The sequence below is a fragment of the Malus domestica genome, chromosome 05, assembly GCF_042453785.1.
Source record: "Malus domestica chromosome 05, GDT2T_hap1".
Classification (NCBI taxonomy): Eukaryota; Viridiplantae; Streptophyta; class Magnoliopsida; order Rosales; family Rosaceae; genus Malus; species Malus domestica.
In genome coordinates, this window is record NC_091665.1 from 33,364,888 (window position 1) to 33,436,976 (window position 72,089).

The window sequence follows — 72,089 nt, forward strand, 5'->3', positions numbered from 1 at the left end:
TAAGGTCTCGTTTATGTACTAATTATTTCAATCGAATAAGATAATCTGTCATCGAACTGTACTAACTAAATTAGTCGAACGTTTGGTGCATTATCGTAGTAATGACCGTATTATTTATAATGTGTTTGGTACCGTACTGGATGAGAGATCGGATTATATTATTTTTACTAAAAAAATTTGATGACTAATGAAAAAAAAATTCACAACCAAATGCATCAAATTTAAAAACAAAATAAAAATAATTTTGCTTGTCACTTCGATATTGCATTTTCTATTTGTCCTTTATTTAGAGCAAGTCCACCCCTAAAGACTTTGCGTCAGCACTCAGCGCATTTATCCACTCAAGTGAGATTCCAGGGAACAGTAATAGGCCAAAGTATCTCCACGCCTAAAAAAATAGCCTAGTCAATTTATTAAAATATTATTATTTTTATTATAAAATAATAAAAACTAATAATTTTATTTTTAATTTTTTGACTTTATAAAAAAATAAATATTATTATTATTATTAAAATACTTTTATTTTCTCATCTTCCACACTTCCCTTCCCTTCCATTCCTGCACGCCATCCACCTTAACATAGATAATCCATTCCCACCGCCGCCTCCAAACCTCCTCCTCTCATCCTCCAACACCGTTGCCCTCCTGTCTTTCAAGTCCCAAGCCGACCTCAACAACAAGCTCCTCTACCTCTCCTGCATCTCCACACCTCTTGTCCTTCAACACCGTCGCTTCATCCGCCTGCATCTCCACACCTCCGATGTCGTCGCTTTGTCCTCTCGTCCTTTTCCCTCCATGGCTCCTTCCGTCCCGACACCCTCTCTCGCCTCGACCAGCTCCGCTCCTCAGCCTCCACAACAACTCCCTCTTTGGCGCAAAAAAAAAAAAAAAAAAACTGACGTCATATGCCCTCCGACGCCACGCTGACGTCAGATGGACCTGTCCCAATGTCTGTCAATTTTGGGCTGGCATGGAGACTAGCTTGGGCTGGGTGCCAGTCAATGGAATGGATTGGCTAAGTGTTAGCCTTGTTTTTTGGCTGAGTGCCGACCTAACCACCTCCCGGTGGAACTGCTCTTAGGAGGCAGATTCTCTGACCTCCCACTTTCCTTGTCCTTCGTGCCCTTCTGTTTTGTGTGGTCACGGTTAAATCACATTAACATTTTATATTATTTTTTTATAGAGATAATAAGACAAAAAAGAATAGTAATATAAAATATTGACGTGACTTAACCATGACCACACAAATAGAAGGGCACGAGTCCCTTTATTTAAACCAAATTATAAAAAATAAAAAATCTTCCCCATATCTTCTCCATCGCACCGCCCCCAGACACCCTTAGTACCTTCTCCTTACCAGTTCAAGCAAATCTTCCCCCTCAATACATCTGAAACAAATCCCAAATTACCCAGAAATAAGGAAACTTAATTACTATTAAAAAAACAAAAAAGGGGGAAATGGGTTGTAAAATTCGTACAGGGCTCTGCTGAAACCATTTGCTTCGTGGTTGACAAAGATGAACCGTCCATATACTGGGTTTCTGTCAAATCGAAAATCCCTATCAAGAACTGTTGCTCGAACTTAGGGTCTAATGCGTTAAAACTATTTGTAGGACAGAGAACTTCATGGATGCTGCAAATCGAAGAAAGCTCTGAAGTGAACCGAGAGAAACCAACGTCAACCTACCACCATCAGATTGGGCCAGTTAACTGCCGAGGTCCATGACCGTGACCCGGAGGGTTTGGCTCAGGCACCTTCGAGTATTCGACATAACCGAAGAGGAAGAGGGTGCGGGTAAAGAACGGAGGGAGTCGGACTAATAATACGTTCCTTTTGGGGTGTATAATTAAGGGGGCGTAAAGTGTAATAAATTGGAGGAGCCGGATAATTAGGGATGGCAATGCTTATGGCGGGCGGGTAATCGCGGTTATTTACCCATAACTGTTTATATTCATACCTGTATAACTGTTTATCCGTTAAGTAATTGCATTAATGGTTATACCCATATCCATAACCATTTATAAATGGTTAACTACATCCATAATCGTGTATCTATTTAACCATAACCATTTACCCGTTTATCCGTTTTTGAACCTATTTATCATTTTTTTTACCCATTTATCTTCTTTTTTTCACCCGCTACATGTTTTAACGATAAAGCCAATCTTGTGTGTATGATATAGGTCATGTGGTGATTGACCTCAAGGCTATAATGGCTATCCCCAAGGTTTAACGATAAAATTCTTTGGCCAAAGCCCTCCATTCATCATGGACGTGTGAGACTCTTGGCCTTGATCTTAGGTATTGATTGTTTTGCAGGTGCATTTTCATCCAAAAAACAAAAAACAAAACAAAACAAAAATTTGCATCTAGAGTGAGTAAAAGTGGAAATTGATGGATGTTGGTGGGAAGGTTACAAAGAAAAGAAGCATGGGGTGGTGGGCAGGTTGGGATTTGGGTGTTAATTGGTGGAAGTAGATTTTTGGAGGTGGTTTTGGGAGAGAGATTGAGGTTTAGAGATTGTGGGGTGGAAGGAGTTGGAAATGAGATTTAATTGTCGAATTCGGTGGGGAATTTTGCAGGAGTGGCATTTCTTATTGCTCTATGTAATCTGTTGTGAGCTTTGGAGAGAGAAGCATAGAAAATGAAAGGGTCTCGTAAGGTATGAGGAGGAGGTTGTGGTGAGTTGAGTTGAGTTGAGTTGAGCGAGTCAGTTTACCTGTAAAAAGATGTTTTTTGTTCAGAATGAACGGAATATCAGATAAAAAATTTGTTTGTATCATACTTAGGGCCTTCGTATTTAGACCTCATATAAATACTCGGGAGACTTAAGTGTAATTATGTAATAAATGAAGGGGCAAATATGTAATAAGTGATGAGCCCTTAGTCTATAAAAGGGACTCCTCACCCTCACAATCCTCAGGCCTCACATCCCCTAAACAGAGGCTCTCTCAAACTCTCTTTCTCTGGGGGACTCCCCTTCACCCTTGTAATCCATACATACAGTTAGAAAGAAATACAATCAACATCAGTGTGGACGTAGCCCAAACATTGGGGTGAACCACGATACATCTTGTGTTCTTTACTTTCTTGCAGATTCACAGTCGAATTTACATTGTTCCAAGACATCTGGTTTTGTGCATCAACATTTGGCGCCGTCTGTGGGAAACGGTACGAAAAGTTATGTTGGTTCTCTTTCATTTTTTCACCTCCACCATGAATCTGCAAAAACCCAAGAACCCTAAGTTTTCCCAGAAAAACCTAAGAAACCAAACCCTCTCTCTCTCTCCCTCTTTCGGCTCTTGCTGTTGATAACAAAAAGGATGATAAAAAAACTCTTTTGCTCTTTTCGGCCTGATGAGCAGAACGGCGCCCTTGGCCGTTTTACACCTTGCCTCCGCCCAAGACGTGGCGGGACTGGTGTAGGTAGCCTACTCTTCGCCGCACGGGTTCACGGTCTCGGCTAGATGCCACAGGCACTCCATCAACGGGCAGGCGCAGACCAACAACGGTGTCGTGATTCAGATGAGCGGGGGATCGTTGAGATCGGTGAGGCGGAAGCTCACCTGCTCATTTTACAAAGCTCACCTGCTCCAATATATGTTAGCCATATATTGCCCGTCTCAATAACCACACTGAAATCAAACAGCAAGTGACCCGTTACATTAATTAGGTTGGAGTGTTTGAAATTTAGAAGGAAACAACCGAGAACATTCCTCGTCCACTTCCAAATTGCAGTTGAAAATTCAACGTTCTATTTGTATTTGTACTTGTACAACATCTTCACTGTCGTTGTTTTATTTGGGTTCCGCGAGAAACACGACAGACAACATGAATGGACTTCGGAGCAGCCATTGCCAACGATGTCTGCAACTACAAATCCCAATTCTCCTCCTCTTGTCCATTAGCCTCCTATTCAATTTAGGTTCGGCAGACGAGCCCTCAACTCCCAAGAACGGAGACAAAGCTTCAAGTGGGTCGGTAGCGCTCAAGGCAGTGATTGTGCTGCTGGGGGTGGCGGCTATCATCGGCTTCTGTGTCTTCTTGTTCAAGATATGGCAGAAGAAGAAGAGAGAAGAGCAACGCGCCCGTCTTCTTAAGCTCTTTGAAGACGACGATGAACTCGAGGTTGAGCTTGGCATTAAGGATTGATGATTGATCCCAATGAACACAATCCACCCTCCAGAAAGAAAAGCAAAAGATATCTTGCAAAGCAACATGGGTGGGCAGAGAATGAGCGGGGAGATCAAGAAAAGCAGAAAGCAAAAGAAAATAAAAAAAAGCAGACATAATTGCGGTGGTGATGGCATGCAAAAAAAGGAATTATGGGCGTGACCCATTGAGCAGAGGGTCAGATTTATTTTTGAATGATGTGATCTATTTATCTTTCGGAGACATCTGTATAACCCCATCAGAGAGTAATAAAAAAAAAAAAACAAGCCTAAAATAATGGGTTGGAATGTTATGTGGAGGCTGAAGGCCCATATGCCCAAAAGAGCCAGACCCTTTATTATCACAAACTAGGTGATCAAAAGTAAGTCCAGTACTCTAAAATTATTCGGCAGCCTACTGCTATTATCACCAACCAGGTGATCAAAAGTACGTCCAGTACTCCAAAATTATTCGGCAGCCTGTCGTTATTATCACTAACTAGGTGATCAAAAGTACGTCTAGTACTCCAAAATTATACATGAGCATCACTCATGTCAATCATACATAAACATTCATGAGCATCACTCATGTCAATCATACATAAACATTCAGGACCATTATTCATGTCAACATTCATGAGCATCACTCATGTCAACATCCATGAGCATCACTTATGTCAATCAATGTAAACATTCATGAGCATCACTCATGTCAATCAGCTTCGAAAGCTTCATTTACAGAGCTCCAGCTTCGAGAGCTTCAGCTTCAAAAGCTTCATTTACAAAAGCTCCAGCTTCAAAGCTTCACTTGCAAAGCTTCACCTACAAAGCTTCAGTGCAGGGTATATAAATACCGCATCTGAACAATCGCCACTTCGGCCTATACATGGATTCAATTTGAAGTCTCCAGCCAACATACTCTATAGACTGAAGACTTGGGGGACTACACTATGTACTTGGGGGACTTAGCCCATTATTTATGTATTGAAGAGCGAACCCTTATTTTATAAAAGGGACTCCTTCACTTTCATTAGAGAGCACCCATTATTTATGTATTGAAGAGCGAGCCCTTATTCTATAAAATGGACTCCCTCACCATCATTAGATAGCATCGTTGCCAGCTAAGCAACCTCCTCGCCGCGAACATCAACTCTAGCCCATCACTTATGTATTGAGAAGCGAGCCCTTATTTTATAAAAGGGACTCCCTCACCATCATTAGAGGCATTGCCGCCTACTGAGCAACCACCTCGCCACGAGCATCAACTCTAGCCTATCACTTATGTATTGAGGAGCGAGCCCTTATTTTATAAAAGGGACTCCCTCACCATTATTAGAGAGCATCGCCGCCTATTGAGCAACCGCATCGCCGCTAGCATCACTTATAGCCCATCATTTATGTATTGAGGAGCGAACCCTTATTCTATAAAAGGCACTCCTTCACCTTCAACGCCACAAGCCGAGCCAACCAAGGCAACATAAGCCACAAGCCAAGCAACATCGCAACATGTGCTACTTCTAGTTGAGCATCATTTCACATTGAGCACCGCCTCATATCGAGTATCAGTTCTAGACGACATCTAGTTACTTCGGCCCACACATGGACTAAATTTCAAGTCTCCAGCCAAAAGACTCTCTTGACGGAAGACTTGGGGTACTACTGTTTGTATCATACTTAGAGCCTTCGTATTTATACCTCGTATAAATACTCGGAGGACTCAAGTGTAATTATGTAATCAATGAAGGGGCAAATATGTAATAAGTAATGAGTACTTAGTCTATAAAAGGGACTCCTCACATTCACAATCCTCGGGCCTCGCATCCCCTAAATAGAGGCTCTCTCAAACTCTTTTTCTCTGGGGGACTCCCCCTCACCCTTGTAATCCATACATACAATTAGAGAGAAATACAATCAACATCAGTGTGGACGTAGCCCAAACATTGAGATGAACTACGATACAACTTGTGTTCTTTACTTTCTTGCAAATTCACGGTCGGATTTACGTTGTTCCAAGACCTCCGATTTTGTGCATCAACAAAATTAAAAAAATCTAATGGCATAAAGAAATTTGGCTAATTATAAAATTTCGAAGATAATCAAATAAGATAAAAATTTATAAGAGAAATTAACGTCTTACAAAAAAATCGACAAATAAGTCATATTAAAACAACTCTCAAGGTTCTGCCGTCTCAGTTCTTGTGCTCTTCCGTGCCCTCCTGTTTTATGTGGTTACAGTTAAGCCACATCATTTTTTTATATTATATTTTTTATAAAGATAATAAGATAAAAAATAATAGTAATATAAAATATTAACATTACTTAACCGTGATCATACAAAATAAGAAAGTACGATAGGGCACAAAAAGTGGGAGGGCAGGAAATCTGCCTCCCTCTCCACCCATGCTATCTAATTTCACACGTTTCAACATGCAGAAGCTACTAAATCTGCCTCCCTCTCCACCCATGCTATCTAATTTCACACGTTTCAACATGCAGAATCTACTTGCAATATCACTCCCTTGTCATTATCACATCACATCACTTTTTGTTACTTGTCATGACCCCATGCATGACTATGCATCCTGACAATTCTGATCAACCCCATGCCGTTTCCTTTCTTATTTTTTTTCTTTTTATTTAAACAGTCATAACAAAATCACGTTAAGATTTTATATTAATTTTTTTTTTATAAAAAAACAAAGTAAAGTAGGAAATTTTAACAAAAAACTCATGGTACTGTTCACTTTAACGAAAAACCATATTTTTACACTAAAAAGTTAATCCTGGTACTATTTACTTTACCTTTTATTTTGTCCTTATTATTAAAACTCAAAGTTTTCAAATCATTTTCATTAGTTTTATTAATACAGTACGTAAGAAGAGGAGAGAAAAGAGAATAAAAAGAGAAAGAGAAAGAGGAAAATTCTAATCCCACTGCTCCAATCCAATCCGATGACAAGAATCCCAATCCCATGTAAACTGCACTGCTTGCTTGGAGATATAATTAGATTTGGATTGTCTGCTCTCCTCATCTCATATTCTTCGCATGCCTCCTATTATGTGGTCACAGTTAAGTCACATCAATATTTTATATTAATTTTTTTATAGAAATAATAAGACAAAAGGTAATAGAAATATAAAATGTTAACGTAACTGAACTGTGACCATAAAAATAGGAGGGTATGAGATGGAGAGAGTAGGCAATCCAAGTCCGATATAATTTGCATCTTATTATTCCGTAAAAGAAAAGACTAAGATAATTCATATTAAAAGATAATTATTATATGATTAAAAATCATAATATTATTCTTTAACAATAATAAAATTCTCATCACTTTTTCATTTGATTGTTTAGAACCATGCTCAATCAATGGTTTCGATTGCACGGATCGATAGTGTAATTTTGAGTCCAAATAGAAACACATAAAAAGATTGAAAATGCATTTTTATACTCTAGGGAGAAGCGGAGCTAGTAATTTACAACAATGGGATCAAAAATAACTTTAAAAAATCGATCACACTTTCATTTAAAAATAGCTTCCAAATTGAAAACACATCACCCATCTCACTCAAATGAAAGAACAAATAGAGATTAAAAAAATACATAACAAATTTCTCTCTAAAAAATTAGCACCAATATGAGTAATTGCTAGGGCACCCTGCGGAGAGCACTAAAGCAGCAACTGCTGCCTTTTAAATGATGCCCCATGTTTTTCACACTCTCTCTGTCTGGTTCTCTCTTTCAAAATGGTAGACCCGACTGCTCTCTTATTAAAATGAGAGAGCTGAATCCTCTCCGATCAAAGGGTATGGCAAACAGGTGATATATGTATTACAACAAATCAACATAAATTAATAGAGAAATATAAAGGAAATGCAGAGTCTTTGAGGACTGATTCTCTGGATTTTATGTCTTTCCTTTCAACTTTTGTCTATAAATAAACACACACACAAACACCCCAACTACTACCTCCACTACCACCCCACAGCTTTATCTAAGCTGACCTCGTGCAACCCTTTTGCAATTTTGTATCAAACAGTTCAGATTTCAACCTTCAATGGCGGATGAGGTGGTTTTGTTGGATTCCTGGCAAAGCCCATTTGGGATGAGGCTAAGGATTGCTCTGGCTGAGAAGGGCATCGAGTATGAGTACAAAGATGAGGACTTGTGGAACAAGAGCCCACTGTTGCTGCAGATGAACCCGGTTCACAAGAAGATCCCGGTTCTCATTCACAATGAAAAACCGATCTGTGAGTCCCTATTTGCACTTCAGTACATTGATGAGGTTTGGAATGATAGGGCTCCACTCTTGCCCTCTGACTCTTACCTCAGAGCCCAGGCCAGATTCTGGGCTGACTTCGTCGACAAGAAGAAGGTGATATTTACTCATTATTTCACTTATTTGCAATTTTTTTTAATATGTTTGGTTTAAACAATTGAACAATGGTGTTTTGGATCTATGTTCAGCGTTAATATCAAGGTAAATTATATTTCATCCTGATATTACAACCTTATATAATATCTTTAAAATATTTCAGTTTTCTACTTATTATATTTTTTTTAATTTCACACAAACGTTGAAAAATCTATTAAGTTAGCCGTTAAGTGATGACGTGATATCTGTGATTTCACATTGACGTTGATGTTGCTCTCTTAAAAAAATTAAAATTAATTAAAGATTATAAATTAAAGATTTTTTTTAACTAAACAAAACTAAAGTTAAAAAAAATAAAAGAAATTAGGTTGTCATTCTTATTTTTTCTTCTTCATTAATTAAAATCTTATTTCTTTTAAAATGTTTAGGTTTTAATGAATGTCATTAATTATTTAATAATAAATTATTTACATATTAGCATAATTGAATTAGATTTCTCAAATATATTAATTTAGTGTTAGAAACGTTACATTTTGTATATTTATATTTATGACTATACTTTGTATCATATATTTTTATTTTTAGTTTGTACCAAATTATAATTTGCAACTATTTTTTAAATTTGTACCCACATATTAATTTCTTTTATTGCCCTTTTCTTTAAAAAAATTATTGGTAGTCTAGTTTTTTTTATTTTTTTATTATTGTACCTATTCTTTTTTATAATGTTCCACTTTTTTATATGTAAAATGTACCTTTTTTTTTTTTTTTTTATAATTTTTTATTGTACCTGTTCTTTTTTATAATGTTCTACTTTTTTATACGTAAAATGTACCTTTTTTTTTGTTTTATTTTATTTTTTTGTAAATGTACCATTTTTTATGTAAAATGAACCCTTTTTTTTAATGTAAAGTTTATAAATGTACACCTTTTTCAATTTCAAATGTATCCTTATTTAAAAATATAAAAAAACATTTTATTTTGTGAAAAAACTAAAAAAATCTGATAAGTGTAAGATGAATTATTAATCTTTGTAAGATTATAGGGAAAACTTAATACCAAAATTTAATATTTTGTCTTTCAATCAAAATATTCAAATTAGTAATTTTTAGTCTAAGATTTTGGTATGATAAAATTTCAATCAAAATAATGTATCCATGTGAATTTTTTAACAGGATGGATAAATGATTTTGCTATTTATTATTTAATATTATTACACTGTTTTTATTTATTTATTCAAAAAAAAAAAATTATTGTAGCCGTTTCATATTATTACATTGTAATATAATGAGGGACTTTATATCTAGGACTTATATGCCACATATACACACACACACACATACACAAAATATGGGATTATAAATCTCATAAGTGTCAAACATATAAAATATACATATTAATATTAATATAATGAGGTTTTCAAAGTCAAGGATGTTTAATAAAAAATTGAATACTCTTAAGGTTTTAGTTAAAAAGTGTTAGGCCATCTCCAACCGATGGCTGGCTAGAGGGCTCGTTTTAGCCCTCTGGCCTTCCAAGATTCTCTAAGATATTAATATTTTAATGAACAGTACAGGGCCATATTTGCCTCCGTCTCCAACCGAGGGCCAGAGGGCTCGTTTTAGCCCTGTCACAAAAAACCGTCTCCAACCGAGGGCCAAAGGGCTATAGGGTCAAACATAATTTATTATTTTAAAACTACAATTTAATGTTGTATAAATGGCCTAGGAAGTTATACGAAAAAAATAGAATTGAAAAAAAATATGAAACAAATTTTGTGAAATAGAAGTTATAGGAAAAAAAATATGAAACAAAATTTGATTCATATGAAAATGAAAAAAAAAAGGGAAAAAAAGAAGTTTAAATTCATTAAAAAGGGAAAAAAAGAAGTTTAAATTCATTAAAAAAAAAAAAAAAAAAGAGGCCTAATAATCCAACGACTACTAGCCGTTATATTCAAAAGCATTTCAAACTATTAGTGTCGGTTATAACCGACACTAATAGTAGAACTATTAAAAAAAAAAAGAATACCTGTAATGCTGTCGGTTATAACCGACAGCAATAGGAAATCATTAAAAAAAAAAATAGCCAGCCCGGGGCTGGCTGGCTGGCCGAAAGCAGCCAGCCCTCCAGCCCTCTCCGATCCCGTGGGGTCCTCCCAGATTCCAGAGCCCTCTGGCCTAGCCCTCGGTTGGAGACGGTTTTAGGGCTATTTTCGGCCCTCTGGCCCTCTGGACCCTTCGGTTGGAGATGGCCTTAGTGACTAGGGATCGAATATAAAGTCTCTTGATAAAAAATAATTCTTTCTCCAACCACAGAGATTTCATTGTTGAACCTAAATCCAGAACTCCACGAGTATGGAGATCCATCAAAACAGAAGGGCATCGTCTAATTTAATCTCGGAGTGGGTGAGAGAACAGACGGCGAGTCCGGGTTCGACTGGTTTCGGGTTTCAGTTTAGGGTTTGTGATGTATATATTAGAAATATATAAGTAGAGGATCTGAACTTGCTCAAGATAATGTACATTAATTTTCCTGGAATTTTGGGGATGTGAAATGCAGATATTTCAGATTGGGAAGAAGGTGTGGACAACCAAAGGAGAAAAACAGGATGCAGCAAAAAAAAAATTTCTCGACTGCATAGGCGTGTTAGAAGGAGAGCTTGGAGACAAGCCTTTCTTTGGGGGGGATACCCTCGGATTCGTGGACGTGACCCTTATTCCAATCTATAGCTGGTTTCTTGTGTGTGAGAAATTTGGCGACTTCAGTGTTGAGGCTGAGCACCCAAAATTTATTGCCTGGGTTAAGAGGTGCATGGAGAAGGAGAGCGTGTCCAAGTCGCTTCCCGAGCAGGAAAAGGTCTATGATTACGCCATGCTTATCAGGAAAAAGCTTCGAATTGAGTAGATATTGGTGGAAGCCTGGCAAGAAGCTATTGATGATGATCAGTGTCATTCCAACTTGTTAGGTCATTTGGTTTTCCTGTGAATCTGTTTTGGGTTGTTGAATAAGAATAAAAGGGCACTTGACAAAGCCTTCTATTGTATGAGGCACTTCATTGTGCCTCTGGTCATATGTTTGTTTTGCTTTTGTAGTCAACTTATCACACTGTTGTCAACTTGTTATGTAAGGGATCTAAATCTACTTGATCAAATTTCTTGTTTTGTAACCACTTCATAGTCAATGATGGATTATTGGTCGTCACCTCCGACTCCGCAATTTCATTTAGTGGTCGGAATCATATCTTGTTTGGATTTTGTGGAGTGGTATGGGATTCGTCTTACTCCATAATTTCATTGAGTGGTCCATAATTGTATCATGTTTGGTTCCGTTGAGTAGTCTTGAACCTGATCTTTGTTACATTTCGTTGAGTGGTCTGAAGTTGCACCCTCGTCTTCATTGGTCCATTGATTCCTTGAAAGTGGCCTAAGCTCAGGAAATGTAGGCTTCGGTTAAACTGTGTCACTCTAGCCCTAGTTTTTATTGCATTTATGAAACATAGATTTGTGAACTTTTGTGGTTGGTTTTAGAAAGGCTGACGGATGTCTGTGCGACTCATTCGGGTTTTCAACGAATAGTTTTATGATTTTATAAACAATGATTTTATGATTGATGTTTACTAATTATGTTCGATAGATTATCACACGTCGGATTATTGTCGCTCACACGAGCTTCGTAGCTGCTGGGTTGTTGATTTTCCCGGTACATCATTTCCATGGTGTAGGGGGCGATTTTGCAAGTGGCCGAGCTTCGCTACGAGGAGCTTTGGGGTAGCAGTCAGAGGTCAAGAGCTTAGAGTGCTTAAGTTACCCCTATATCTTTCTTGTATTTCTTGGACTTTCTTTGTGGGTTACTTGCTTTCGTTATAGAGTTGTTGTAATCATTTGTGGCAGAACTCACCATTTTATTAAATATTGTTAATTCCATATTAGTATTTCTTGTTTGTATTCCCTGCACCTCCTGCAGTAAACCGTCGCGTGTCAATCCTAGACATATGCTGTCAGTGACCAACTTACAACATTAGCGATCGAAAAGTATTTTATGGGAAAGCGCTCGGCTTAATTGCTAATAGAGGGTCTGAAGGCCATAGGCTCTTAAAGCGCTCGGATTCGTTGTTTCAAGTTCATTAGGCGCAAGACGGTGGATGATGGTGGTGGTCAGGGACGGAGTTAGAAATTTCTTCTAGTGGGGGCAACCCGAAAATCAACTAAGAAAACTTTATTATAGTATGGCTTATACCTAATATGATAATAGAGATGATTTCAAATGATAATGCATCACAATTCCAATGTTATAAAAAAATTCAATGTAGTAGTGGAAAGTGGCAAAGTCATAAGAAAAATATTAATACATGATTACACGGGAGAGATTTTTTAAGTTTGAATGACAGAACAAGAACACTTTTGCTCTTATAATATTTAATATGGAGTATATGCAGTATGAAGGTGTTGAATATTAGATACATATATTGTCTTCAAAGATAACACGTGTGTATTATATAATTGTAGTCTACAACTTAACAAACGAATCACTTGAGTGAGGGCATATGCCCCCAGTGAGCCTTCATTGGCTCCGTCTATGGTGATGGTGAGGTTATGGGTCATAAACAATAAAATATTTACCCAAAAATTGAATAATTTCAAGATTTTGATGTCGAAAACGGTGACATAATAAAATCCAATTATCGACTATAAAAAATAAAAAATAAAATCCAAATAGAATGATCTCGAATAGGGCTGGGCAAACGGGTCCTGGACCCGCGGGTAGGGGCGGGTAATACGGGTACGGGCCGGTTCTTAGTTTTGTAAAAATAGAAAGGGGCGGGGCGGGGCGGGTAATTTAAGTTTTAGGGGCGGGCCGGTTCCAAAATTATAGGATCCGCGGGTACCCGGACCGGCCCGTTTGTGTTAGATTGGACGGACGAGATTTAATATCATCTCTCCATCCAATCTCAACCGTCGGTTTAAGTTTTCTACTTTCAACCCTAGCCAACTTCCCTGTGTCCCGACCGAGTTCCAGAAGCATCCAACCTCAGCAACCTCAGACCTCAGTCTCTCGGATTCTCAAAGACTCTCCTTCCTCGACTCCCTCTCCCTGAGTCCCTCTCCCTATCCCTCTCCCTCGAATCCCTTTCCCTATCCCTTCCCTCGACTCCGACTCACAATGCTCACCCCACCACTCTCACAGCGCTGTCGCGAGTCGCGACCAACATCATCACCCCCCATCACCACCTCCGCCGTCGCAACCACCATCATCACCCCATCACCACCGTCGAGGACACTGCTACTACTAATACCAAGGCAAGTACCAACCATCATCCCTCTAAAATTGACTATTAATATGAATTTCTGGTGTAGGGATTTTTAGGGGTTTTAAGTTAGAATTTGTAGATCGATGATTGAGCTATAAAAAAATATTCTCAAAGATCTTGTTTTTGGGTCTCCACAATGCCGGAAAAACGATGTTGCTTCATATGCTCAAAGATGAGGTTTTTCTTTCAATCTCATCCTTTTAATCGGACTTTTTCTAAATTTGTTGGTGGGTTTTTGGTCCTTTCGAATTCGGTGAAATTTGGGAATTTTCAATGCTTCAATGGTGTTTTTAATTGGTATTTGGTTTATGCTGAAATTTTCGTTTTTGTTTTACATTTAATCAATTCGGGGTCTGTTTGGTTGATGAGAAAGTGAAGAAAAAGAAAATATGGGCTGAAGGAACAGTTTTTTTGAGAGTGTAGTTTTTAATTGTGCAATTGAAAATCTTTTTTCTTTTCTTTTGTGTAATTCCTATGGGTTTTTTTTTTCATTAGATTTTCTGCTCCCAATCCAATATAAGTATTGAGTTTAAAGATGATATTGAATCACTCAAGTTTTAATATCAGGAAGAAGAAGAAGAAATGAATAAAGCAATTTGCTCTTGGAATTGTTTTGATTCTGTTTGATAATTACTTGATTAGCATAGAATTTAGTTTTCTGCTTCTGGGTTTTGTTGATGATGCATTGTTGCAGAGGTTAGTTCAACACCAGCCGAGAGTTGAGCATTGGTAAAATCAAGTTCAAGGCTTTTGATTTGGGTGGACATCTCAGATACTCATCTCAGATATCTATCTTATTCAATAGTTTTGTCGTAGTTCATTCGAAATAACTGAATGGGTTCACAAAGGACGCACTGCTGTAAGATGATTTAACCTTTCCTTTGTTGTTCTTTATTTACTTTTTGGTCATGCCTAGTAAGCTATGAGCTATACCATGTACATACATTAGACTTGAATTTTGTTTGACTGTAAACGATGTATCATGCATCCCCATAAAGAGTGTATTGTCATCAAGTTAATTTATAGCAGTAAAGTCTGTCATATGTGCTCAATAAATGCGTTTTGGAATTTCATTGTATCTAGATACTCTTTGTTGATGATCTTTATACATATCTGGGAGCAGCCACATCCTTTATTCCTTTTTCCTTTTCAACTCTACCTGGAGCAGAAGGTTTAAAACTGCATTAAATTGCAATCACTATGTTAGTTTGGTTAGATTGTGAATTGTTCCTTTTTTCCGTTTTCCTGGGATAAATTGAAAACTGAAATGCGAGGCCACTGCTATATCTTAGTCATAATCGAAGCCAACTTCTTGGTTCTTGCTGGTATTTGCTTAGATTTCACATGAGTAACGGTTTAATCACTATGTTAGATGGCGTCCTGTTTTCTTCAAACTTGTATGATTTTCCTTGCTGTTTGCAAAATGCTGTTTCAATGATACGTTGCTAAAACTACCTTATTGGTCCTTGGGCCCCTTATTTAAAAATGGCATCATTGTTGCAGAACTTCCTCAACGGCCTTTGTTAGAGAACCTTGCAAGGGAGCTCCGCCAACGATTGGTAACCTCTCTCTCTCTCTCTCTCTCGTTGTGCAATGGTAGAAGTTAAGAATCGACTTTTTCTAGGGCCTTCGGCTATTCAATGTTGATATGATTCGAGAGCATGGGACAAAGGATGTTTTTTATGTCATTGACATAAACTACTTTATGATAAAATCACTAGGTACAAAACATTTATATAGTAAAAACAGATTGCAATCTGCACAAACTGCACTGCACAGATTGCAATCTGCACAACAAACTGCACTGCACTGCACAGATTGCAATCTGCACAATCTGCACAAACTGCACTGCACTGCACAGATTGCAATTTGCACAAACTGCACTGCACAGATTGCAATCTGCACAACAAACTGCACTGCACTGCACATATTGCAATCTGCACAATCTGCACAAACTGCATTGCACTGCACTGCACAGATTGCAATCTGCACAAATTGCAATGCACTGATTGCAAACTGCACAAACTGCACAGATTGCAAACTGCATTGCACAGATTTGCACAGATTGCAACTGCACAGTCACACACTGCACAAATTAATAACATGATGATACCTCTCAGCCTTTTTGGTCTTTTGTCGGTCAACAATCTGTGTGTTGTGTGTTCACTCTGTTTAATTGTGCTACCTGCTTCTGTTTCCCATCCCAGAGAGTAATTATTTCGAAATATCTTTATTTGATTAATGAATATAGTTCCATTATTTGATTTTTGCAGATTTTTACATAATGTCTCAATCTCAAAGTCAAAGTACCCCTAGTAGTACTAATGTAGCATCATCTACGGCTACATCACCATGTCCTCCACAACCAACACAAGCACAACCCATACAGTCAAAACCATCAATGCCTCCCCCAAACCCCTCATCCTCTAGAAAAAGAAAAGCACCACCTATTCCAAAGACAAAACAACCAACTATAATAGCTTCACTAGAGAGATCTTCTTCTGAGAGATCTTGGGTTTGGGATCATTTCACTAAGTGTACGGTCTCGGAAATGCAAGAAGTAGAAAAGGATGGAAAGAAAGAGAAGGGGGAGGTACAAGTATTGAAGGCTACGTGTAACCATTGTAACTCTTTTTTTGCATGTGATACTAGTGGGGGTGGAACTAGTACTTACATTAAACATCTCAATAAACATTGCAAGTCATATAAACCAACTGATGAGTTGCAAAAGGTTCTAGGCAGTTCTGGACCTTCTGGGGATGGGAATGTCAAAAACATGCTTGTTGCTAAAGGGTTGAGCCAAGAAGAAAGTGTGGAAGGTATTATTGAGTTTATTGTGCTCGAAGAGATACCTTTTAGTATTGTGGAGAGTGAAGGGTTTAGGCGGATGATGTGCAAAGTCCAGCCTAGATTGCATGTTCCATCTCGGAGAACTATGATGAGGGAGTTATTCAATATGTATGATAGCATGAAAGATCAGTTAAAAAAGGAGATACACAATCATAGAGTGAGCTTGACTACTGATACATGGACAAGTGTGCAAAACTTGAACTACATGGTGCTAACTGCTCATTTTGTGGATGATGATTGGAATATGCACAAAAGGATTCTAAACTTTTGTTTGATTTCAAGTCATCAAGGCAAAGAAATAGGGAAGATGATTGAGCAATGTTTGGTTGAGTGGGGGATTGAAAAGGTAATGTGCATCTCAGTTGACAATGCATCGGCTAATAAGGTGGCAATTGAGTATGTTGTTCGTAAAATGAAGAAATGGCCTAATAGTAAAATGATTATGAATGGCAAGTTTATGCATGTGAGGTGCTTAGCTCATATTATCAACTTAGTAGTGAAACATGGGTTGAAAAGGTTAGATACAAGTGTGGATGCTTTTAGAAATGCCGTGCGGTTTGTGAGGTCAAGTCCTCGAAGGTTAAGTTATTTCAAGAAATGTGTGGAGAGTGAGAAGTTGGATAGTAAGGGTCTAGTTGTTATGGATGTGCCTACTAGGTGGAATAGCACATACATGATGCTAGAATCTTGCTTGAAGTTTCAAAAAGCATTTGAAAGGATGATCGAAGATGATGAAGCCAATATATACACCACCTATTTCAGTGAAAAGGTGCTTAATGATGAAGGAGAAGAAGTGGCGGGTAAAGGGAGGGTTGGACCACCTAAGGAGGAAGATTGGGATAGTGCAGAAGTGTTTGTGAAATTTTTGAAGGCTTTCTATCTTATAACTTTGAAAGTTAGTGCAAGTAAGTATCCCACATCTAATACAGCTGTTCATGATGTCATTGTTGTGGAAAACGAGATTGAAAAGCTTTTTTTGCCTGAATATATGCAAACTGGAAAACCGGTAGAGTTGGTGCTACGTGATATGGCATTCAACATGAGAGCCAAATATCGAAAGTATTTTGGTTCAATTGAGTCCCTTAACCAAATATTTGTAGTTGCCCTTGTCTTAGACCCAAGGTTCAAATTGAGGCACTACATGCACTTGTGCCGAAAGCAGTTACAACTTCCTGAAGAAGAGATTGAACAGAAAAGTAATGAAGTGAAGACATTGTTGAAGGCGATGTGTGATGAATATGCTTTCCAAGTTTTCGGTTCACAAACACAACAAAAGGGTAGAGAAGATTTAGTTCTTGACACTTCTTCTTCAAGGGTAAAACAATCATCTTCTAGTGTGCCAACGGAAAATCCAATGATATTTAATCAAATCATGGATGATTGGGAGAAGGAACTAGAAGACACCGAGGATATTGTGCTTGCACATGAGGTGGATAGGTATCTCCTCGACACTGTAGAGAAAGTACCACAAGGTTCACAATTTGACGTTTTGAAATGGTGGAAGTTGAAGGGGAGGAGCACATATCCCACACTTGCTTTGATAGCAAAAGATGTCTTGCCAATTCAAGTGTCAACAGTTGCCAGTGAGAGTGCATTTAGTGCAGGAAAAAGAGTAATTCACCCTTGTAGATCATGTCTCATTCCTCAAACAGTGGAGTCATTGATGTGCCTCCGAAATTGGATAAGAAGTGAACCAATTGGCAGCATTGAGTATGAAGCAAGTCATGCGGAGCTTGAATTTTATCAAGAGTGTGAAGAAGGTAACTATTTTGTTTTTAATAGTTTGGTTTATAACTTTATATTAATTGGTTTACAATTAACGTTTGTTCTTTATTGTAGAATATAAAAGAAAAAGAGCAAATACTATCTCTACAAGTTCAACCATCTCACCAAGTGTTCCAAGTGTTCCTGAAACTCCTCAAACGAATAAAGGAAAAGGAATTGTGGTAATATTTTAAACTCAAATGAATGAACTTTAAATTTCAATGAGGATAATATGATATTGGACTTTAAAAATGTCATGTTTATATTGTATTTTTGCTTACAGATTCAATGAGGATTGTTGTCGGAACTTGGGCGTTGGAATTTGAAATTTATTGCGGATGTGTGCAATCTGTGAAATCTGTGTATGTGCAAACTGCAATCTGTGAAATCTGTGTCTATGCAAACTGCAATCTGTATTCTGTGCAATTTTTTTCAAACTGCAATCTATGCTTTTTTTTTTCAATCTGTGCAATCTGTGCACTGCAAAATGCAAACTGCAATCTGTGCAGTTTTTTCAAACTGCAATTTGTGGAATCTGTAATTTGTGGAATCTGTTCTGTGCAGTTTTTTCAAACTGCAATTTGTGGAATGTGGTATCTGTGAAATCTGTGAAAATCTGTGAAATTTGTGAAATCTGTGAAATTTGTTTTATGCAGTTTTTTTTCAATCTGTACAATTTGTGCAGTTTTTTTCAAACTGCAATCTGTGCAATAAAAAACTGCAATCTGTGCAGTAAAAAACTGCAATCTGCAATCTGTGAAATTTGTGGAATCTGTGAAATCTGTGAAAATCTGTGAAATTTGTGAAATCTGTGAAATTTGTGGAATTTGTTTTATGCATTTTTTTTCAATCTGTACAATTTGTGCAGTTTTTTTCAAACTGCAATCTATGCAATAAAAAACTGCAATCTGTGCAGTTTTTCAATCTGTGCAGTAAAAAACTGCAATCTGCAATCTGTGCAGTTTTTCAATCTGTGTAGTTAAAAACTGCAATCTGTGCAGTAAAAAAACTGCAATCTGTGCAGTTTGTGAGAAACTGCAATTTGTGCAGTTTTTTCAAACTGCAATTTGTGTGCAGGAAACATTTTTAAACAGGAAAAAAAAAAAAACCTGTGTACCCGGACCGAACCGGCCCGTTTCAACCGGGCCGGGTAAGGTCCGGTTCCTATTTTCAAAATTGTAATGCCCCGGCCCGGCCCGCCCCGTCTCCTTTAATTACGGGTCCGGTCCGGTCCCTTCAAAAATGGGCCCGGCCCGGCCCGTGCCCAGCCCTAATCTCGAATGTGTCCACCAAGGAAGAAAAATAGAATATCTCCATTCTGCTGTCCGTTGACTACTGCCCCTTTAGTTTTCCCTCTCAACATTTGTCTATAAATACGCACACACACCAGCCACTACTACCTCCTCCACCAACCACAGCTTCATATCTAAGCTAACCTTCTACAACCCTTTTGCAAATTTGTATCAAACAATTTAGATTTCATTAATTTACTTATTTGTAGGATTATTTTTGTTTTGAAACAATTGAACAATGTTGTTTTAGAATTTTAAGATTATAAGTGCTTAGGGTGTAATGATTTTACTACTTAGGATTTGCATTAGAAGGAAAATTAAATGGAAACTGGATCTCTGTTTATGTTTTCGGGGTTAATATTATGTTCGCTTTTAAAACATAGTTGATTAAGATTTCATGTCACGGTTTCGGGTTTAAGGTTTGTGATGTATATTTAGAAAGATATAAGCAGAAGGTCTGAACTTGCTCAAAACAATGTATATTAATTTTCCTGTTTTTTTGGGATGTGAAATGCAGATATATGATATTGGGAGGAAGCTGTGGACAACCAAAGGAGAAGAACAGGATGCAGCAAACAAAGAATTTGTTAAAGGAACAGAAATCACTCAATCTGTACAAGGTGGATAGCAGGAATGTAGCATGTGGATGCACATTCCTGGACAGTTTGGACAGCTGCATGAGGATACCAAAATCCTTGTCAGAAAAGGTTTGCACATGGTGGATGCACAACATGGACGTGTCAGTTACATCATGGGCAGCAAGGATGCAGCAAGGATGCCCATTCCCTTTTATATTTAATTATTGCATGCGTGCTATCATTGTATGTATATATATATTAGCTCTTTTCATTTAGGACAGATTTGAATAATAAGAGCATTCTTCCATTCCAATTTCATATGGTATCAGAGCACCTTCCTGGTGCCTGAAACGCTTCCGCTCAATCTCGTTATTCATCATGAGTGACGAAGAAACTCCTAAACACAAACCACAACTCACAACAACAATGGACATCACTGATCCATTCTACATCCATCACTCGGATCACCCGAGTCTACACCTTGTTTCCAAACCACTAGATGGTGACAATTATTCCACATGGAGTCGTGCAATGACAATCAGCCTCAGCGCCAAGAACAAGCTCGGTTTTGTGGATGGTTCAATAGAAGCCCCGCCAAAAACCGACGCCAAATATTCCCTTTGGAAACGGTGCAATGATATGGTTCTCTCATGGGTCGTTAGTTCTGTTGGTAATGATTTGATGAGCAGCGTCCTATACACGGATTCACCTTCTGAGATATGGGAGGATTTGAAGGAACGTTTCTCGCAAGGAAATGTTTCTCGCATTTTTCAAATTAAAAGAGAGATCATTGAACATCGACAGCGTCAACAGTCCATATCGGCATACTATACTAAACTCAAAGGACTTTGGGATGAACTAGCGTCCTACAATACAATTCCAGCCTGCACATGTGGAACGATGAAAGCGATCAATGAAAGAGAACAACAGGAACAGGTTATTCAATTTCTCATGGGACTGGATGACTCTTATTCGGCTGTTCGTGGACAAATCCTCTTAATGCAGCCACTACCAAACATTCGTAAGGTATATTCTTTGACTTTACAAGAAGAAAAACAAAGAGAGGTGGCAGAAGGTGGTGAAAGTAACACTACACATGCCATGCACGTATCCAAGACCACCTGGAATAAGTCTCGCAAACCGAACAATGGTGGCAAGACAAACACTGGTAAGGTTTTTCATTGTACTTACTGCGATGGAAATACCCATACAGTTGATTACTGTTTCTACCTTCATGGCTTTCCTCCTGGCCACAAGTTTCACGGGAAGGACGTAAAGCCTCCAAACAAAACCAGGCGCGCAGCAGCCAATAATGCCCACAAAGAAGAAGCCAAGTCGAGCACTACCAAAGAACCTGTTGATTTGAAATTCACAGTGGACGAGATCAACCAAATCAAAGCTATTCTTCGTGGTGATAGTAAAAACCAGGTTTTTGCAAATGCAGCAGGTATACCTAATGCACGATGCTATTCTTTTTCCACAAACAATCCAGATTCTTGGATTATTGACAGTGGTGCTACAGATCACATCTCTTCTTCTTTCAATTTAAACGACAAAAGGAGCCCACATTCTTCCTCCGTCAATTTACCAAATGGGTCACAAGCACAAATTTCTTGCCTTGGTTCACTCAAACTCACTCCAAATTTAGACCTAAAAGATGTCCTTTGTGTCCCTGGTTTTCGAGTTAACCTGATGTCAGTTAGCAAAGCTACTCGGGGATTAAATTGTTTGATCATTTTCTTCCCTACTTTTTGTCTCTTACAGGATTTGGCAACGAAGAAGATGATTGGATTGGGGAAGGAGCGTGATGGCCTGTATTACCTAGTCCCAGTCCAAGAAGACTTCGCCCTTCGACAGACTAAGCCTGGGGTTGTTGCTGCTTCTGCATCCGCACCATCCAACGTCTGGCACCAACGCCTTGGACATCTTTCCACTGGTCCAGCCCGTGTTTTATCTAGTTCCATTCCTGATATTTCTTTTAATTTTGATTCTCATTGTGATGTTTGTCCAGTAGCCAAACAAACAAGGTTACCTTTTCCCTTAAGTTCTACTTCTAGTCTACAACCTTTCGAGTTAATACATTGTGATATTTGGGGTCCGCATCGTTTGCCCTCTTCATCAGGTGCTAGATACTTCTTAACTATTGTTGACGATTACTCCCGATTTACTTGGCTTTTTCTCATGAATTTAAAATCTGAAACACAAGAGAAAATCAAACTGTTTTTTGCTTATGTCAACACTCAATTTCAGCGTCAAGTTAAACAAGTATGCACTGATAATGGTGCAGAATTCCTATCCATGCGTTCATTCTTTGCCAACTCAGGAACTGTTTTCCAACATACTTGTCCACACACACCTCAACAAAATGGGGTGGTGGAGCGTAAACATCGGCATCTCCTTAATGTAGGTCGTGCACTTCGTTTTCAAGCAAATCTTCCCCTCAAATTTTGGGGAGAAAGTCTTCTCACTGCCACTTATCTCATCAATCGCACACCCACCATCGTTTTATCAAAAAAAACACCCTATGAAATGCTCTACACACGCTCACCCACTTATATGCACTTACGGGTTTTTGGTTGCCTTTGCTATGCTACACACACCTCCCCTAAACACAAGTTTGGTGTCAGGGCTCACAAATGTCTCTTTGTTGGTTATCCTTCTGGACAAAAGGGGTATCGTCTCTACAATCTTCACACTCATCAATTTTTTACTAGCCGTGATGTGGTTTTTCATGAACACATCTTTCCTTTTACTCATCATCCTCCCGACACCCAACCTGATGAAGTTGTGCCCGTCGTTCATCTTCCCCTCACCGACACCATCTCAGATTCTTCCACCTTTTCACAAGAACCCTCATCTCCCACCATCTCTAGTCCAACCGCTTCTCCTCCTTCACCTGCCGTCCCTTTTCCACCATCACCTGTGTCGCCCCTATCCTCTCTTCCTTCTCCACGCCCTGTCAACTCTATCTCACCACCACCTTCCCTTGGTCGCGGCCTCCGCCCCAAGCAACCTTCTGTCTTATTGAAGGATTATGACTGTTCACAGGTCACCACGTCGCCTTCCACGTCCACGTCTTCTTCGCGGTCAGGTACTCACTATCTCCTCTCTCATTATCTCTCTTCTTCCCATTTATCACCATCTCACCAAGTGTTTATCAATACCATCACTCGTAGCGTCGAACCTACTTCTTTTGCCCAGGCCAACCTTGATCCTCGTTGGCAAGCTGCCATGCAGTCTGAACTTGCTGCACTTGAACAAAACCATACCTGGACACTCACTTCCCTGCCTCCTGGCAAACGTGCTATCGGCAGCAAGTGGGTTTACAAGATCAAACATCGCTCTGATGGCTCCATAGAGCGCTATAAAGCGCGTTTGGTTGTCAAAGGTTACACGCAAATTGAAGGCCTAGACTATTCTGAAACATTTGCACCGGTGGCCAAACTTACCACTGTTCGTTGTTTATTAGCCGTGGCTGCTCAACGCCACTGGCCCCTCCACCAGCTCGATGTCCAGAATGCTTTTCTCCATGGTGATTTGGACGAAGAAGTTTTCATGTCTCCACCTCCTGGACTTCGTCGACAAGGGGAGAACTTGGTTTGTCGACTCCATAAATCCCTCTATGGCTTGAAGCAGGCTTCCCGTCAATGGTTTTCAAAATTTTCTCAAGCCATTCAACTCGTGGGGTTCAAACAATCAACTGCAGACTACTCATTGTTCACCTGCACTACTGCCCATTCCATTACAGTGGTTCTCATCTATGTTGATGACATGATCATTACAGGGAACAACCATGAGGCTATTCAACGTTTAAAACAATTTCTTCATCATCAGTTTCGCATTAAGGACCTCGGACATCTCAAATATTTTCTTGGGATCGAAGTGGCTCGTTCACAACAAGGCATTTCTATCTCACAAAGGAAATATATTTTGGACATACTGGACGATGCTGGACTATTAGGGGCATGTCCGGTGGATTTTCCCATGGAACAAGATTTGAAGTTGAGGCCAACGGATGGTGAGTTATTGAAGGATCCAACCAGATATAGAAGGATCGTGGGACGACTCATTTACCTCACCATAACAAGGCCAGATATCACATTTTCTGTCCAAAATCTTAGCCAGTTCATGAACCAACCACGCAAGCCTCATCTTGAAGCTGCTATACGAGTCTTGAAATACCTCAAAGGGACTCCAGGACAAGGTCTATTTTTTCCATCTACAGATGCATTACAATTGAGTGGTTACTGTGATGCTTCATGGGCATCATGTCTAACGACTAGAAGGTCCGTGACAGGTTATTGTGTGTTTTTAGGGAAATCACTTATCTCCTGGAAGACTAAAAAACAACATACGGTTTCACGATCGTCTGCAGAGGCAGAATATAGATCAATGGCTGCAATCACTTGTGAACTTACATGGCTTCGTTATCTGTTACAAGATTTACAGGTCTCCCATGTAGCTCCAGCTCATGTTTACTGTGACAATAAGGCAGCTTTACACATTGCAGCTAATCCAGTATTCCACGAGCGAACTAAACATATCGAATTAGATTGTCACTTGGTCCGAGAAAAGTTACATTCAGGAATGATTGCAACAAGGTTCACACCTTCAAAGCATCAGTTGGCCGACATATTTACAAAAGCGTTAGGAAAGGCAACGTTTCATTCTCTTCTCAGCAAGTTGGGCATCCAAAACATTCATGCTCCAACTTGAGGGGGAGTGTTAAAGGAACAGAAATCACTCAATCTGTACAAGGTGGATAGCAGGAATGTAGCATGTGGATGCACATTCCTGGACAGTTTGGACAGCTGCATGAGGATACCAAAATCCTTGTCAGAAAGGGTTTGCACATGGTGGATGCACAACATGGACGTGTCAGTTACATCATGGGCAGCAAGGATGCAGCAAGGATGCCCATTCCCTTTTATATTTAATTATTGCATGCGTGCTATCATTGTATGTATATATATATTAGCTGTTTTCATTTAGGACAGATTTGAATAATAAGAGCATTCTTCCATTCCAATTTCATAGAATTTCGCGACTGCATCGACGTGTTAGAAGGAGAGCTCGAAGACAAGCCCTTCTTTGAGGGGGAGACCCTCGGATTCGTGGACGTGGCGCTTATTCCATTCTATAGCTAGTTTCTTGTGTATGAAAAATTTGGCAACTTCAGTGTTGAGACAGAGCACCCAAAGTTTATTGCCTGGGCCAAGAGGTGCACGGAGAAGGAAAGCGTGTCCAAGTCGCTTCCCGAGCAGGAAAAGGTCTACGATTTTGTCACACTTATAAGGAAAAAGTTTGGAATTGATAGATTTTGCTAGCTCATTTGGTTTTTTCTGTATTTCAAGATTCAACCTCTTTTGGGTTGTTGAAATAGAATAAAAGGGCACTTGACCAAGCCTTGTACTGTACGAGCACTTTATTGTGTCTCTGGTCATATGTTTATTTTGCTTCTCTAGTCAAATTATTATACTGTCGTCAACTTATTATGGTAAGGAATCTAAATCTACTTCATCAAATTTCCTATTTTGTAACCAGTCCATATCGAACGGTAAATTATTGGTTGTCACCAGTTGCATTTAATCATGAGTTTATCTCTCTTATCAAGTGACAAAGATTCATAGTTGTATGCAACCAATTATACAGTGAATTTTCTCCTATCCAACTTTGACTTAACATTTTTCAGTCCCATGAGAGCATGTGCAGCAGACACAACAAAGGATCTTACGTGAACATCTCGACAGAAAACCAAACTGAAAAGGACATGAACTAAAAGAACGCATCCTAACAGTCATCAAAAGATTTTTTTTTTAACATCTCATACACCATTTTAAGGTCAGCAAGAGATTTCGACATGCTCTCCCTCTGCAAGCACCTATTTGCCCATGCAATGATCTTGGCACTCTGCTTCTATGCTTAAGTTTCCACAGCTCTCAAATACATAAAACCTCTTCCGACTCCGCCATTGTTGTCTTGACGCACAAACTTCTTGCAGATGAATTTGCTTCTTGCCAATATCTGACACCTGCGTTTCAGTCTCACTTATATTGGCCGATTCTTATTTCATAACCGGTATGAAATCAGTCAATAATATCTTCTACATATACATTTTTGTTCCTGTAATTTGTTTCATATTTCATTTTCGTCCATACAGTGCACACTTGGTCAACAACTGATTTGTTCATTCCTATACGAACCTACATCATGGGATCCCATGCACATAAGTTACGCATGAATTGGATATAATCTTGGGCAATCGGCTACAATACACATGTTTTGACATTTGGTTGCACCATTGATTACACTTTCTAAAATTGCTCTTTTGATCAATTTTGCATGTTAAAAATTCATAGTGCTCTTCATTAATCAGAAAGGAGGCAAAAATACAGCGAGGCTCTAATGACACCGCCATTTCGATATTGAACCACCACTCAGACTAGAACACCACAATGACACCACAATTACACTTCAAGAAAAAACAACCAAAACCTTATTTTCAAAGAACTCCATTTAACAAAAAGGGACTTACATTTCAATTTGATTTAAACCAAAATTCTTAGGATTTTGAACCACCAGTGCAACAATAACAATCTGACGACCCACAACGACACTCCAATGATACTCCCCATTTTCTAATTTGAACTAGCACAACTACAACAACAATCTGATGAAGCCACAACGACACTCCAATGATACTCCCCTTTTTATGATTTTGAACCAACATAGCCACAACAACAACCTGTTGATGCCACAACGACACACCCCCATTTTTTGATTTCGAACCACCTCAGCCACAACACTTTGTTCAAGGAACCCTCTCCTTCTTCATTCCCTAACTACCACAACCAAATTTCAAATACAAAAAATAAAAAAATTGGGCTAAAGCAAGATGAAAGAAAGAGAGAGAGAGAGAGAGAGAGGAAGAAGAAGAATGGATATGGGAGGTGGAGAAATAAGAAGCTTACCTCCTTTCATGGTGTTCCAGATGATATATACCGCTCCACATTTGATTAGTCAAGACAGCGCAATCGAAGAATGGATTTGTGAGTGTTGGTGGTTTTTTATTTTTATTTTTTATCAATGAAGGACATGATGACCAATGAAAAGATCAACGAAGGGTAGTGTGGACTTTTCACAGGAAAAATTGATCAAATGAACAATTTTTTAAGAGTGGTGTTATGCCCACCCCAATGTCTTATCTCCCCATCCATCTTATATTTACACCCACCATAAAAAAAGAAAAAAAAAATATAAACTCTATTCCCACCCACCATTATTTCCAAAATAACCCTTGCTTTAAAAAGTAATTATAGTTGCCCTATAATATTTTGAGGTCATAATTAGATCTATCCTCTAACAAAATCACTAAACTAAAAGCTAGTGACAGTAACTCATAAGTAAATATTACTATAAAAGCGACCAAGAGTGATAGTAAAACTTATGCGAAATACATATTTATAGTCGAGGTCAGATCTGCTCCATGTCAAGGCTCCTTACCGAACTTGACCCAAATTAGGACAATAGCACAAAGGTAAATAACTCAAAATCAGGGGTAAGTTACACAAACTTACAACCAAGGCCCAAAATACCCAAAGCAAAACGGGGCCAACCAAACACACCAAAACAAGCCCAACCAAAAGTTGGGACCGAAGAAAACAGAAAACTAGAAACACTGCTGCCGCGGCAGTGCTTGAGACTATTATAGTAATAACTCAAAAGAATTAAAGTATGAGCTCGAGGTGGGTCCCGACACAAAGACTCCACCTGCTTGTTCAATTTCGTCAACCAAAAATTGATATCTTTTCCAGCAAGAAAATAGAATCATTATAAAACAATATATCGTCCGACTATTAGAACACGTATTATATTATATTATTACAAATCAACATAAATTAACAACGAAAGCTAGGAAATGCAGATTTGATGTCGAGCGCAGTGACATAATCACCATCCAATTGGAAGACTCTCGAATATCATCTCCATGTCCGGAGTCTTTGACGACTGCTTCTCCTCTGCATTTTCTGTCTATAACTACGCGATCTGCTAGTCTGTTTCTACCACCACTACTCACACTCACAATCGCAGCTTTTTGTAACCTTAGAAACTTTGTTCAAATCTGATCAACCTTCAATGGCGGATGAGGTGGTGTTGCTGGATTTCTGGCCAAGCCCATTTGGGATGAGACTGAGGATTGCTCTGGCTGAGAAGGGCATTGTGTATGAGTACAAAGATGAGGATATTTGGAACAAGAGCCCACTGTTGCTGCAGATGAACCCGGTTCACAAGAAGATCCCGGTTCTCATTCACAATGGAAAGCCCGTCTGTGAGTCCCTCATTGCGCTTCAGTACATTGATGAGGTTTGGAATGATAAGGCTCCGCTCTTGCCCTCCGACTCTTACCTCAGAGCCCAGGCCAGGTTCTGGGCTGACTTCGTCGACAAGAAGGTGATTTTTACTCATTAATTTACTTACTTATTTGTAGTATTTTTGTTTTGTTTTGAATATGAATTATAAGATTGTAATGATTTTACTACTTAGGGTTTGTATTAGAAGGAAAATTAAACGGAAACTGGATCTCTGTTTATGTTTTCGGGGTTAATAGTATGTTCGCTTTTAAAATATAGTTCACTAAGATTTCATGTTACGGTTCCGGGTCTAAGGTTTAGGGATTGTGAATTTGTGATGTATATATTAGAAAGATATAAGCAGAGGATCTGAACTTGCTCAAAATAATTATTAATTTTCTTGGAATTTTGGGATGGTGAAATGCAGATATATGAGATTGGGAGGAAGCTGTGGACAACCAAAGGAGAAGAACAGGATGCAGTAAAAAAAGAATTTCTCGACTGCATTGGCGTGTTAGAAAGAGAGCTTGGAGACAAGCCTTTCTTTGGGGGGAATACCCTCGGATTCGTGGACGTGGCGCTTATTCCATACTATAGCTGGTTTCTTGTGTATGAGAAATTTGGCAACTTTAGTGTTGAGGCAGAGCACCCAGAATTTATTGCCTGGGTTAAGAGGTGCATGGAGAAGAAGAGCGTGTCCAAGTCGCTTCCCGAGCAGGAAAAGGTCTACGATTTTGTTATGCTTGTAAGGAAAAAGCATGGAATTTAGTAGATTTTGGTGGAAGCCTGCAAGAAGCAATTGATGATCAATGTCATTCCATCTTGTTCGGTCGTATGGTTGTTCTGTCTTTCAAGATTCAACTTGTTTTGGGTTGTTGAATAAGAATAAAAGGGCACTTGACCAAGCCTTGTACTGTACGAGGCACTTTATTGTGCCTCTGGTCGTACGTTTATTTTGCTTTTGTCGTCAAGTTATCACACTTGTCAACTTGTTATGTAAGGGATCTAAATCTACTTTATCAAATTTCTTATTTTGCAAGCACTTCATATCGACCAAACGGATTATTGGTTGTCACCAGTTGTATTTAATTATGAGTCTATCTCTCTTATTAGGTGATAATGATTCAAAGTTAATTGATCAATTCTTGTTTCACAACCATATAGAATCAACCAGTAATATCTTCTACATGTACATTTTTGTTCCTGTAATATGATTCATATTTCATTTTCGTCAATACAATGCACCCCCGGTCAACAAGTGACTTGTCCGTACCTATATGAACCTACTGTTAGAGTATGAGTGTGATTCTTACAGTTTAGTAATAATCATTGTTATTTTAGATTGGTACAAAGAGGTCTTAATGTGTTTATAAGAGTTAATTCAACTTTGGTTTGGATTGAAACTCTACTGTTGGCTTGAGAATAGAACTCATACTTATACAAGGATTTGGTCTTGTATTCCTTGTAGGATTGTAATAGGGCAATCTATGTTTAGTATAAAAACATAAGCCATTGCTCTCACAAAACATATGCTCAATATTGAACTAAGACCTATTGTTAGTTTGAGTACTTTTGGTTTTGCAAGAGAGGAGAAGGTGCACTGTTTAGAAGTCTGCTTTGGCTTCTTCTTCTGCTGCTTTTACGGGTTAGTTTGTCATTGTGTTTATTAAATTGTGATTTTAATACTTATATAAATTTGTGGTTCATGAGCTTAATCTCTTAACTTATATTTTGATGAGTTTAATCTTATACCTACTTCATGAGATCCCCATGCACATAAGTTTAAGTTATGCATTAATTTGATATAATCTTGGGCAATTAGCCACAGTAGATATGTTTCGATATTTGATTGCATTTTTTATTACACTTTCTAAAAAATTGCTCTTTTGATCAATTTTGCTGTGAAAAGTGCCCTTCATTAATAAAAAAAGGGTGCAACAATATAGACACCCAACTTCCAACGAGACCTCCCTTCGTTTTTTATGTTTAACTACCACTTAGACAACACCACAATGATGCCACAACTACACTCTAATTATTAAAAAAAAAAAAGACTAAAAACTCATTTTCAAAAACTTCATTAACCAAAAAGGACTTACATTTCAATTTGATTTAAACCAAAAGCCTCAGGATTTTGAACAACCACTGCAACAACAATAATCTGAGAAGCTACAAACTCCAACGATACTCCCCATTTTATGATTATGAACCCAGCACAACCATAACAACAATCTAATGACACCACAACGATGCACCTCCTTTTATGATTTTGAACCAACACAACCACAACAACAATCTAATGACGTCCAAATGATACACCCCCATTTTTTTATTTTGAACAACCTCAGCCGCAATAATTCATTGAAGGAACCCTCACCCTCTTCATTCCCCAACCACCAAAACCAAATTTTGAATCCAAAAACCGAATAATGAGCTAAAGCAAGAAGAGAGAGAGGAAGAAGAAGAAGAATGGATCAGAGAGGTGGAGCAATAAGAAGCTCACCAACTTCCATGGTGTTCTAGATGTTCTTTGCCGCTCCAAATTTGATTAGTCAAAGAGGAGCAACCAAAGAATGGATCTGAGAATGGATTTGAGAGTGTCGTTGGGTGTTGGTGGGGTTTTTTTTTTATCAATGAAGGGCAGTATAAACTTTTTACAGGCAAAATTGATCAAAAGAGCAATTTAAAAAAAAAAGTGTGATCAAAAGTCCAACCACATGTCAAAACATGTCAAATGTGGCTAATTGCAATATAATCTTCTAAGGGCATAATTGATCTAGCCTCTAACAAAACCACTAAAGCTAGTGATGATAACTCATAAGTTATATTGGCCAAAACATCGACCGACGACTTATTACCATAAAAGCAGTCAAGCATGATAGTAGCCCATATTGCGAAATAAATTTATACTTATAGTCGAGGTCATATGTACTCCTCGTCGAGGCTTCTGACCGAACTTGATTTTCTTGTGCTATTAATTGTCGACACTTTTGTTATTATTGTGGTGTGATTGTTGTCACTTACCATTACTGAGTTAGAGACCTATGAGTTGATCGGTAAATATAATTTAAAAGTGTGTTTTCACCAATGTAATATATATATATATATATATATATATATATATATATATATATATATAAATGGTTTCTCTAGCATTACACTCTAAAGAAATTGGATCCTCGCCGGATCCTCTTTGTGAGGATTTTGGGAATCCTCAAATCACATTCGTTCATCATACATCGTGTGGTAAAAAATTATTATAATTTTTTATATTTAAAATTGAATATAAACAATACTTGACAAAAATTGACCGCACAATATACAATAAATAGATGTGATTTTGGTAAGTTCTCCAATGCGAGAAAGCCACATAACTCAAATGATCGAATGCTTGAAGATTAACTAGGCATCAAATGGTCAGGGGCAGCAACCACTTTTGCACTTAACAGTTCGCTCATCTGACACTTCATCTTCAACAGCTCCGATCTCGGTAGCTCCATCCTCGACTGCTCCATCTACGGTAGCTGAGAAATCAAAATCAAGCAGTTTCCTTATTTTTGGCAAGCAGCACAAGCAATGGCCCCTACCACACCACCTCCTTGGCCCATGCCAAGCCTACTCCTGACCCCTACCAGCCGACGTGCCGCACCACCTCGACGACTGCCCCGTGGCAGCACCTTCCAAGAAGAAGACAATGAGAATTAAGTTTTTCTTACATTGGTGCGGCGTGAAGAAGACAAAGAAATCAACGGAAGACAGTTCTTTGCACGGGCAAGCAAAGAAGAGTGCTAGGGGAGGGGGAACAAATATTCTCTAGTTTTCTCTCTTTCTTGTAGGGATAAATAATTGCCCTCCAAAGTTGATTTAATCCCCTACTTAAGGTAGGCTTAAATAGGCTTTGAAGGTGATTTATTTCCCTTTCCTAGAAGAATCTAATTCCAAGTCCAAGAGAGAATCTACATCAAAGTTGGAGATCTCTACAACTACTGCCCTTTCCTGCGAGCAGCCCAGCAGGTGTGGGGGCAGCAAAAAATAATCAAGAGACGACACGTGGATTTTTGGGCAGAAGGGACCAAATTATCCTTGAGGAGCACCAGAATTCTTACGCGAGAGCAGTGGACAATCATCCCACAATCAAGTCAAAAGTGCCCAAAATAGTTATTTATTCAAAACCTATTTCATCCATCTTCTCCACAAGGTAACCCCCAAAACATTCATTTTAAATTATGTTAATTAGCCAATTAATAGATTTATTACCTAATTAATCTATTAATGGCTAATTAAATTACCAATTAACTACAAAATACACTCAAAAACACCACAAAGGGCTGGCCACCTACTCCCCCAAGGAGGCCCACCATGCCTTATATGTATACTACCCCATTTTCTCTAAAAACCTAGGTCTACATTCTTGCTAAATACTCAAAATTCTCCAAACACCACTTTTCCCTCAAAATTCTAACTTTGGCATTGAAGGTTCTTTGGCCAAAGAGTCCCCCCCCCCGCCCCATTCATCGTGGGCACGTGAGACTATTGGCCTTGACCTAAGGTGTTATTTGTTTTGTAGGTACAATTTTGTTCAAGAACAAGGAGGAAGAAATTTGCGTGTACAGACATGACATATGATTATCTTACTTGTAAACAAGAAAATAGTTAGGCTTTTTTCTAACGTTTTTATGAGTGGTATCAGAACCATTGGGGGAGACGAAGGTTGCAGAACCATTGGAATTTCTTATCAATCTAGGGTTTCTTTCCCTTTTAATTATATTTTTAATTTTCCAAATTTTAATTTTTTTTTCAGTTATATTTTATCTTTAATATTAGTTAAAATTCACATAAGTATCCATGTCATTTAATGAATAAATAAGAACCATTGGATGCTATGTAATCAAAAGGCTTAAAAAAATGTAAAAGCATTTGTCCCTTGATCCTATCTCATATATATAATTTATGGTTTCTCTAGCATTACACTTATAAAAAATTGGATCCTCGCCGGATCCTCAAATCACATCCGTTCATCGTACAACGTGCAGTAAAAAAATTTTGTAAATTTTTTTATTTAAAATTAAATATAAACATCCTGACGAAAACTGATCGCACGATATACAATGAATGAATGTGATTGTAGGATCTTAACAAACAATGCGGAGTTTTAGGTAAAATGACTCAAAAGAATTAAAGTATCAACTAGAGGTGGGTCCTGACACAAAGACTACCTCCTTGTACAAGTTCGTCTACCTAAAATTGATATCTTTTACACCAAGAATTTAGAATTATTATAAGGGAATATATTCATATGCTATAGTCCGACTAATAAAAACACGTATTATATATTATTGCAAATCAACATGCATTAACAAAGAAATATAAAAGGAAAATGCCGGATTTGATGTCGAGAGCATTGACATAATCGCCGTCCAATTCGAAGATTCTCGAATCTATATGTACAAGAAAGGAAGAGAGCTTGAATATCTCCATGTCCGGAGTCTTGGACGGCTGCTTCTCCTCTGCATTTTATGTCTATAAATACTCAAGGGGTGTGCTATCCACACACCCCATTTTACTTCTCACACACCTCTTGATGATTTCTGTCCGTTGATCTTCTTCAATTCATCCGATCTGACGGCCGAAAATTAAAAAGGTGTGTGAGAAGTAAAATGGGGTGTGTGGATATCACACCCCATACTCAATCTGCTAGTCTGCTTCTACACGCACTACTCACAGTCACAGTCACCGCTTTTTGTAACCTTAGAAATTTTGTTCAAATCTGATCAGCCTTCAATGGCGGATGAGGTGGTGTTGTTGGATTTCTGGCCAAGCCCATTTGGGATAAGACTGAGGATTGCTCTGGCTGAGAAGGGCATTGTGTATGAGTACAAAGATGAGGACTTGTGGAACAAGAGCCCACTGTTGCTGCAGATGAACCCGGTTCACAAGAAGATCCGGGTTCTCATTCACAATGGAAAACCGGTCTCCGAGTCCCTCATTGCTCTTCAGTACATTGACGAAGTTTGGAATCATAAGGCTCCACTCTTGCCCTCTGACTCTTACCTCAGAGCCCAGGCCAGGTTCTGGGCTGACTTCGTCGACAAGAAGGTGATTTTTACTCATTAATTTACTTATTTGCTGTATTTTTGTTTTGTTTTGAATATTTTTGGTTTGAAACAATTGAAAACATGGGAAATAGAACATCTGGTTATATTTTTTATGTTTAAATGTTGAGAGTATCTAGCATAAGTGCTTAAAACCTCACGCGTTGCTAATTCATTTTTGGTTAAATGCTTACGGATATTTGAGCTGGTAATTAAAACAATGTTGTTTTAGAATTTTAAGATTAGAAGTGTTTAGGGTGTAACGGTTTTACCATTTAGGATTTGTATTAGAAGGAAAGCTAAATGGAAACTAGATCTCTGTTTATGTTTTCAAGGTTAATATTACGCTCGCTTTTAAAACATAGTTAATTAAGGTTTCATGTTACAGTTTCGGGTTTAAGGTTTAAGGTTTGTGATGTATATTTAAAAGGGGAGACTTTGGATGCGGTCCCTAGTTATGAACAATCTTTGACTGAAACCTTATTGGTTTTCAATTTTTGATCCAAGTCCCTGAAATTAATTGATAATTTATTTCTATGTACGTTACTATATTTTTTTAATTAAAAATTAAAATTTATAGTTGTTTATAGTAATGAGATTTTAAATAAAAAACCATAATTTGTGGGATTAAAAATATTAAAATATAAATATACTATTGTGTGTGTGTGTGTGTGTGTAAACATGGGTACATTCATAAAAATAACCAAAAAATTATTGTATCAAAACATGGATACATTCTTCAAAATGGGTACATTTAGCAAAAAAAAAAAATGGGTACAAATAAATAAAAAAATATGGGTACAATACAAATAAAACTTTAAAAAATATGGGCACAAAAAGAATTTAATATATGGGTACAAATTAAAACTGAAAGGAAAATTGGTACAAATTAAAAAAGGGTTGCAAATTAAAAATGGGTACAAACTAAAAATAAAAATATATGATAAAAAATTTAGCCATAAGTATAAATATACTAATTGTAACATTTTTAATATTAAATGAATATATTTAGAAATAAAAAATATTTTATTATTGAAATAATTAATGATATTATTAATACAAAGGACCTTGATCAAAAATTGAAAAGTAATAAGGTTTTAATCAATAGAGTAGTAAAAATAAGGATGAAAACCTAATTACTCCATTTAAAAGATATCAGCGGAAGATCTGAACTTGCTCAAAACAATGTATATTAATTTCCCTGAATTTTTGGGGATGTGAAATGCAGATGTATGAGATTGGGAGGAAGCTTTGGGCAACCAAAGGAGAAGAACAGGATGCAGCAAAAAAAGAATTTCTCGACTGCATTGGCGTGTTAGAAAGAGAGCTTGGAGACAAGCCTTTCTTTGGGGGGAATACCCTCGGATTCGTGGACGTGACGCTTATTCCGTACTATAGCTGGTTTCTTGTGTATGAAAAATTTGGCAACTTTAGTGTTGAGGCAGAGCACCCAGAATTTATTGCCTGGGTTAAGAGGTGCATGGAGAAGGAGAGCGTGTCCAAGTCGCTTCCCGAGCAGGAAAAGGTCTACGATTACGCCATGCTTATAAGGAAAAAGCTTGGAATTGCATAGATTTTGGTGGAAGCCTGCAAGAAGCTAGTGATGATCAGTGTCATTCCAACTTGTTTGGTCGTGTGGTTGTTCTGTCTTTCAAGATTCAACCCGTTTTGGGTTGATGAATTAGAATAAAAGGGCACTTGACAAGCTTTGTACTGTAAGAGACACTTTATTGTGCCTCTGGTCGTATGTTTATTTTACTTCTGTAGTCAACTTATCACACGTGTCAACTTGTTATGTAAGGGATCTAAATCTACTTGATCAAGTTTCTTATTTTGTAACCACTTCATATCCCACGATGGATTATTGGTTGTCACCAATTGTGTTTAATTATGTGTCTCTCTCTTATCAGGTAACAAAGACCTAAATTTATTGGTCAATTCTTGTTTCATAACCGTACAGAATCAACCAGTAATATCTTCTACATATACATTTATGTTACTGTAATTTGATTCATAAATCATTTGTGTCAATACAGTGCACACTTGGTCAACAAGTGACTTGTCCGTACCTATATGAACGTACTTCATGAGATCCCCGTGCACATAAGTTTAAGTTTATGCATAATTTGATACAATCTTGGGCAATTAGCCACAATAGACATGTTGCGATATTTGGTTGCACTTTTGATTACGCTCCCTAAAAATTGCTCTTTTGATGAATTCTGCCTGTGAAAAGTTCATAGTGCCCTTCATTAATCGAAAAGGGTACAACAATACGACCCCCCTCCTCGCCTTTTGTGACGTTGAACCACCACTTAGACAACACCACAATGATGCCACAACTACACCCCAATAATTTAAAAAAAAAAAACAACCAAAAACTCAATTTCGAAGAACCTGATTTAACCAAAAAGGACTTACATTTTAATTTGATTTAAACAAAAAGTCTCAGGATTTTGAACAACCACTGCAACAACAATAATCTGAGAAGCTACAACGACACTACAACGATACTCCCCATTTTATGATTTTGAAACCAACATAACCATAACAACAATCCAATGACACCACAATGATGCTCCTCCTTTTATGAATTTGAACCAACATAATCACAACAACAATCTAATGACGTCCAAATGATACATCCCCATTTTTTTATTTTGAACCACCTCAGCCGTAATAATTCATTGAAGAACCCTCACCTTCTTCATTCCCCAACCACCAAAACAAAATTTCGAACCCAAAAATCGAATATGAGCTAAGGCAAGATGTGAGAGAGAGAGAGAGAGAGAGAGAGAGAGAGAGAGAGAGAGAGAAGAATAAGAAGAAGAACGGATCAGAGAGGTGGAGTAATGAGAAACTGAGTCTTGTTGGGTGTTGTTGGTTTTTTCATCAATGAAGGGCAGTATGGGCTTTTCACATGCAAAATTGATCAAAAGAGCAATTTTTAAAAAATGGGATAAAAAGTGCAACCACATATCAAAACTTGTCTAACGTGGCTAATTGCAATATAATCTTCTAAGGTCATAATTGAATCCAACCTCTTAACAAAACCACTAAAGCTAGTGATGGTAACTCATAAGTTATATTGGCCAATACATCGACCGACGACTTATTACTATAAAAACAGTTAAGCATGATAGTAACTGACACGCCCTGATCTTGATGTCCGAGGGACATTAGGATGGTCACGTGCTGGTCGACACCCGAGGGTGACGAAAGCCATTTAATGAATGCATGTGCTAAGAACATGTAAAACATGTGTATAAATTTTGTGCGTGACTATGCAAGTAATACTCAAATATACGTCTTACAAAATACCGTAGTAATATTCAATTGCCAACAATGAATATAATGCTAATGCTTGACATGTTCAGAGCATACATGTAATTCATAGTACAAGCGGAAGATAAAATAGAGAGGTGTTATTACAATAGAAGTCAAAGTAGAGAGAATGATGCGGTATCACTGGTAGGGGAATGTGTCGTATGTCGGATCGTATTCCTCGTTCCTATGTCCTGATGGGGTGCAAAACAACCATGAGTGGACTAAGCTGATATATATGTAATAAAATAGTTATTCAACATACTAACCCCCAAAGTTTTAGGAAAACTAATAGCATAATAGGTGATAGATTTGCCGAAAACCCTAGCTTGCCATAAGACCTTTCATAAAACATATATCGTATATGGTATGCTAACTAGTGGTATCAGTATCGCCCGAAGGCATATAGAACTCTTCCTTCACAAGTATCAATCACCAGTAGGCTCATACAGCACCCAACCCGAAGGTCAATATAAGTATCATCGGCCGTAGGCAGGACAGTGACCACTAGATATGCACAAAAGCAGTGAATATACTCTTTCCAAACATAGGTACATATATCTCAAAATCATCTTCAGAGTATAAAGTCATCCATCATCTATACTATAAAGAAGTGAGTGAAAGCATGTTTTAAATAGTATATAGTCATCCATCATATACACTACAAAGAACATCAGTTCAATAAAATATGATATTTCAAAATATTCGCAGTAAGCATAATATCTCATAAAATGTTTCATAAAATGTAATCATTAAATCATGCTTTTCATGTATGTATTTATACTATTAAAACATGCATTTTAGAAGGAGTCTACTCACAGATACTTTGTTGTCATAGAGCCGTAAGAAATAAGAAAGATGAAATCGCTGTTAATAATTGCACCTAAGCATATAAAGGGTACAATTAATAAAACTATACTCAAAAGATTGAATTTCAAAAAAACGGACGTCATAAAACCTAAAAGGGGACCTCGGGTACCCCTACGTGCCTCACGCGCCGCCGTGGGTCGCTGAAAAATTCGTCGGCACCGGTGCCCCTTCACACACAGGCCCACACGCCTTCACTCGTTGCCTGGGGTTCCTAGGTTCTCTGGTTTTGGGCCTGAGCTTTGGGCTTGGGTCGAACGGTTTCTAAGCTTAAAAGATTGGGCCTTATGGGCCGAAGGCCTAAGGGCTTGGAGTCCAAGGGTTTTCAAAAGGGTTGGGGTCTTAGGGTTAACGGGCCAGAGGCCCAATTTCCACTCGGTCTCAGCGCCGGTTCTTTGGGGTTTTTGGGTTAGGGTTTCAAGGGAATTGGGCTCAAATGCAACAACCCAAAGACACAAATCTACACAACCCTAAGGGCCTGGGTTTGGTGGGTTAATGGGTTGGGCTTTAAGGCCCGACCCAAAGCTTTTGGCTAAAGGACTTAGGCTTGGGGTTTTGGGTCTAGTCGACCCAATAGCCTGGTTTCGACGGAAAAAGGAAGCCGGAGCTTCCAAAGCTTCGATCGGCCTCGATCTTCTACTCTAGATGCAATATACCATCAAATGGTGGCCGGAGTTGGCCGGAATCTGTGTTCAAAGGTCACGGGCTCGCCGAGGAGTTTTTGGGTGGACTTTGGGTGTCTCGTGCTTCACAGAGACGAGGGAGAGAGAGAGGGAGAGGGAGCCAACAATGGTGATGGTGGTGTACACGTTGGGGATGTTTTGGGGTGTGTGAGTGTTTCTGTGTCTCGTCGGAGAGAAGAGAGGGTGAACTGTGAGAGAGATCCAAGACTGAGATAGAGAGTGAAAGTGAGAGAGAGAGCTTGGGGAGAGGAGAGAGAAAGAGGTAGTGGGTGAGTAGTTGCCACGTGGCAAGCAGAGAGAGGTGGAGAAGTTTAGAAAATCTGAAAAATAGGATTTTGATTGGGTAAGGATAGGGGACTAGAATGTAAATTTCAATAAATCTTTAGGGAAATTGTGAAATTTACAATAATTTGGGGGTGGGGTTTAATAGTAACCCATATTGCGAGATAAATTTATTCTTATAGTTGAGGTCATAAATTTATTCTTATAGTCGAGGTCATATCTACTCCTCGTCTAGGCTTCTTGCCGAACTTGATTTTCTTATGCTATTAATTGTCCATACTTTTGTTATTATTATGGTGTGACTGTTCTCACTTACTTTTACTGGGTTAGAGACCTATGAGTTGATTGGTGAATATAATTTAAATTTGTGTTTTTCACCAATGTAATATATATATATAAAGGTTCTAAAAAACGCTAGGCGTTAGTCGGGTGCCGGGCTGGCGCCTAGGCAAGTTTAAGTAAACTTCTTGTATATCTTCTAAATAAGTGCATATTGACACTGCATTGAACTTGTATATCATGCATCCAAATGTAAAAACAAAGTGTTAAATGACATAACAAGTTCAATATGGCATCACTATACACGTGTTAAATGATATAACAACTTTCTAAAGATGTGCCATATTTTGTATATCTTGTTTATCACTAGGCAGATTTAGGTAATCCTCCCAACCTTCATATTTAGTTGACTAATACATCAACTCTTTATTAATTAAAATACTAAATAACATAACTTAAATGAACAACAACTAAAAAAAAAAGAAAAGCAAAATACAAGAAGTAAAATACATATTAACGTAAGATAATAACTAATATTAAACCCTTGAAAATGGATAAACATATTTAACACCAGACTCTCGATACCATTGCTACAATAACTCTTGGGTATGAATATTATATTAATATTTAGAAAATAGATTACTTTAGTCTAAATAAGGCTTTTCAATTGCACTATACAAACGAACAGTGTTTTGAACCACATTTCAGTTTATTTACAAGATTGCCACTCGAATGCTTTTAACCACCTTTCACTTAATTTACAAAATTGCCACTTAGGCTTAAAAACCTATTTTCAGCCGTTGTTTGCATTTAATGTTTGACTCAATAACAGAGAGGGGAGGGGTACATCACGCCTGACAAATTGGAGAGAGACAATCGCTTCCATTTTTTACTCGAAGATAGCTGGGTGTGCCTCTGGCGAGCGGAGAGAGGGGGATAGAGCGACTACAGAGGAGGGAGACACAGAGCCTGACAAATTGGAGATAGATGAGAGCTACGGGTATGGACTGAGTGAGAGAGATATTTAGGTAGGTGCTCTGCCAGGCTCTTTCTGCCGCTAATCTTGATGCACACGTGTTGATGATCGTGGGAAGGGAAGAACGGTGGTAAAGTTGGCATTTTCCATTTCCTTCTCAAACCCTCATTGCCTCTTCCGTCTCGTAGACCTTGCGAGAATGACGGTCTCGCCTCCATCCTATCCTCGAGTTGTCGCCGTCTCTCTTCTTTAGGTAGGGTGTTGTGCGTGTGCGGTCATGCTTGATGATCATGGAAGCCAGTGATTTAGCTTTTCTATGACATAGCCTCGACTCTGCTTCCATCTCCATTTTCTCTCCTCGCCTTGTCTCTCAGAAATCACCAACAAGCTTAAAAACCACCAAGCCGTTAGAAATCTCTTTGATTCTCTCTCAGAAACTACGAAGCACAACGACCTCTTGTTGAAAAACCGTGAAATTAGTCCCACTTCGAAGGAAATTTTAAGCCCGTAAAAGCCTTGGTTTCCTGGTGAGTTCTCCAGCCGATTTGGAGTGGGTAATTTTGTGATTTGCAGTTTATTTTGGGAAATGATTGACGGGTTTGCAGTTCATTTTACCATTTCTAGAATATTTGCAGTTTATTTTGGGGGTTTACACTAAAATTAAGGAAGCATATATGAACGCAAAGGCTCGAGGATGTACGACAACTTGGATATGATAGGGTACAAGCTATGACATTTTTGCAAATTCAGTTTTTTTTTTCTTTTCATTTTAGGGGTTTTTTTTTTTACTATTTAGTTTTTGGGTTTTGTCTAATTTTTGTGGTCTGCTTTATAGATTGTTCTCTTTGGAAGCTTCTTTCCAGCCTTGCGCTTCTTCTTGCCTGGTGCCTTCTCATTGAATATTGGAGAATTAAACCACATGTGTGTGTGTTTTGTCGATGTAAGAGGAGAACGACATAAGAACATTCATCTTTATATATATATATTGTGCTTTTTCTAACCCATCAATTTCTTTTGAGTCAACCAAATAGTCCCAACTTACAATTTATGTTGTGAAGTATAATTGTTTGAAAAATTAAGTATGCATGTATATTTTATGTAAGCATAAATTTAATGATTTACAAAAACTTTTAATTGTTCCATCCTAAATATCTTCCTTTATTCTTGATGCCATGCTACTTGCTCGACCCTTTCTTGCATCAGTTGTGTCACCTAAAATTAAAATGAAATGAAATAGTTTCCCTAAATGCTTAATGTTGTGAATGCTCTATACTCATGTGTTTTACAGACGCTCAGTTCAAAAGAACTAGTTGCTGCTTGGGTGAGAGGTGTATAATTTCATTAAAAAAAAAAAAAACTTTTTTGGTTGTTGGTGGTGGTTTATCTGTATTTGATTGGTAATTTCAACATTTGATGATTCAATAATATTTTGAACTTCCATTTCTATTGTCAGAAGATAACGTCTCCATCTCGATTCTGCATGATCAAAATGTACGTTTGGCTAAGACATCCATGCTTTTACAAGTAGAGAGGAAGCTGCAATTAGAAACAACGTTGAGTGACATTTAAGTCTTCATTTGACAAAAAAATAAAAAAAATAAAAAAATAAAACATAAAAACTTGGATTCTGATATCTATATTTGTTGTTTTATTCTATTGACAATTCGTTGTTTGATTGGTTTTGTTGCTTTCCTCCACTTCTTAACTCATATTCATTAATCTACCTATTTTATTTGGGTGATAAGTTCACTCTTTTAATCTTATTAGCTAAATGAAGATATAGGGTGTGGTTTTGTTAATGGCGGTGGATGATCTGGATGAAAGTATGTATCTTGGAGATTTTTTTGCTTACATATGTTTAGGCCCGGATTGAAGAAGTTTTGTGGAATGAGATTCTTATCAGATTCTTATACAAAATTGTTTCTCTGTTTATGGCAGGTAATAAATGTGGTCCAACCAATGGCTGATAAAATGTCATTGTATATATGCTTTTGTCGATTTCTGCTACGATAATGAGGGAATCCAGCGGATCGAGGCCAGTCGATCTGAGGTTTGTGCTCCTCTATCCCTTTCTTTCTCTCTTTCTGTGAATTTCTTGAAATTGACGACGCACGTTCTGATTCTTGATGTGTTTGGGAGAGGAGAAAGCTCTAGATTAGCTTTGATCACTTGAATTTTTTCTTATTTAGTTCAGCACAGTCGGACTACATAATCCTACCATTGGGCTATTTCTAGGGAGGGTTTATGTTTACTTTTGTTAGTATGTTGACAGTTTGGTATGTCTATCATATTGATGGAACTAAATTGTGAGTTAATTATCGTTTAGGTTGTTAATAGTGTTTGTACAGTTAAGACAACATGTGTGCTTTATGCAGAAAGTTCAAAGGTTTCTGTTCCTGGCTTTAGTTTTAATGTCGAATAATCATTGTTTGATTACATTGTAGTATTAGTATGTTATCTTAATGATTTCATATGCTTCTCTTTACGTTAATTGTGTTGGATTTCTACATTTTTGGCTTTTGTTTTCTTTAATTAAATGAAGTTTGTAATGTATTTGGACAGGTACCAATCTTCTTAATGAAGATTAGAGCAATCAAATGGAGCTTCATAGGATAAGTTTGTGAGGGTGAGTTTTTTTTTTTTTTTTTTTTTTGTTACTGTATTTTTCTCCTTCGTGGCATGCTTCTTGATGGTTTTACTTTTACTTAAGTCTTCATTTCGGTTCCTTGCCCAGGTTATACAAAACTCAGTTGGTGTAAACCTTGCTGTAGATGTATGGAGTCTTGGGTGCATTGTCTTGGACATGGCTACGACAAAAACCACATTGGAGCCAGTATAAAGGGGTATGAATTTAAATCTGAAACGAATACTTTTGTATATTTGGTTTTGTAGTTAATTTCACCTTCTGGGTTTATGCTGGGTTTTAGTACAATTTTAAAGGGAGATATAATCCGGTGAGGTTTCTCAAGTCCATGCAGAAGGCAGGGCTCTATGCTCACCTTCGCATTGGCCCTTATGTTTGTGTTGAGTGGAACTTTGGGTAATTCTTTTTCTCTAGATCTATAATTTTGGCTTTTTTTCTTTCTTATTTTTTAGGATTTTCCACTCTCATTCTATTTTCCTCTCCTAATTTTAGAAAAAAAGTATTTAATTTCTCTGATTGTGTGGTTTGTAGGGGTTTTCCTATTTGGCATAGGCAAGTTTTGATTTTTACTTTTCTTTTTTCTCACAGGGGGCTCTCGGAGAAGCATGTAATGGAGACACCACTTCTGTCATTATCTTTGGAAGTATTTGATGGTCGACTGGATGATCCTATTAGCGTGTCCATCCGAGGAGGTTTGTATTCATCTTTCCACTTTTTTGGGAAAAATGTTTAGAAATCATAAAGATGCTTTTGAAGATAGGTAAGCAACAATTTCTAAAATTTTAGTGTAATCTTTTTTCATTATGAAGTTCTTCTAATGGTAATTAGTGATTTCAAACAAATTCTGTGAAGTGAAAAGTGAAATTTTGTATGTTTATCATTCCAATTTATCTTTATGCAGACTTTTTCTGTTGAATGGAAAACATACGTTTTTTTGTCTTTGTTTTTTTATTTTTTAGTTTATTGGTTGATTCATTTTATGATTGTTGATATGCAAGATGCAAAGATAATTTCTTTGTTTCTATATATTGTTACTATAAGGGGTGGTTTGGGAGTGAGGTGCTTAAAAAAAATGCACCCATGAAAAAAAGTTGTTAGGGTTTTAGGTGTTTGGTAAACTAAAAAAAAAGGGCTTATTTTGGAAGCTGTTGTGAGAATAAGCTGAAATCCAAAGGAAAAGCTGAAGCATCTATTTGCAGCTTTGGAAAACTGGTTTTTTTTTCAAAGCACACAAAGCTACATTGCTCCTTTAATGAAAAGACCCACTATCAGACTGTTTTTTTTTTCCAAAAGCACTTTTACAAAAAAGTTTACCAAACACTCTGCTGATTTATTTCACAGCCGCTTATTCTTACAGCACAGCTGCTTATTCTCATAACAGTTTTTTTTCAAAGCACAGCAATACCAAATCAGCCCTAATTCTACCAATAGAAACCGGTACTGTGATTGTGGCAGTAAATGAACCTAGTCATTGTGGCAGTAGATGAACCATAACCATGCCAGTTTGTAGCCTGCGATTCTACTTGTGGTGGTTTAATTTAGTTCTGTTTTCAGTTTCAGGAGATCCTGATTTTTCGTTCTTTGGGCCTTTGTTTGCAGCCTTCAAAGCCGTCTCTGCTCACGCCTTATGATTGTAGTGGTAAGCTTCCCTTTCAAAAATTCCTTCCTTCCAGTATTTAGGGATTATGAAGTGATTTCTCTGCTTAATATGGGATTAGGGTTACATTTTTCTTATAATAAAAATCTTTGTATGCTACCCGGAAGCTTCCTTTTCAAAGATTCTTTCTTTCCAGTATTTAGGGATTATAAACTGATTTCTCTGCTTAATTTGTTCCAAAGTATAATGTAGAGATTGCTTTAATATATTGGCTTATTGGCTGTATGTCGAGTGTCTGAGATAAGATTTAGGAGATCTAGTTTAGGTTTTGCAAAGAGAGAGAGAGATAGGGGGTGTCCGAAAGAAATGTGAGAGGGTTTAGGCGAGGGATTTCAGGGATTTGTTTAAGGTTCCTTTTCTGCAATTTGCAGACAGAGAAATGGGACAAGGGGGATAGAGAGATGTGAGGATTTTCTGTGAGGGTAAATGGGCATTTCGTTTTCCAGTTGCTTCTTGAAACCCGAGAGATTTCTACGATTGTAGAGAGAGATGGGGGTGTCCGTTAGGTGCCCTTTAATTGTCACTTTTGTGATTTGTCCATCCTTGATTGTTGTGTGATTCATTCTCATGAATGTTCTATGCACAAGGTTTCATATTATTCCTTCCTTTTGATTTTGATATTGTTGTGCTTAATTTCTGTTATGTTTTATTGGGTGATTAGATTAACAGACATTGGATATTTTGGTACAATAATTTCACATCATGTGTTACCCTTTTGCATCACCTTAATTGTTCGTCACATGCTAACTTTTAATTATGTTTTCTTTGGGTCAGTCTCTATCTGGTAAATTTGTCCATCCTTCTGGAGTGGAGCACTATCTTTCTGACAACATAACTGCTCTGAGAAACTGCTATGGAGACAAACAGTTGTTTACTCCGTTGTAGGTATGTTTTTCTTAAGTATTTTAGAAGGATTCTTAACGCTTCCCCATTATAATCTTAACCTTTGTATCTATCTCTCTCAAAAGACGATGAGAGTAACAACTGTTGAAAAGCAAATTCTCAAATGTATCTAAGCTTATGCATACATTGGATAAAAACTGAATCTTAAATTAGGGCAGTGAGTTTTGCAACATCCTGGTGCTGCATATATTGTCACACTTTTAAAAGTTGTATATCTCAGATATATTGGGAATTTAATTAGTTTTATGTCATTTTCGTAGGGCAATTTAGTAGAGATTTAGCACATAAAAGAAGATGTGGGAATCAGTACAATTAACCTAATAGTGATTTGGTTCAATGTAAAGACTACTGCTAGGGCACTCAAGTCATTTTCTTAATTTATGCGCATATATATTATACGTAACCAACACATGTTTTCAAATGATGTTAGTGTTCAAGCTCTGCTGATATTTTATTCTGTTCATTTTGATTTTGTTTTTCAGTTGTGGTTATAGGATTGTTTTGTCTATTTTTTTTTCTTTTTTTTTTCCCCTATGTACAACTTTTCTAAAATTCAACTGTTCTCAATTTGGTTATTTGAACTGAGGCCTGTTAGGCTGTGCCTTTGGAAGGTCTCATTGCTTTTAAAGTTGAATGGTGCTAACTGAATATAATGCGTTCATTCTTCAGTGTGTGTGAGCGTATGTGTATGCAGTGTATGTGAGTGCATGCCGTGTGTGCAGTGTGTCACTTGGGCTGTTGGCTTTTTGAGGTATGTTCATTTATAGAGATTTTGTAACTGTATTGTTGAATTTTTAATGTATGCTTGGATTTTAAAGGGGCACCATATTTATGGGTTGTTGTACGATTCTAGGGAGATATAGGGGATTGAGAGGTCATGCTAAGGAGAATATATTACTTGCCACAAAGGAATATACTTCATATAATAGCAATGTGATGATGTGTGGCATGCTTTAACTAAGGGATATTTTTGTGTAGTAAGAAAGCCATATAGAGTCACATTTTTGTTTTTTCTTTTTTTTTTGGATTTGGTAACTGAAATTTTGTGTGAACTAATGTTTCTTCTGTTTCTTAAGGAAACATAACTTTTTTGGAAACCATCTCTTTCTAATCAAAGACGTTTAGTTTCTTCCCATTCATTGTACAATGTATTTATATGCCAGCTCACTTGAATGTATATAAAAAAAACTATTTGTTCATAATTGTGTTGAATTTATTCAACTTAAATGTGTTTTATTCATCCGATTACACCTGAAACAACAGGTTCCCGCAGCAACGCGCGGACATATTTTCTCGTCAATTCTAAAGTTGGTGGGCAATTGGCCTGTTCATGGCTACAGTCAAGAAAATGCCACTCGATTTCACTCTACTTAAAAAAAGGCCAGCCAAATTAGGCTGGGTTGGGAGGGTAATTCTCAAAAATTCAGAAGGTGATTTTGTCTGTATGGTTTAGCACGGAGCCACTCGATTTCATGCTATTTACAACAATACCAGCCGAATGGAGCTGGATTGGGAATGTAATTCTCAAAAGTTCCAGAGGGTAATTTTGTTCGTTTGGTTTAGCACGGATTGCTAGGTTACACGCGTGCGCTCCCTCTTCCTCTCTCTCCTACGTGAGCCCTCTCTCATCTCTCACTTTTCCTGTTTCTGTCCTCCTCAATCCCTAGCAGCCACAATTCCATCTCTTCCGTTTCTTTCATCCCAAAACGGAAGAAATATGGAAAATCAGGGTGTTCGTCACTGGAATTTCCAATGGGGAAGTTTCCTGGCCGACGAGCACACAGCTCCCCGAGAGGTTGGCGCCGGTTGATACTTCCTGTCGGGCTTCTGCTTGTTGGGGGGCTTGTCGGGCAAGACTTGTCAGGCAAGGCTGAAAGAGAAAGACAAAGTTAACTCTGAAAAGTGCCTTTGTGGGGCCTTAGGTGTAGGCCTTGAGGCTCACAATCAAAATTAACTTTAGGTGCTCAGGCATGCCACTGCCATCTTTAGCATGGTAGATGTAAAACATATGTTGAGTTTAATTATATTTGCCCGAGCCACCAAGTTTAGCTATGAAATGTGCCTTTTTAGGGCCTTAGGTATAGGCCTTGAGGCTCGCAATCAAAACCAACCAAGTACTCGAACATATAGAGGTTGTTTCATTGTTGCAGAAGTATTATGACTGTTATACTTTAATCACCCGAGCCCGACGAACAGAATGAACCCAAATAGGTGCATTTGTAGGGCCTTAGGTATAGGCCTTGAGGCTTCCCATCAGAATTAATTCAATACTCAAACGTTCTATGACAATCATAATATAACAGAGATAAAACTAAGAAATAGGTCGATTACTTGCGCCCCAAGTAACTTCGGACTTTTTATTATCAAAAACTGTCGTGGATGGGTTAAGTCCACATAAGGTTCTTTTTTATGCCTTGAGATCAAGGACTTTTGAATAATTAATCTTGTATGCCTGAGAGGTTAGAACTTAGATATTCCAACTTATCTTTTGCATGGTTGGGCACTGTTAACCCGATCGGATTCAAGAACTGAGAAGTCTTTTAATCATAAACTTGCTAGAAATAACTTGGATACAAATGGAAGTATACAACATATTACTAGATCTATGAATGAAAAAGACAGAACAAAGAGGGTCGTGCAAGGTTTCACCTTGTCGGGCAAGGCTGATCGTCTTGCAACTTCCTATCTTTTGTGATTTACAAAGGGTTTGAGAGCTAAAAAAGGGAGATTGGGAGATGATTTTACAGGAAAGAATCGATACTACAACAAGATTTAGACAAGGTAGCAGAGCTTTTACAAAGGCTTTTAGTGAAGGTTGATCCCGAAAGGGATGAAGGCTTGATGCTGACTACAACTTCGTTTGCAAATCTAGCTTTGAGCAGAATTTGTGTATTTGTTTGTTTGTTTGAGTGTCCTTATCTTTGATTTCTCTTTCTTCTTTTATAGACGATTTGGCTTGGCCTCATGTAACATTTAATCTTGTCCGAATGTAACTTGAAGGGTAGTGACTCATCAGCTATTTACTTGTACTGTCATTGTAAAGTACTTTTGGGTTGATTAGCTGGCTGGTCTACACCACTTGACTTCTAGGTAGGTGAGCAAGTGGCTCAAATGATCTGCACTTAATCGAAAAAGGGCATTTTCTGCCTTCTGGGCTTCGGCTGAACTTCAGGTTTCTTTTCTTCTAGACCTTCTTTTGGGCTTAACTACATTTTGAGCCCAAAGTTAAGTTTTAACCTGACATAGGGCTCTTCCATTTGCTTCCACGGATTTCTCGAGCTCCAGATTGCTAGCCTCCGTATGAAGGTTCGTCTCTCTCTCTCACTTTTTTTTTTCAATTCGTGATCGAATTTTCTTTCCAAGAATGTTTGATCTATTGCCTTCGGAAAGAATGCCCTGCATTTTTCTGCCTTTTTCTTTTTAGTGATTTTTTTTCCTGATGAGAATGCAAGTTTTGGATTTATTGATCTTCGATTCCGCCTCCCCTCTCCTCTACCTGACCCTCCTCTTCTCCCTCCTCCTCTTCCTCTCCTACTTCTTCTTTCTCACTCCCAATTCCCTCTTCCTCCAGACCTCACTTTCCATTTCCCCAAAAGTTCCTTCGGTTCTGCATCAACACGCGGTTGCTCTCGGCAGTTGCCCAAAGTTTCGAATTTTGAGCCCTGATGAGATCAAGATTTCGGTCTGGAATCATACAGTTAACTCATTCGTAGTGGGAGGTATGTGGGTTTTCCCCTGTTTCTCATCCTTTTGCTCTAATTTGGGGCAAAACTGTAGAATTCTATGCATCTCTGTGTGTGTCTTGGTGTAATTTATGTGTAGTCTATCAATTTTTGGTGGAGATACTGAACATTTCGGCTTTGTTTCTATAGTTTGTATTCTAGATTTGCAATTTATATGATATGTTGGTGATTTGTTTGCTTTTCATCCTTCCGGAGCAATAACATTACAATTTCGATTTTTGGCATCGGATATCATAGGAGTTTACTTACATGAATTTGTTTTTAGCAGTTGTTAATTAGAATTGGCTAATTCTTTTACTAAGAATTTTTTTTTACTCACTCTGTTGGTTCTTCTTCATATAAGTACATAGAAAACGCATCAAAGACTGATTAGAATTAGTTAGCTTATGGGTGTGTTAACATGTTTAAGTAGTAGTACTTAAACTCAAAAGATGCTGGAGTGTTTCTTTCATTAATAATTTGTATTGAACTCAGCATTTCATAAGAGTCGAACCTGAGAGCTTTGTGGAAAGGAATAAAACAAGATCGTACCATTTTATGTATGTTTGATTACATTGCTTATAATTAGTAATAATTACATTTTATGGACATTGTAGCTTTCATGGAGTTCCTTGCTCAAGCATGTGTGAAGAGGCTATTTTTTTTCCTTCTGGTTTGTTCACTGTTCAGTTGTGGTTCAGTTCTCCACCTTTTGGTTGGAGTACAACAGATGCTTTTAAATTATTAAATTAGGAGAGCTAAGAAGATATTTTGTGCTAATTGCTATTTGATAACTCTGGTTTTCTCTTTTGGCTACCACCTTGCTCTCTCTCCATTTCTCTTTTTCCTCCTGCTCTGCTGGTTTTTCTGTGTTACAACCTCTCTGCAAAAACCAGACTGTATGTGTTTTGCATGTATTTGTTCATGCTTCTATTGTTTGTTGTTGTGGTGGTGACCCTGTGAATGGAATTCTCAGTTATCTATTCCTCTAGAATTATACATGATGCATCTGATTTTTGTTCATCGACAGATGATGCCACATGCTTGAGATTTTTATGCCATCACTCTGTTGGTTCTTTTGTGATTGTTATTGATTGTTTTAAAATGTGTATGATGTGTGTGATGCGCAAATTAGAGCAGAGGTTTCTACATGTGGTTTTAAATTGAGCAGAGGCGATAATTTTTTTTATTAGAGAAGGAATCATTGAGGTCACTTTAGAAAATGGATGGGTGTCTGGTTATTTTGTCATTTGAGTGGTGTAGCTTTGTTATGATCTCTGTTCCGGCACTGTGTGATTAGTGTTAATGGTTTTTCAACACTGTTTGTAACCTATTATTTTCGTTGTTGTCATGTAACTTAGTGTTGATGGCTGTGTTTGTGATTTTCAGAAATTTGGATCGTTAGAGGGAGTCTTAGTATCACCGTTCTGCGACGGATTAAGTTTATGTCACGGCCTCAATACATTTTATGGGTGGAGATGAGTGGTACAATTTTTTGGTTTTAGCACATTTTTGTGTTTGTTGGAAGGTCTCAATTACTTTTTTTAGATAATCTATGGTCTCAGATGGAAGAGTTGAATGCAAAACAGGTCATGATGACAAATGATACGTTCCCGTTATTAGTTGCTTTTCTTTCGTGAAATGTAATTTTGTCGTAGATTAAGTTTGTTGCACCATCACAGATTAAGTTCATTGCACTGTCACAGATTGAGTTCATTGCACTGTTACAGATTGAGGTACTTTTCCTGTGTCCGTTTGTTTGCGCTTTGAATTCTTACTCTGAATCTCATTTTTGCAGTTTAGATTGGACTAGCATTGCAACATTGTGATCTACTCTTGCTGCTGCCTTTGATCTTGGGGTTCGGAGCGATTGCACTTGAATCAAGGCTCTGGTAGTGAACTTTCTCATTCTTCCCGAAGTGCTTTAATATGTGTTGTTGATAACTGCGCTCTCTCAATGAACCAGAAATATTTTTAGACAAATCACAACTTCCATATTTAAGAAAATGAGTGGCTTTTTAACAATGCATGAATGTAGCTTACATGTTCAGAAAAATTCATGGATATTTACATTCAACCCGCAAGTATCATTAACTCATAAAAAATTAAGTTTAATTCATGGATGTTTACATTGAACCCACAAGAATATCATAAAAAATTATGTTTTGTATTTTCTTTATCGCGTGTCGCTTCAAATTTTTATCTAAAACATTGTCGAAATGCTTATTGGTTACTTTTTATGTCCTTCTGTTCATTCATGATTGTGTTGAATTTACTTAGGTCCCGCCGCAACGCGCGGGCCTATTTTCTAGTTTAAACTAAAGTAAAGAAAAGTTAGAAAACTGATTAACAGGAAGAAAGGAAAATACTTCAGACTTCGGACTCTTCACAGTTAGCGGTAAGAAGACGAAGCAACACAGACTCGACCTCCTTATAAATGTCAAATCTGTTCTTCCAATCTCTTATTTTTGGATCAGGTTCTCCGGTCTGCTAAAAGGCTCTTCGATTTATTCAATTAGTCACTCATGTGTTTGGACGACGGCGATGTTGCTGTGCAGAGACAGTGAGTTGTGACAGAGCAGGAGAGTTTCAGGTACCAACTAGCTGCCCAACGCCCATCTAGGCCGCCCAAGTACCTGCCTAGGCCGACCAACGACCGCCTAATTCTTTTTCCGATTTTTCTTTCGATTTTGGTTAAATCCCAACGGCTAACCATCACCCAGCACCTAGGTGCCGCCTAGGTCGATTTTTTAAAACACTGATATATATATATATATATATATATATATATATATATATATATAGATTTTTCCTCGCGTTACACTATAAAAAAATAAAATAAAACAACAACAACAACAACAATGCTAAGTTCTAGGTAAATGACTCAAAAGAATTATAAGTATGAGATTGAGGTGGGTCCTGACACAAAGACTACTTCCCTGTCATGTTCATCTACCTAAATTTGAAATCTTTTTGTAGTGGCGTTTAAAAATTCCCTCAGAGTGAGAGCTTTTCTCTTCTTGAGAGTTTCCCATCTTAAAACTTCTTCCTTTCTTCAGAAAGGATTTGACCAAACAAAAGAAAAGTGATATCTTTTCCACCAAGAATTTAGAATTATTATAAAGGAATAGATTCATATGTTGTCGTCAGACAAATAAAAATACGTTTTTCTTTTTAATACATCGATATTTTTACACTAAGAGATCGATAGCCACACATAATTGATAACTTAATTTGGTATCGAATTTGCCATCCACGAATTCGAACCTAAGAACTGTCACTTCCAAGTAAAAAGGAATATCATTAAACTGTAGTACTGAGTAGCATAAAAACACGAACGCGTATTATATATTATTAAATACAAAAGTCCAACCACATGTCAAATGTCGCTAGTTGCAATATAATCTTCTAAGGTCATAATTGATTAAAGTATCAAATGTGGCTGCTAAAATGACTCAAAAGAAATTAAAGTATCAGCTCGAGGTGGGTCCTGACACAAAGACTACCTCCTTGTCCTTGAACAAGTTCGTCGACCTAAAATTGATATCTTTTACACCAAGAAATTAGAATTATTATAAAGGAATATATTCATACGCTATAGTCCGACTAATAAAAACACGTATTATATATTATTACAAATCAACGTGCATTAACAAAGAAATATAAAAGGAAATGCCGGATTTGTCAACTTGATGTCGAGAGCAGTGACATAATCGCCGTCCAATTGGAAGATTCTCGAATCAATATGTACAAGAAAGGAAGAGAAGTTGAATATCTCCATGTCCGGAGTCTTTGACGACTGCTTCTCCTCTGCATTTTCTGTCTATAAATACTCAATCTGCTAGTCTGCTTCTTCACCCACTATTCACACTCACACTCACCGCTTTTTGTAACCTTAGAAACTTTGTTCAAATCTGATCAGCCTTCAATGGCGGATGAGGTGGTGTTGTTGGGTTTCTGGTCAAGCCCATTTGGGATAAGACTGAGGATTGCTCTGGCTGAGAAGGGCATTGTGTATGAGTACAAAGAAGAGGATATTTGGAACAAGAGCCCACTGTTGCTGCAGATGAACCCGGTTCACAAGAAGATCCCGGTTCTCATTCACAATGGAAAACCGGTCTCCGAGTCCCTCATTGCGCTTCAGTACATTGACGAAGTTTGGAATGATAAGGCTCCACTCTTGCCCTCTGACTCTTACCTCAGAGCCCAGGCCAGGTTCTGGGCTGACTTCGTCGACAAGAAGGTGATTTTTACTCATTAATTTACTTATTTGCAGTATTTTTGTTTTGCTTTGAATATTTTTGGTTTGAAACAATTGAAAACATGGGAAATAGATCATCTGGTTATATTTTTTATGTTTAAATGTTGAGAGTATCTGGCATAAGTGCTTAAAACCACACACGTTGCTAATTGGTTTTAGGTTAAATGCTTACGGATATTTGAGCTGGTAATTAAACAATGTTGTTTCAGAATTTTAAGATTAAAAGTGTTTAGGGTGTAACGGTTTTACCATTTAGGATTTGTATTAGAAGGAAAACTAAATGGAAATTAGATCTCTGTTTATGTTTTCATGGTTAATATTACGCTCGCTTTTAAAACATGGTTGATTAAGGTTTCATGTTACAGTTTCGGGTTTAAGGTTTAAGGTTTGTGATGTATATTTGAAAGATATCAGCAGAAGATCTGAACTTGCTCAAAACAATGTATATTAATTTCCCTGAATTTTTGGGGATGTGAAATGCAGATATTTGAGTTTGGGAGGAAGCTTTGGGCAACCAAAGGAGAAGAACAAAATGCAGCAATAAAAGAATTTCTCGACTTCATTGGCGTGTTAGAAAGAGAGCTTGGAGACAAGCCTTTCTTTGGGGGGGACACCCTCGGATTCGTGGACGTGACGCTTATTTCATACTATAGCTGGTTTCTTGAGTATGAGAAATTTGGCAACTTTAGTGTTGAGGCAGAGCACCCAGAATTTATTGCCTGGGTTAAGAGGTGCATGGAGAAGGAGAGCGTGTCCAAGTCACTTCCCGAGCAGGAAAAGGTCTACGATTACGCAATGTTTTTAAGGAAAAAGTTTGGAATTGAGTAGATTTTGGTCGAAGCCTGCAAGAAGCTATTGATGATCAGTGTCATTCCAACTTGTTTGGTCGTGTGGTTGTTCTGTCTTTCAAGATTCAACCCGTTTTGGGTTGTTGAACTAGAATAAAAGGGCACTTGACAAGCCTTGTACTGTAAGAGGCACTGTATTGTGCCTCAGGTCGTATGTTTATTTTGCTTATGTAGTCGGCTTATCACACCTGTCAACTTGTTATGTAAGGGATCTAAATCTACTTGATCAAATTTCTTATTTTGTAACCACTTCATATCCAACAATGGATTATTGGTTGCCACTAATTGTGTTTAATTATGAGTCTATCTCTCTTATCAGGTAACAAAGACCAAAATTTATTGGCCAATTCTTGTTTCATAACCGTATAGAATCAACCAGTAATATCTTCTACATATACATTTATGTTCTTGTAATTTGATTCATAAATCATTTTTGTCAATATAGTGCACATCCGGTCAACAAGTGACTTGTCCGTACCTATATGAACCTACTTCATGAGATCCCCATGCACATAAGTTTAAGTTTATGCATTAATTTGATATAATCTTGGCCAATTAGCCGCAATAGACATGTTGTGATATTTGGTTGCACTTTTGATTACACTTCCTAAAAATTGCTCTTTTGATGAATTTTGCCTGTGAAAAGTTCATAGTGCCCTTCATTAATAAAAAAGGGTGCGACAATATAGACACCCAACTTCCAACGACACCCCCCACCCCTCCTTCGTTTTTGATGATTAACTACCACTTAGACAACACCACAACGATACCACAACTACACTCTAATAATTTAAAAAAAAGAAAAATTAATGAAAAAGACTTGAAAACTTTGCGTTTTAACGATAAGGACAAAATAAAGGGTAAAGTGAATAGTACCAAGATTGACTTTTTAATGTTAAAATGTGGTTTTTCGTTAAAGTGAACAGTACCGGGAGCTTTTCGTTAAAGTTCCCTTAAAAAAAAACGACCAAAAACTCATTTTCAAAGAACCTCATTTAACCAAAAAGGACTTACATTTCGATTTGATTTAAACCAAAAGCCTCATGATTTAGAACAACCACTGCAACAACAATAATCTGAGAAGCTACAAACTCCAACGATACTCCTCATTTTATGATTTTAAACCCAGCACAACCATAACAACAATCTAATGACACCACAACGCTGCTCCTACTTTTATGATTTTGAACCAACACAATCACAACAACAATCTAATGATGTCCAAATGATACACCCCCGTTTTTATTTTATTTTGAACAACCTCAGCCGCAATAATTCATTGAAGGAACCCTCACCTTCTTCATTCCCCAACCACCAAAACCAAATTTCAAATCCAAAAATCGAATAATGAGCTAAAGCAAGATGAGAGACAGAGAGACAGAGAGAGAAGAAGAAGAAGAATGGATCAGAGAGGTGGAGTAATAAGAAGCTTACCTACTTCCATGGTGTCCTAGATGTTATTCGCCGCTCCAAATTTGATTAGTCAAAGAGGAGCAACCAAAGAAGGGATTTGACGGTGTTGTTGGGTGTTGCTGGTTTTTTTTTTATCAATGAAGGGCAGTATGGGCTTTTCACATGCAAAATTGATCAAAAGAGCGATTTTTAAAAAGTGTGATAAAAAGTTCAACCACATATCAAAACTTGTCTAATGTGCCTAATTGCAATATAATCTTCTAAGGTCATAATTGAATCTAACCTCTTAACAAAACCACTAAAGCTAGTGATGGTAACTCATAAGTTATATTGGCCAATACATTGTCCGACGACTTATTACTATAAAAGCAGTTAAGCATGATAGTAACTGACACGCCCCGATCCTGATGTCCGAGGGACATTGGGATGGCCACGTGCTGGACGACACTCGAGGATGACGAAAGCCATTTAATGAATGCATGTGCTAAGAACATGTAAAACATGTGTATAAATTTTGTGCGTGACTACGCAAGTAATACTCAAATATACGTTTTACAAAATACCATAATAATATTCAACTACCAACAATGAATATAATGCTAATGTTTGACATGTCCAGAGAATACATCTAATTCAGAGTACAAGCGACAGATAAAATAGAGAGGTGCTATTACAATAGAAGTCAAAGCAAAGGGAATGACGCAGTATCACTGGTATGGGAATGCCTCGTACGTTACGTTAGATCGTATTCCTCGTTCCTATGTCCTGAGGGGGCGTAAAACAAACATGAGTGGACCAAGTTGATATATATATATATATATATAATAAAACAGTTATTCAACATATTAACTCCCAAAGTTTTATGAAAACTAATAGCATAATAGGTGATAGATTTGCCGAAAACCCTAGCATGCCATAAAACCTTTCATAAAACATATATCGTAGATAGTGTGATAACTAGTGGTATCAGTATCACCCGAAGGCATATAGAACTTTTCCTTCATAACACTTCATTCACAAGTATTAATCGCCTGTAGGCTCTTACAGCACCCAACTTGAAGGTCAATATAAGTATCAATTGCCCGTAGGCTCCTACAGCACCTAACCCAAAGGTCAATATAAGTATCATCGCCCGTAGGCAGGACCTAACCCAAAGGTCAATATAAGTATCATCACCCAAAGGTCAATATACTCTTTCCAAACATAGGTACATATATCTCAAAATCATCTTCATAGTATAAAGTCATGCGTCATCTATACTATAAAGAAGTGTGTAAAAGCATGTTCTAAATAGTATATAGTCATCCATCATATCTACTACAAAGAACATCAGTTCGACAGAATATGATATTCCAAAATATTCGCAGTAAGCATAATATCTCATAAAACGTAATCATTAAACCATGTTTTTCATGTAACGACCCGCCCCTAAAAATTATAGTTTTTATAATTTTAAAATGTGAATATACAAAAATGCCTTTCGAGGCAAATATGTTGACTTTTGTTGCCACTTTGTTGTGTCAAGTAAGAATCATTTTCTTGGTGTATTTGGATAGTACTCGTCGCTACGAATGCGAAGGCATAAACGGAACATGATTTGAAGTTATAACGAAGAAGTTATGGGCGAGTAAAAATAGGGACAAAATAGTCATTTAAATATTTTTTGAAAGGCTCTAGATTTTTGGAGAAAAATCTGGAAAGCCACATGTGTGGCCCAGATTGAAAGAAATGAGAAACAGATGGATGGAAGAGAAAATAAATGAGAGAAAAGAGGGAGGGTGAGGACCAATCAGGAGAAGGGAGAGGGTGAGTGACCAATTAGAGAGGAGAGAAAGGAAGGGAAAGGAGAAAGAGGAGGAGCACCAGATCACCCTTGACCCGGTTCCTCCCCGTCGACCCAACCCGATTTCTACACACCCCGATGCCAATTCTGGCATTTTCCTGGCAAATTGACCGTCGCCACCACCTACACACGAGTACACAACACTTCTTTTTCAACTTCCATCCCAAGCCCAATGGTTTTTGGTCTTGTTTTCGTGGAGATGGCATTGGCGGCACCGTGGGGGGAGATCGGTAGAAATCTGCCATTTCTGAAGGTAAACCCTGCGACTACTATCACCATTAGCCTTTCCTTGAACCCAGGAACAATTTCCAATCATTGGTTAGAGCATCGGAGTCAATTTGAGGACGAATTAAGAAACACCCTTTATAGGGTTTCCGACCTGTTTTAGTGAAATTGGGGCTTTTCCCGGCCAAATTGGCCTTAGTCACATGTATGAAAGTTGCTCCATTCATCGAGATCTTCATTTCTATAAAATTTTGGAATTTTTGGAGTTGTTTGATTCTCCGGCGAGTCGGGGCGGGTGGCCACCACATGTGGCGGCGCGTGGAGGAAAAACCTGAGGTTCCTCGATGTGCCGAATCCGAATCCGCCATCCGTTTTCCCAAATTCTAACATTTAAGTAAAGTTTTAGTAAAAGGTCCTTAATTGTGTTTAGACGCGTTGATGGGAAACAACGTCATTCTCAATAGTTCGAGCGGCTTTCGGGCGATGGAAAACTTGTGAGTGGACCCCTTATTAACTATATATTTTTATAAATTATTAACCTAGCATGCATTTCATATTTCATGCTTTGAATATGCTTTATATTATGTTTTTTGGGATTTTCTATAATTATGGTTTATATAGAATTCATGATTTAATTGCTTTACGGAATATTTATAATTTATCGAATTTATGTTTAATAGTGGTGATGAATTATTGGTTTTGGATATATGAAACCCTTGGTTTTACGAATATGTTTTATATACGATTTATGCGACGAGATTTTGGTACTTACCTAATGGGTTATCATACGGCACATCCGCACATCACGGGCATTATGTCTATGGCCATAGGTCACAAATGATGGAGGAGTGAGATATGATATATTATATACCCCCAGCTTCACCACCGAAAGCAGTGTCGGACTGCTTCACTAGCCACGGCTAGTGTCGGTGTGGATGTATGCTATTTTATACAGCATCACCTTCGGGTGATGGACATGTTATACAACTTCACCTTTGGGTGATGAACATATTCTTCAGCTTCACCTTCGAGTGACGGACAAGTACTGCCTTCGGGCGACTATGATACCCCTCGTTGAGTAAAACATGAATATGATTTACGATGTTTCACAAATGTTTTACACTACATGCTAGGGTTTTTCATAAAACCTACTATGTAGAATTATATATTTGTTTTCAAAACAGGGGGTTATTATGTTCAAAAATAAAATATTTTCCTATTATTAGTATTATTATTATAAACTCTGGTCCACTCACCTTTTTTGTTTTGCGTCCCCTTTAGGATTTAAATTCGAGGCACATAATCCCGACGTCAGGACACTTCTACATATGTATTCTAGAGTCTTCTCAGTATAGGTATCATTCATTTGTTCGTATATTTTCCTAGTAATTCTTCCATATTATTCTTAGTAGTTGTATGCTCTGAACACGTTCTTGCCATGATATTTTACGTTTTAATTGCATATCTTTTACTTAAATACATGTTTAAAATGGCTTCGTCACCCTCAGGTGTCGACCATCACGTGTCTACCCTGATATTTAGGGATATCGGGGTTGGGGCGTGTCATTTCATGTATGCATTGTACTATTAAAACATGCATTTTAGAAGGGGTCCACTCACAGATACTCCATCATCGAAGAGCCGTAAGAAATAGGAATGACGAAATCGCTGCTAATAATTGCACCTAAGCACATAAAGGGTACAATTAATAAAACTATACTCAAACGATTGAATTTCGAAAAATGGAAGTCATAAACGAATTCAAGATGTCGAAAAACATAAAAAGGGACCTCAGGTACCCCCACACACCATCACACGCCTCCGCAAGGTGGTAGCTCCGGCACTCATGCACCGCCGTGGGTCGCCGAAAAATTCGTCGACTAGACTGTGGCTCCACGCGTCGGCACCAGTGCCCCTTCATGCGCAGGCCCACGCGCCTTCACGCGCAGCCTGGGGTTCCTGGGTTCTCTGGTTTTGGGCCTGGGCTTTGAGCTTGAGCCGAAGGGTTTCTGGGCTTAAATGGTTGGGCCTCACGGGCCTAGGGTCAACAAGTCAAAGGCCCAAGTTGCTCAGCTTAAGGGCCTGGGGTCCAAGGTTTTCAGAAGGGTTGGGGTCTTGGGGTTAACGGGCAGGAGGCCCAAGTTCCACTCGGTCCCAAGGTCGGTTCTTTGGGGTTTTTGGGTTAGGGTTTCAAGGGAATTCGGCTCAGATGCAACGACCCAAAGGCCCAAATCTACATGGCCTTATGGGCCTGGGTTTGGTGGGTTAAAGGGTTGGGCTTTAAGGCCAGGCCCAAGGCTCTGGGCTAAAGGACCTAGGCTTGGGGTTTTGGGTCTAGCCGACCTAAAAGCCTGGTTTCGACGGAAAAAGGAAGCTGGAGCTTCCCAAGCTCCAATCGGCCTCAATCTTCTACTCTAGCATGCAATCTACCTATCAAATTGAAGCTTAGGAGAAGAGGAAGAGATTCATACCTTTGGCACAATGAATGGTGGCCGAAGTTGGTCGAAATCTGTGTTCGAAGGTCATGGGCTCGTCAAGGAGTTTTTGGGTAGACTATGGGTGTCCCGTGCTTCACAAAGATGAGGGAGAGGGAGAGGGAGAAGGAGTCCACGATGGTGGTGGTGGTGTCGACGTTGAGGATGTTTTGGGGTGTGTGGGTGTTTGTGTGTCTCACCGGAGAGAAGAGGGAGGGTGAATTGTGAGAGAGATCCGAGAGTGAGATAGATAGTGGAAGTGAGTGAAAGAGCTCGGGGAGAAGAGAGAGAAGGAGGTAGTGGGTGAGTACTTGCCATGTGACAAGCAGAGAGAGGTGGAGAAGTTTAGAAAATCTGAAAATGAGGATTTTGATTGGGTGAGGATAGGGGACTAAAATGTAAATTTCAAAAAATCTTTAGGGAAATTGTGAAATTTACAATAATTTGGGGGTGGGGTTTAACAATAACCCATATTGCTAGATAACTTTATTCTTATAGTCAAGGTCATATCTACTCCTTGTCGAGGCTTCTTACCGAACTCGACTTCCTCATGCTATTAATTGTCCACACTTTCGTTATTATTATGGTGTGACTGTTCTCACTTACTTTTACTGGGTTAGAGACCTATGAATTGATTGGTGAATATAATTTAAATGTGTGTTTTCACCAATGTAATATATATATATATATATATATATATATATATATATAGAGAGAGAGAGAGAGAGAAAGAAAGAAAGAGAGAGAGAAAGAGAAAGAGAGAGAGAGTTTTTCTAGCGTTACACTTAAAATTCAAATAAAAAAAATAAAAAACAATGCTGAGTTCTAGGTAAAATGACTCAAAAGAATTAAAGTATGAGATCTAGGTGGGTCCTGACACAAAGACTACTTCCCTGTCATGTTCGTCTACCTAAAATTGATATCTTTTCGTAATGGCATTTAAAAACTCTCTCCGAGTGTGAGAGCTTTTCTCTTTTCTTGAGAGTCTTTCCCACCTTTAGTGTGTGTAGCTTCCAACTCGTCGATTTTGTTGTCACCGACCCTCTCTGAGGTGAGGGTTGGTGGTTGCTCTGGCCGTTTTCTTTCTCCTTTCTCCTTTCGTTCCTTTTGCTTCCTCTCTCCCCATATTTCCTCCCCGTTTTATCCAGTCTGGTATACCTTTTGGGCGTCCATCTTCTTCGCTTCCGTTCCGGTCTGCTATCAGGTTTCAACCCATTTTGTTGCACTCTTCCGAGAAGGTGTGTCAAGTTACGGTTACGCCGGCTCAAGTGTTTACAACACCACCTCTTTCTTTTTGTCTGCCTTTGTTGGCAGTGTTATCCATGGTATTCCCATGGGCTTCTTTCGTTTTTTGGCTGGGACCGGTGAATCGTTCGTGGTTGGGAGATAAGATATCTCTTTGTTTCATCTCTACGGTGTTGCTTGGTGGAAGATGTGGTGTCGATTTGGGTAATTGGTTTTGGATGATTGGGAAGCACTGTTGCAGCAGTGGAAGCAAACTGGAATGTTCCGGAGCTCTGTATCAGAATGTAGGCTTTGGGTTGGGCTTTTGTAAGATAGTTCGGGTACCCCTTTTTGTATTGTTAATATTTGTTTGTGGGAATTTGTCTTGTAATTAACTTTTATAATAAAACATCTTCCTTTCTTCGGAAAGGATTTGACAAAAAAAAAAAAGAAAATTGATATCTTTTCCACCAAGAATTTAGAATTATTATAAAGGAATAGATTCATATGCTGTCAAACAAATAAAAATACGTTTTTTTTTTTAATACATCGATACTTTTTGTACTAAGAGATTGATAGTCACACAATAGGCAACTTAATTTGATATTGAATTTGTCATCCATGTGATTCAAACCTAAAACATGTCACTTCCAAGTGAAGAGGAATACACCAGACCGTAGTACTGAGTCACATAAAAACACGAACACGTATTATATATTATTAAATACAAAAGGAAAAATGCCGGATTTGATGTCGAAGGCAGTCACATAATCGCCATCCAGTTGGAAGATTCCGGAATATATACGTACAAAAAATAGGAAGAGAAGTAGAATCTTTTCATGTCCGGAGTCTTTGATGATTGCTTCCCCTTCGATTTTGTCTATAAATAAACAATCTGCTCGTCTGCTTATACACCCACTACTCACTCAGAGTCTCCGCTTTTTTGTAACCTTAGAAACTTTGTTCAAATCTGATCAACCTTCAATGGCGGATGAGGTGGTGTTGTTGGATTTCTGGCCAAGCCCATTTGGGATGAGACTGAGGATTGCTCTGGCTGAGAAGGGCATCGAGTATGAGTACAAAGATGAGGACTTGTGGAACAAGAGCCCACTGTTGCTGCAGATGAACCCGGTTCTCATTCACAATGGAAAACCGGTTTCTGAGTCCCTCATTGCGCTTCAGTACATTGGTTTGGAATGACTCCACTCTTGCCCTCTGACTCTTACCTCAGAGCCCAGGCCAGGTTCTGGGCTGACTACGTCCACATGAAGGTGATTTTTACTCATTAATTTACTTATTTGTACTATTTTAATTTGTTTTGAATATGTTTGGTTTGAAACAATTGAAAACATGGGAAATAGATTATCTGGTTATATTTTTTATGTGTAAATGTTGAGAGTGTCTAGCATAAGTGCTTAAAATCTCACGTGTTGCTAACAATGGCGGATCCAAGAAATATTATTAGGGAGGTCAGTAAGAATAGCAAGCGCGGCGCGCAATTTTTTTTTTATAACAAAACTAGCATGCATATTGCTATTTCATTGGGTCTTGGTAGACTTGAAGTCATTTGTAAAGGTATACTGCACACCTGTTAATGCCTCATTTGCGTGGGTAACTAACATGTTCCAAGGCTACTCTCACATGAATGTTTAACAAAGGAATAACAAATTAATTGATAACATTGCATCCCATTAATATGTTAGTCCAAGAATGATGATGCTTTGTTCATTCTTTGAGATTACCATTTCATTTACTTTGCATTTTTGGATAGTCTTTTACTTGGTTCTTTTTTTTCTTCCTACAATTGTAATCACAACCAACAAACAAGTCAGAGGTAAATAATATTAGGACTAGACTGTAAAGGGGCATCACCTCTCTAATGCATTTATCAAGCAGTTGGAAAGCATATATGAAGGGCAACTCCAACCTTCACAGGGGCAGCATCCAAGTCATCAATTGAGATTCACCGAAGTTCGAAGGGTCAGCTGACCCCCCTTGTCCCTAAGTCGTTCCGCCATTGGTTGCTAATTGGTTTTAGGTACGGATATTTGAGCTGGTAAATAAGAGAATGTTGTTTTAGAACTTTAAGATTAAAAGTGTTTAGGGTGTAACGGTTTTACCATTTAGGATTCGTATTAGAAGGACAACTAAATGGAAACTGGATCTCCGTTCATGTTTTCAGGGTTAATATTATGTTCTCTTTTAAAACATAGTTGATTAAGGTTTCATGTTACGGTTTCGGGTTTAAGGTTTAAGGTTTGTGATGCATATTTAAAAGATATAAGCAGATCTGAACTTGCTCAAAACAATGTATATTAATTTCCCTGAAATTTAAGGGATGTGAAATGCAGATGTATGATATTGGGAAGAAGCTGTGGACAACCAAAGGAGAAGAACATATTGAATATTATTGAATATTCTTTAAACCCTAATAGCAGTAAAGCTGTGTTTAGCTAGGGTTTAGTGAGCTGTGTTATTCCCTCTTCGGTGTAAAGCTTGTTAATAAGCTGTAAAGCATGTGTTAGAGAGTGTGGAGGTCATCATACTCTCATGCTTGCTTAGCTGACTTGCTTAGCTGCCATTGTCCCCTACTCTCCTCTCTCTTTCCCGATTATTCTTCTATTTATGCTTAATCTTGTAAACTGTTTGATACAATGAAATATACATTAAGGTTTTCTATATGGTATCAGAGCAGTGATCCCTCGTGGACCTGCATCTGTGTTCTTCCGAAATCCTACCAAATTCAAACCAGTTAAAGCCATTATGGCAACATCATCAGAGAAAGTTTCAAAAAACGAAACTATGGATACCAACCTAATTCAACGTTTGAGCTCAGTGCTCCTAAACGAATTCAACTATCTGCCTTGGTCACGAGCTATTTCTCTCGCTCTTGGAGGACGTGGAAAGCTCCAGTTCATTCAAAAGGATGATATCATGCCCGAAACAACTTCACAAGATTATGCAGCATGGGTGTCCCAAGATCAACTTATCATGTCTTGGCTGTTGAATTCTATGGAACCAAAGATGGCTGAGATTTTCAGTTATTCAGTATCATTTCACCACCTTTGGATTTCTGTACGAGACATGTATGGAGATCTAAACAATGCTGCGCGAGTCTTCCAGCTGAAGAAAGATCTTACAGAATTACAACAGGGAAATCTCTCTTTTGTTCAACATCTTGGCAACTTGAAGGCCAAATGGAATGAATTGGATCTCTACAGACCTCATACCACGGACACAACCATTCTTTTAAAGCGTGCTGAAGAAGACAAAGTGTTCCAGTTGCTTGCCAGCATCGGACCAGAATATGAGGACCTTAAAAGTCATCTCCTGATGACACCTGAACTTCCCACCTTCCAGATGGTCTGCAACGTTATTCAACGCGAAGAAATAAGGAAGAAGGTCATGAATGCAGTCGTTGTCGTTGGAGAATCAGATCTTAGGCCATCAGAAGCAAGAGCCTTCACCTTTTTCAGACCATACAAGGGAAAACGACCAGACTTAAAGTGTTCTCACTGTGTGAAAATAGGTCGTCCAGGCATTGGACACATAAAAGAAAAGTGTTGGATTCTTCATCCAGAACTTAAACCCAAGTTCAATGATGATGGAAGAGCACCAAGAAACCAAATGAAGCCTGTCTACACTCCTCAAGGAAACCTTGTTTGCGACAATGTCTTCAAAAATGTGATGAACTCTTCTTCTAGTCCCATTACTCTCATAAATGAATTTGCTAACTTCTTGCAACAGAAACAAGGGACAACAAATCATGAAAATCCTGCAGCCATGCTCGGCAAGTTTGCTGGCTTCCTCGAACAATCAAGCTCAGTGTCATAAAATGATGTGCTAGGTATTGTTGCAACTATTTCCACTGCATTGGATCTTAGTAGTAGCCGTGGTTTTTGGATAGTCGACTCAGGAGCTTCTGATCACATGACTAACAATGCATCTTTACTAAATGATTTTCAAAACTTCTCCACTCCTTCTTTTGTCTCCGTAGCTAATGGCACCAAAGTTAGTATAGTAGGCATAGGAAAACTCAAAATCTTCTCAAGTAAAAAGGAATCCCTTGTCATGCATGTCCTTTCCTTTCCTTTCAAGTTGCTGTCAGTAGGAAGAATAACACAATTGCTAAATTGTCTTGCAATTTTTTCCACTCACTGTGTGATTTTCCAGGACCGAGTTTCGAAGGAAACGATTGGTAAAGGTTTCTTCCTCAATGGACTGTACTATGTCAACTTCTCTTCAAGTTTTCCAAAAGGTTTCTACGTAAACTCAAACACAGTAAACAAGGAGCAGCTGTGGCACATGAGATTAGCTCATCCTTCTTCCCATGTTATGTCTTTTATTTTTCCTAGTTTCTGTAAAGAGATTTCAGATTGTGAAGTTTGTCAAAAATCTAAGTCCACCAGGTTACCCTTTCCCCATTCTCTCTCTAGAGCTACCAAAGTTTTTGAAATTGTCCATTCCGACATTTGGGGACCTGCAACCTTAGAGTCTTTTGATGGCTACAGATTCTTTATATCTTTCATTGATGATTTCTCTAGAACTACCTTTGTGTATTTACTTAAATTCAAGCACGAAGCTTTCCAGTGTTTCAAAAATTTTCATAACTTAGTTCAAAATCATTTTAACTCTAATATTGGCATCTTAAGGTCTGATAATGGCTCTGAGTATACTTCCAAAATCATGACAACTTACTTAAGTGAGCATGGAATCTTGCAACAAACTAGTTGTGTAGGAACACCGCAACAAAATGGCATTTCAGAAAGGAAGAACCGAGATTTGCTTGAGAAAACACGATCATTAATGTTACAAGCAAACCTTCCAAAGAAGTTCTGGTCTCAAGCTATACAAACCGCTGCATACATCATAAATCGACTTCCTAGCAGAATCTTGAAGTTTAAATCTCCTTGTCAAATTCTCAAGGGGAGAGATATTGACATAAGTCATCTCCGTGTGTTTGGATGTGTGTGCTATGTGCATATTCAAACTATTCACCGAGATAAACTTGATCCAAGGGCTATCAAGTGTGCATTCGTAGGCTACTCAACTTCCCAAAAGGGATACAAATGCTATGATTCTAAAACCAGAAAGGTGTTTGTATCCAGGGATGTACGGTTCGATGAGACATACTTCTTCAAGCATGATGATGAACCTCAGGGGGAGCTCTCATATGAAGTGTTTCCCACTCCTCTCGTCCTTGATGATCCAAGACTGTCAACACCGCACAATGAAGCAATTGAGATAGAGCCAGCTCATGAAAATATGGAAGCAAATAATGAAGAAGTCCTCCACGAAAGGAGAGAGCCCCTTGAACAACCTACTCCTCCACGAAGGAATCCTTCTCGAAACAGACAACCTCCAGCCAGGCTTGATGATTTTGAAATCTACATGCCTAGATATCCTATTGGACAAATGGTTTACCATAGCAAGACCTCCCCATCTCATGAAGCATTTGTCACTAAGTTATCTCAACACTCGGAGCCTCGATCCTTCGAAGAGGCAAACCAATCTCCTGTATGGAGATGTGCTATGCTTGAGGAACTGAAGGCACTCGAAGAAACTAAAACTTGGAGCATTGTTTCTCTGCCAAAAGATCAACGTGTGGTTGGGGCAAGATGGATTTACAAGACAAAATTTAACTCAGATGGAACCATCCAGCGGCACAAGGCAAGGTTAGTTGCAAGGGGCTTCACGCAAACCTACGGGGTAGATTACAAAGAAACCTTTGCCCCGGTGGCAAAGATGAACACAGTGAGAGTTCTTCTTTCGGTGGCTATCAATTCACAATGGTCTCTACATCAAATGGATGTAAAAAACGCTTTTCTTCATGGAGAGTTGGAAGAAGAAGTGTACATGCGCCTACCACCTGGTCATGAACGAGAGAAGGAACAAGGAGTAGTATGCAAGTTTCACAAGGCCATTTACGGTCTCAAGCAATCTCCAAGGGCTTGGTACTCAAAACTAAGCTCTGTCCTTATGTCATCCGGTTTTAAACGAAGCAATGCAGATTCTTCAATGTTCACTAGGCTTGGCACACATGGAAGATTGGTGGTACTTGTTTATGTTGATGATCTCATTGTCACAGGAGATAATCCAGAAGAAATCAATGCTCTCAAAGCCACCTTACATTCAACATTCTCAATCAAAGATCTCGGTAGACTTAGATACTTTCTCGGAATCGAAATGGATCAATCTCCAACGGGGTTGTTTCTAAATCAACAAAAGTACGTTCTCGATCTTTTAGAAGAAGCCAATATGATGCATTGCAAACCTGCTAAAACACCTCTACCAACAAATTTCAAGCATGAAACCTTAGGCATCCAGCTTGAAAATGCATCGGAGTATCAAAGGTTGGTAGGAAAACTTATCTATTTGACTATAACTCGACCTGACATTGCTTATGCTGTTAGCTTTGTCAGCCAGTTCATGCATTCTCCCACATCTCATCATCTGCAACTAGTTAAAAGGATCATTCGATACTTAAAAAGCTCAATGTCTACCGGGATTTTCATGCAAAACAATGGACACTTCACCATTGAAGGATACACAGACTCTGATTGGGCAGGCAACGTCCTTGATCGCAAGTCCACAACTGGTTACTGCACTCTTGTAGGTGGTAACCTCGTCACGTGGAAGAGCAAAAAGCAATTTGTTGTAGCTCGGTCCAGCGCAGAAGCTGAGTACCGTGCAATGGCATCTACTGCATGCGAACTAATTTGGCTAAAGAGTTTGCTACATGATCTTGACATCATCTCTTCCAAGCCAATTCTCCTCCACTGTGACAATCAAGCAGCGATGCATATTGCTGCCAACCCCGTCTTTCATGAACGAACAAAGCATATCGAGGTTGACTGTCATTTCGTCCGCAACCAAGTCCAGTCCAAGCTGTTACAAACTGCATTTGTTCGCTCCAGTGATCAACTAGCCGATGTGTTCACCAAGCCCCTTCCTTCTTCTCAACTTGATCGTATTCTCTTCAAGCTTGGATCCAGAAAATCTCTCGATCCAGCTTGAGGGGGAGTATTGAATATTATTGAATATTCTTTAAACCCTAATAGCTGTAAAGCTGTGTTTAGCTAGGGTTTAGTGAGCTGTGTTATTCCCTCTTCGGTGTAAAGCTTGTTAATAAGCTGTAAAGCATGTGTTAGAGAGTGTGGAGGTCATCATACTCTCATGCTTGCTTAGCTGACTTGCTTAGCTACCATTGTCCCCTACTCTCCTCTCTCTTTCCCGATTATTCTTCTATTTATGCTTAATCTTGTAAACTGTTTGATACAATGAAATATATGTTGATGCACAAAATCAGCGAGGGCTTTGGTACAACAGAAAGTGTCAGGTTTTGTGACCTTCGCTTGGTTGCTTCGGTCACTAGTGAGGATAAGTACGTAAATGAATAGAGACAGAGAAGCAAACACAGGATGTACGTGGTTCACCCAGATTGGCTACGTCCACGGAGTAGAGGAGTTCTCATTAATTGTGAAGGGTTTACACAAATACATAGGTTCAAGCTCTGGTTTAGTGAGTTCTAGTGAATAGTTTAGTACAAAATGACATTAGAGATTATTGTGGGAGAATGATCCCTATTTATAGAAGAGAGTTTCTAGTTTTGTTCTAATATTGACACGTGTCGTGTTGTGATTGGCCTCTGATGTTGACACGTGTCACGCTGTGATTGGCTTCTGATGTCGACACGTGTCGCATTGTGATTGGCCTCCTGGTTGAAGGGAAACTCTTCTGGGTTCTTGATGGTATAACGTTGACCGGTGCTCAGTAGTTTCGGGATTGGTCAAGTATGGTACAAACAGTGCTCCCCTAAGTTCCCGAGTGAGGGAAGCTCCTCGGTTGGGGACTTGCAAGATCCAAGCCGCTGAGTAATCACAAAACTTCTAAGTACCGAGGTATGGTATCATTTTCACTTGCCTTATCTGTCTCATATGTAGATGTGGCATCTTCTCTGGAAGTACTTTTCCTCCATCCAGGGGTGGTATCTTTAACCGATGAAGATGCACAAGGTAATGTATCAATTTCACTTGAAGCTTACTTGTAGTTTCGGGCTTGGTCAAGTGCGATACAAACACTATAGTAGGAGTCCCCCAAGTCGCCGAGCTAGGAGATCTGCCGAAAGAGGTGACAGACAAGGTAAGCAGTCAAACTTCCAAGCAAGCAACCCAGGATCAGAGGTTTGACTTCGGCTTCCGGTTGATTGTTCTCCTTCTCCTTGTCTCTCATTCAACTGCCAGGATAAGGAGAAGCAAATGGATAAGATATGATATGAGATACTTTTGCTTTTGAAGAAGTAACTTTCCACAGGCTTATTCTTGAACTGTGCTGGAGGGTTTTCTGGTTCCCTCCAGAGTATAAGGCCGACTCAAGAATTTGAGGGTCAAAACAAGTCCATCAAATCTAGAGTACGTTCGACCTTGATGATATGGGATACTTTTGTTGTTGACGGAATAGTGAATGTGGTATGGAAAGGTGTCGTGATGTAGTGATCTGTTTCAGCTCATCGTTGACCCTTCTGCTTCAATCTTTTGCATGGCAGAAATGGTGTGCAACCTTTGCATTTAAATGGTCCTTCAGAACATTCCTTCATAGTGACTCATCCACGCTTGGCAACTTCAGTGTAAAGAGCCAATATCTGATCAACTGTCATGAGGTATTTGCCGGTGGAATTCGTGACCTTGACAGCAGTTGAGGATGAGTACTCGAGAGCAATACTAAGTAAGCAACCAGGCAAAGGTTCCAGGCAGTCAGTTCCAGATTGGAGGTTTGATTTCAGGTTCCAACTGACTGCTCTCTTTCTCCTTGTCCTGCAGGTGTGGACAAGGACAAAGACAAAGATAGGGAGAAAGCATGATATGGGATACTCTTGCTTTTGACCCTGATGATATGAGATACTCTTGTTCTTGGTGTGGCTTATTTGCTGAGGTATTATCAGGGGGAAATAAAGCTGAGTATTTCGAGAGGTTATGTTGAGGGTGCATTCTCGAATGCGAGAAAAGGTTGAGCATTTTTGTAGGTTTGCCTGTCCGTTGAGGAGGGAGGTCGATGTATATAGGGATTTCCCAATAACAAGTAGTAATGCTATTCCTTTACCCTTCTTGGTCACATCAATGTAGTGGGAGCTGCCAGCTTCACGTGTTTTAACTTTGTCAGAGCACTTTGAAAAAGTGGTATGTGGTATCTGGAAAGCTGATGTTACGTGTGAAGATTACAGACAAGTTTTATCTAAGGAAATCTAGCTCTCGAAGTTCTGAGAGTTGTGCCTCTTCGGTTTTCGAACAAGCAATCCCGTCGAAGATCTGACTCTCGAGATTCGGAAAGTGGTGCTATTTCGGTTTTTGAGAAAGTAATTATGTTGGGAGTCTTTGCTCGAATGTGAGTAAAAGTTGGACGTTCTTGCCAACCTGTCTTGCCGCAAACCAAGGTTCTAAAAAACGCTAGGCGCTAGTCGGGCGGCCGGCTAGCGCCTAGCGCCTAGGCGGCTAGGCGGCGTCTAGGCGGGCGCCTAGGCGGCCTAGGCGGATTTAGGTAAATTTCTTGTATATCTTGTAAATAAGTGCATATTGACACCTAAAAAAAAACTATACTTGTATGGATAATAAAATAATGATAAAATGCAAATTAGGTACACTATTTCCATAAGTATTGGATGAACTTGTAGTAAATCCATCATTTGCAAATTAGATACACCA

At 38.4% G+C, this 72,089-nt stretch overlaps 4 protein-coding genes and 1 long non-coding RNA gene across 5 annotated transcripts; all 5 read left to right on the plus strand.

Moving 5' to 3' along the window:
* The first annotated feature begins 7,877 nt into the window (after positions 1 to 7,877).
* LOC103419867 (probable glutathione S-transferase) lies at positions 7,878 to 11,732 on the plus strand. Its single transcript, XM_008357955.4, has 2 exons — positions 7,878 to 8,528; positions 11,091 to 11,732. Exons 1-2 carry the CDS (start codon positions 8,211 to 8,213, stop codon positions 11,433 to 11,435), a joined length of 663 nt encoding a protein of 220 aa, XP_008356177.2. The 5' UTR covers positions 7,878 to 8,210; the 3' UTR covers positions 11,436 to 11,732.
* A 16,449-nt stretch (positions 11,733 to 28,181) lies between these two features.
* Positions 28,182 to 29,716, plus strand: LOC103424010 (probable glutathione S-transferase). The gene is made up of 2 exons (XM_008362076.4): positions 28,182 to 28,774; positions 29,102 to 29,716. The coding sequence occupies exons 1-2, from the start codon at positions 28,460 to 28,462 to the stop codon at positions 29,441 to 29,443; spliced, it is 657 nt and encodes a 218-aa protein (XP_008360298.2). The 5' UTR covers positions 28,182 to 28,459; the 3' UTR covers positions 29,444 to 29,716.
* A 4,646-nt stretch (positions 29,717 to 34,362) lies between these two features.
* On the plus strand, positions 34,363 to 36,608 carry LOC103454097 (probable glutathione S-transferase). Its single transcript, XM_008393684.4, has 2 exons — positions 34,363 to 34,770; positions 35,995 to 36,608. The coding sequence occupies exons 1-2, from the start codon at positions 34,456 to 34,458 to the stop codon at positions 36,337 to 36,339; spliced, it is 660 nt and encodes a 219-aa protein (XP_008391906.1). The 5' UTR covers positions 34,363 to 34,455; the 3' UTR covers positions 36,340 to 36,608.
* A 4,466-nt stretch (positions 36,609 to 41,074) lies between these two features.
* LOC139196512 (uncharacterized) lies at positions 41,075 to 42,143 on the plus strand. The gene is made up of 3 exons (XR_011581511.1): positions 41,075 to 41,727; positions 41,813 to 41,897; positions 42,013 to 42,143. It is a non-coding gene; the product is annotated as an uncharacterized lncRNA (long non-coding RNA).
* Positions 42,144 to 53,666: 11,523 nt separating this feature from the next.
* LOC103452956 (probable glutathione S-transferase) lies at positions 53,667 to 55,461 on the plus strand. Its single transcript, XM_008392479.4, has 2 exons — positions 53,667 to 54,346; positions 54,848 to 55,461. Exons 1-2 carry the CDS (start codon positions 54,032 to 54,034, stop codon positions 55,190 to 55,192), a joined length of 660 nt encoding a protein of 219 aa, XP_008390701.2. The 5' UTR covers positions 53,667 to 54,031; the 3' UTR covers positions 55,193 to 55,461.
* Positions 55,462 to 72,089: the final 16,628 nt, after the last annotated feature.

What these genes read in the sequence shown, in the direction of transcription:
- LOC103419867 (XM_008357955.4), top strand. Translation starts at nt 8,211, where the DNA reads ATGGCGGATGAGGTGGTTTTGTTGGATTCCTGGCAAAGCCCATTTGGG. An exon ending in ACTTCGTCGACAAGAAGAAG is followed by an intron (nt 8,529 to 11,090) that starts GTGATATTTACT and finishes TGTGAAATGCAG; the next exon opens with ATATTTCAGATTGGGAAGAA.
- LOC103424010 (XM_008362076.4), top strand. Translation starts at nt 28,460, where the DNA reads ATGGCGGATGAGGTGGTGTTGCTGGATTTCTGGCCAAGCCCATTTGGG. An exon ending in CTGACTTCGTCGACAAGAAG is followed by an intron (nt 28,775 to 29,101) that starts GTGATTTTTACT and finishes GGTGAAATGCAG; the next exon opens with ATATATGAGATTGGGAGGAA.
- LOC103454097 (XM_008393684.4), top strand. Translation starts at nt 34,456, where the DNA reads ATGGCGGATGAGGTGGTGTTGTTGGATTTCTGGCCAAGCCCATTTGGG. An exon ending in CTGACTTCGTCGACAAGAAG is followed by an intron (nt 34,771 to 35,994) that starts GTGATTTTTACT and finishes TGTGAAATGCAG; the next exon opens with ATGTATGAGATTGGGAGGAA.
- LOC103452956 (XM_008392479.4), top strand. Translation starts at nt 54,032, where the DNA reads ATGGCGGATGAGGTGGTGTTGTTGGGTTTCTGGTCAAGCCCATTTGGG. An exon ending in CTGACTTCGTCGACAAGAAG is followed by an intron (nt 54,347 to 54,847) that starts GTGATTTTTACT and finishes TGTGAAATGCAG; the next exon opens with ATATTTGAGTTTGGGAGGAA.